Here is a 72,089-nt window from a genome sequence, read left to right as displayed (position 1 = left end):
TATTTTACACAGATTTGCAATGAGTGGTATTGGTAATGGACAAGGGTATATGTCAGCAAGAGTAATGGGTAATAGAGCATTGAGAAGAGAACAGGGGGCCAGAAATACAGGGTAAAGTGTGCAAATTAAATAACAAAGAACTCACCAGAATTTCAGCAATAACCAGTGTAGCGCCTCAGTGAGGTGGTGAGGATGCTCAACTCCTTATATATACAGGTTCTTGCTAAAAGGGCCAATTAGATGTATGGGAGGTGTTGGGTGGGCGGGGTTAGGGTGAGTGTGCGAGCAGCCAATGGGCTCTCGCCACCTGTGTTCAGTGAGTTGGGTTTTTGGGAAGGGTGGGTGGGGTTAGGGCGGGCTTGTGAGTATCCAATGGGCTCTCGCCACCTATGTTCGGTGTATTGGGTAGTTGGGGGGCGGATACAAGTATCATGGTTACCAAATGTGCAGCTGAATAGTGTATTAGCTGAATAGAATACTGGTTAAGGGCACTGCCTTTGACATGGGAGACTAGGGTTCAAATCCCGGCCGGGGCAGAATCTACTCAGTGCTGTTTGGATGCTGTAAATAGGCAAAAGAATAAATTAAGTAAAAAAAGTATATGCAAAGGTATTTTTCAAGATTTAAATAAATATAATGATTCGATCCAGTGGGAATATAATTAGTATATTTGACAAAGGGATTGATGTGTAAAAGTATTTAGCTGCCATCTAGTGGACCAAAAAGTTATGACCCGGTCCTAAAACACAAGCATCAATAGACATGTAAGAGTAACATAAAAATTAATAGAATAAAAAGACATGTCAGAGCAACATAAAAATTAATAGAAACAAATATGGATCAACTTAGTAGTCCTGGACAATTGTAGCAACTGATAAAACAGCACATAACAATCAAACCAAATTACACTTTTTGACATAAAAATATGTAGAATAATGATCAAGCCAGAGGTGTAGTTGTAAAAATGGACGGTTACACTAAAACTTATTGGGACAAATAAAATAAAATACAATAAATAAAAAAGTCATGAAACAAGACAAAAAAAGGGTAAAAGAGAGCGGCCAAGATAAAAGAAAAACGGTACAGGAGGTATTTTAGTAAATTTTTTCCAGAGCTTCATTCAGACCCTCAGGGCTGAGGGTTCTTATTTGTATCCAGAACATTTCAATTTTTTTTTAGTTTTTCGAATGCGTTTGACGAACTTGCATCAGTTGAGTCAATTAGTGTAATGTTGAAGAATTGTGGGTTATTGGCGTGGTGAGTGCAGAAGTGCCGTGATACGCTGTGAAGGGGGAATTTTTTAGTGATGTTTCTTTTGTGTTGTCCGATTCTGCTGCGGGCCAACTGTGTAGTCCTCCCCACGTACTGGAGTTGACAGGGACATGAAATGAGGTAGATGACAAATTTAGATTCGCAGGTGAGGTGTTTTTTTATGGGATATTGAATACCGGTACTGGAGGACACAAAGGGCCTGATTCACAAAGCGGTGCAAAGTGTTTGCACGCCTGTGAAAACCCCTGTATCACGCCTAAACTCAGTTTAGGCGTGATAAAATGAAACTCGCGCGAAGTTCCGCGCGCAAAGTTTTGCACGCGCAATCGCCCGGCGCACAGTGCAGTTCGCGAGATGTGCCCCATAAAGCCTATGGGCGCTGCGCGCGGAATTGCGCGCGCAAAACTTTGCGTGCGGGACTTTGCGCGCGATAAAGAGCAAAAGCGGTGCTAACTCAGCTTTGCACGGCTTATCACGCCTAAAGTCTTTTAGGCGTGATAACTGAGTTATCACCGCTTTGTGAATCGAGCCCAAAGAATGTGCAGGTGTTGATAAATTGACAGGCTGTGCATCGGTTTTTATTGCAAGGGAAGCAACCAGGCTCCTGTGTTTGCAGGGTGGTGGGTTGGTTAGGTATACGTAGTTTGCTTGGCGCTAAGAGATTGCGGAGATTTGGTGCTCTCCTATATGTAATTGATGGTGTTGTGGGTAGTATAGGTCGTAGATAGGGGTCTTCCATAAGGATGTCCCATCGTTTTTTTAGGATATTGCGGATGGACAGATGTTGGGCATTGTAACGAGTGATGAATCTGGGTGGGCATGTAGTATTAGTAGGTTGTTTGGTAGTGGTATGAGGGTTGGGATGTTTGGCTCTGTATCTTGCATCTTTGATCAGTTTTTTGGGGTAATGGCGGTCTGTGAATTTTTTGGTCTTAACTCTTAACCAGTACTCTATTCAGCTAGTACACTATTCAGCTGCACATTTGGTAACCATGATACCTGTATCCACCCCCCAACTACCCAATACACCGAACACAGGTGGCGAGAGCCCATTGGATACTCACAAGCCCACCCTAACCCCACCCACCCTTTCCAAAAACCCAACTCACTGAACACAGGTGGCGAGAGCCCATTATGCCATCTCCACGAAGCAATTTCTTTCATATGGTATGCTTTATGATATGCAATATATTGATATGCAAATTTGCAGAATTTCCTATAGCGTAATGTACTGTCTCTTGTCTACAGTCTAGTCCCCATGTGTATTGCCTGATGAAGCGGGCTGGGCCTGCGAAACACGTTGCACTGTTTTGGGGTACTAATTAATAAATGTGACTACTATTCAGACAGTCTTTTGTGTCTGCTTTATGGAGGTAAGTCCACCGCTTCCTCCCAGGAAATTTTAAAGTTTTTATCCACTTTTATCCTGCTGGCGCCTCTGTTCTCCTACTGCTATACCGTGTCCACCCCTGGTGGAGGGGTGATCTACCCCCTTTCGCATCTACAGAGAGCGACTTCTTATCCCTGAGTGAGGACAGGTCTAATCTCCTCACCTGCCTATACAGCGGTTGCCTCTGTGGTAACCCACATTTGTGAGTATAATTTTCTCACGATAACCTTTACTTCATTTATGCTTAACATACTACACTATATTGGGCTCTCGGTTTCTCTACACTTTATAAGTACAATAGTGTTTCTTTTTAACCAAACGTCAGACCTATTTTTCATAAACGTTTTATTCCATACTTTTTAATATTGTTGGCTATATGCTGCTTTGACTGTTGTACCTATTAAATTAAGATATATGTTAATCTTTGTTGAAAACAGAAAAAACTCCCCCCCACCATGGATCTACCATAAGTTTAATAGTGAATTTTTCAACCAATATCAGACCACTTTTCTTTTAATACAAATGTGACATAGATCTTTTACTTTGTACTTCTAATATTATAAGCTATATGTTGTATGTATATTCATGTATATGCTTTTTATCAAGACCTGGCTAATCTCTGCTATTTATTATGCCCTTTTTGTATATATCTTTTTTGGCAAATGTTGAAGTTGCTGCTGTGTATCTGGGCCACCTTCAACATGGCGGCCCATCAGTACTGAGGACCAGGCATGCCTCTTCCAAGATGGTGGACTGACTCCTCTCTAAAAGGGTAAGCCCTTGTAGGCTCCGCCCACTGATGATGCACTTCCTCTCCCCAGTTGATGTCACATCCTGCACACTACTTAGCATGCTCAGACACTCTCTGCCATTACAGAGGCACCGAGTGTTGTTTGTTTTGCTAGATGGTAAGTCCTGGTGTGTTCACCCACTTACATCTTGTCTTTACTGCCGCCATCCGTATTTTTAACCCCATACTGGGGTATGTTTTGCTTCCACTGTTACGTTGCCATTCACACTCTTTTACTACCTTTGATCTTTTGCTACTTGCTCTGTAACTTGCACGTCCCATGGCCACAATTGATAAACCCCCCCCTCCCTCCTCCTGATACACACCTTGCCCTTGGCCTCTCCCCCTCCCCTCCAACACAACCCACCAACATAGTAATTCTATAATACAAAATACTGGACCTTACTGCCAATGTACCATATCATGTTGCACATGTTTGTCACTCATTGATTGAAGCTTTAAATGTAGGATGTATCATAGCAGAAACAATATACCCTCTGATCTCTGTCATTTGCAGCTGTAACTCCTTTTTCTATTGCCTGAAGAAGCGGGCGCTGACCCGTGAAACGTGTTGCTTTGTTTTATCTGGAGTTCAATAATAAATAGACTGAATGTACAGTCACGTTGTGTCTGCTTGGAGGAGGTAAGTCCACCACTGCCTCCTCTAATTACCAAATTTTTGGCTTTTAAGCTCCTTTAAAACCCTTTTTATCCTTTTGGTGCCTCTGTTCTCTCCTATATAATATTGTATCCACCCTGGGTGGAGGGTTGCAACCCTTTACTACTATCTACAGAGAGCGACTTCCTGAGTGGGGTCAGGGTAATCTCCCCACCTGCCCTTACAGTGATTGCCTATTGGTGACCCATGTTTGTGAGTATAACAACTATTACTCTTTGTCATTATCCCCTTTGTCAATACATACTACACTATTGGGGCTCTTGGTGTTCCTCTGTTTATCTCATATCCCTTCTCAGATAATGTTTCCTTTAACAACCTGCCTAGGTTGCCTAGTGGAGGACCCTGCTGTGTATAGAATACTGATATTTAATGGCCTATTACATTTCCCTTTTATAAAACATGTGCATGCAAATCACACCAAAACATCACAAGCAAGTGCAAGGACTGCCAGCGGCAGCATAAACATATCACGTCATCAAAAAAAATGACGCAGAAAGTCTTGCATGCAAGTACATGCAAAGTATATACCATAGCTTAAACATTTAGTTTATGGCAAGACATGACTGCAAACCAAAATACATGTCAAATTGCGCACTTGAAACATTTGTACCTCAATTGGATGGGGTGCAACTGGGAGACAAAATATAGCTCAAAATGGGAACATTGGCACCCAAAGGAATTAAAAATAGTTTTAGACCCCTATCTAATTTAAAGCGGATCCGAGATGAAAAACTATCAGGGCCCGTTTCCACTTGTGCGGTGCGAATCGCCGCAGTAAAAATTTGCATGCGGATTCGCATGGATGACGCTGTATGCGAATTTAACCATGGCAGTGCTGGTGTGCTTTTCCATTAATTTCCATGCGAATTCGCATGAAAATTCGCATACCAAAGCCGCAAGCGATTTCCCTATTAAATACATTAGCGGCGATTCGCATGCATTCCACACGCAGGCGAATTCTGAGGGCTCTGCCGTGCAGAAAAATCCTGTACAGAAAAACGCTCAGGAAAACTGACAAGTGGAAACAGGCCCATCCACTTGTATTGGCTGTGCGAATCTGCATGCAGGAAACGCATGCAGATTCACGATAGTGGAAACGGGCCCTAACAAGTAACTTGTCTATATATCTTATCTAAAGTTTAGATAGTTTACACAGCAAATCTAGCTGCAAACAGCTTTAATAGAATATGATTATTTATTCCTGTGATACAATGACCGCAGCCATGTTGTTTGTAAACATTATACAGAGGCAGGCTTATCTGTATCTTGAGCCATCAGCCTAATCCCCTCTCCTCTGTCTTCATTAAAAAATGCTATTGTAGATAAAACTCACACGTTGTTTGCCCATTTGTCCTGGTTATCACAACATTTAGGTTATGTTACTAGTACAATGACATTATTGTATTTAGAAATAAAGGTGTATTTGTTTTCCATGTTGTGTTTTTCTCCCTCTTTGTAATCTATTAATAATTACAAACCCTTATTTGCAAAAACAACAGTAATACACCCTCATGGCAACATATTTCAATAGCAAGGTAACAATAATTTATGACCTATACTTTAATTTATTTTTTTGGGATGTAGGATTGAGTTTTTCCCTTCCTATTTTTTATGACAGGGGTCTGAGCTGAAAGACACATCAAAATTTATTCCACACCTCATTTTGATTACGTTAAGTCATCTATACGTCATTTGATAACAAACTTGATGCACAGCATTCCATTATTTTCAGGCCGGTTTCACACTGTATTTTGGTGTCAGCGGTGCGACACGTCCACTGCACCATCAAAAATAGGCCTTCAGGAAATACCGCGTTACTATTCGGTATTCCCCTTCTGGCTTCCGGCCAAACAGGAAGTAGAGTACGGTGTTGGGGAAGGTAGCAGGCACCTCATGGGAAGGGTAGGTGGCTCAGTATGGTGTAGGGGGAGGGTAGGTGGCACAGGATGGTGTAGGAGGAGGATAGCTCTCCTTGGTGGTCTTGTGGCTCCACTCTCCTTGCTCTTCCTGTTGGTCCCCCTTTACACTTCCATTGATCTGCCTGGGGGTTATGAGTATTAATTAGTATTTATAGAATGCTGACATCTTCCACAACGCTTTCATTAGAACATAGTCTTTTTACTAATGACTTCAAAAAGGTTTGGAACCACGGACATAGATGGTTGAAGTGTTTTTAGTTAAAAAAAAAAACCATTAGTAATAAAAAAACAAAAAACAAAAAACAAAACACAAACATCTTGGCAAACAAATTGGCCATGGTTAAGGCAACCATATATCTAGTGATGATGAGCCGACCAAAATACAAATCTCTCTGTAACCGAATTTGATTAGGAATCTGATTAGAGAGAGATTGATCAGCTGGCCATACACTGAGGCAGATCACCGGTCAATTTCATGCTGAAATGCCACTGTAACATTGCTGAAATTGATCACGAATTGGCCTTGTGACACTGCATCTGACCACCTCGTTGTGATCCTATATCCCCCGTAATGTTAAATGTCCCCCCCCCCCCCCATTGCAAGTTATACATTACCTCTCTGCCGTGCCCGCCGCTTGTCCTCTGCTGGCTCCTGGCTTTCTCCATTCTCCGTACACGCATGCTCCACGTGGTTGCCTAGTAACATGCCTGCGTGTGTGACATCTGACATCACACGCGCGTCCTTACTAGGCAACCACGGGGGTCACAATTGTCTGGAGAACGGAGCCAGTGGAGGATACGGACAGGTAATGTATCACTTGCACTGGGCAGTGGGGGAACATTTAACATTAGGGGAGAATACGCCAGTCGCATTGTCAGTCGTGCATGCACTTGTTGCCACAGATTTTCATCCAATTTGATTATAATAATATAATTGGATGGTCGATCATCCACCAAGTCATCTTATGTATGGTTACCTTTACTCCACTTGTGCACAAGGCATTGCTACAGGTGGTGATAAGTGTATTCCACATTCGAATTACAAGACTTCAAAGGAACAATTACAGTTTTCTCATAACTATTGTTTGTAAGTATTTTGAGGTTGCAAGTACTGTCTAGCCAGCAATTACATTTTCACACACCTTTGGCGCCTCAATGACCATTGTACACAAAAAAGTCATTGTTATGAAAATGATAGAACCGATAACAAGTAGCCATTGTTTTGTGGCCTTTTGAAGGGACAAGTAACCTGTTTGCAACATTAGAATATGTCTGACAGCGTACTCAGGGTATGTGTACAAACACCAGCTGAGAGCACAACAACAACTGTGGAATAACTACTTCTAATGGTCAAGAGGGAAAACCAAAAGGAGAACGACTTGGAAGGGTTGGGGAGAACAGAAGCGGAACGCCGTGGCTGTGACCATGGATGCAACAGGATCCCCTCCGCTGCAGATGCCCATCTTGCCAGGTCGTCATCGCCTGCGCAAGCACGTGTCCGTGTCACTCACAATTGTGCTCGCATAATCTGGAATGATCTGCGCAGGTGAAGAACTACTGCACCTGCACAGAACACTCTAGACTACGTGAATGCGATGGCGAGGTGGGCATCTACTTAAAGCCAATGGGAACCGGGGGTTAAGGGTGGCCACAGACGATCCAATCTTTTTCATCCAATCTTACCAAATCTATGTAGTGGAAGAGTAAACTGAGTGATTATACTTGAACAGATACTATAGGCAGGCCCTTCTATTACATAGAAATGGTAAGATTGGATGAAAAAGATTGGATGGTTAGTGGCCACCCTAAAATACAAAGAAAGGGAAGGCTCTGGGTCCTAATGAGCTTTCCCTCTCCTCTCCTGGTCCTCTCGTTCAGGGGGCAGCTCCTCCATTCATTCAAATCCCCTGCTGCGCGGGACTTCAGAAGTCTTCAGGAGCCGAGTCCTCCAGAAGACCGGCAGCTCCAAACTGCGCACACACCAGTGCGCGTGAGTGGCCGCTCGTGCATGCGCAGAATAGAGAGGCCCATCTTCAAGAGCACTCAGGCTCCCAAAGGCTTTTCGAAGGCTCCGTTCCAAATAAAAACGCAGAATGCAGTACAGATTAAAAATTGCAAATCGTAAATGCATGTGAAACCACATCGAAATCGCAATCGCATATAGTGTGCAAGAGGCCAGAGCCAAAAAGATGAGAAACTGAGGAAGATGGCATGTATGATGAGCTGCCCAGATGCCCACCGCTCTCCCGTTCTCCTCTTTTGCCTGATAAATTAACACCGGCAACCTCTTCTGGGTCGCCGGAGCCGGGCAGCACCACACCTACGCTGGACCGGCTGCGTACACCTGACAGCACTACAACCCAACTGGGAACTCTCTGCGCATCATGCGCAGTGCACTCCTGGCCGCAATTGCATGCTGTATGATGTGCACAGGTGGGCCAGGGTAGGCGCAGTGCTGCCCATCTTCAGCGAGCCGGGGGGAACTTAGCAGGCAAAGGAGGGGAATGGGGGGAGCGGTGGTTATCAGGAAAGCTCATTGTACATGCCTGTCCCCCCACGTTTCTAATAAGCGAGGCGGCCCTGGCATCCTTTCTGGTGATTTGCTCTTGGAATTCACCCTGACTGCACGGAAAACAATACTTTACTCTGTGACTGGACACACACTTAAAGAGAGGCTGAAGCGAGAATAAACCTCGCTTCAGACCTCATAGATAGCAGGGGCATGTGTGCCCCTGCTAAACCGCCGCCATCCAGCGGCTTAACAGGGGTCCCTTCACCCCCAAATCCCCTCCGTAAAGCGGGGGAGCGCTTCCGCATTGGGGCAGGGCTAACCGCCGCAGCCCTGCCCCACGCGCGTCTGTCAGACGCGTATCTCCGCCTCTCCCCCGCCCCTCTCAGTCTTCCTTCACTGAGAGGGGCGGGGGAGAGGCGGCGATGCGCGTCTGATAGACGCGACTGGAGGCAGGGCTGCAGCCGTTAGTCCTGCCTCCAGGAAGGGAAGATTTACGACCAAGACTACGACCAAGTCTTGCGGGGGTGGGTTTGGGGGTGAAGGGACCCCTGTTTAGCGGCGCGATAGCGGCGGTTTAGCAGGGGCACACATGCCCCTGCTAAGTATGAGCTCTGAAGCGAGATTTATTCTCCCTTCAGAGTCTCTTTAAACTCCATGGTAACAGGTCATCGGGACAGTTAGGGCTTGATTCACAAAAGAGTGCTAACTGTTAGCACGGTCGTTTTCGCGTGAATTTTCGCATTGTGCGCGATCACGAATTTCACGCAAAACGATAACGTAATTTTCATGCAAAAACTATATCGTTTTGCGCGAAAATTCGCAATAGCACGCAATGCAAAAATTCGCGCGGAAACGGCCGTGCTAACAGTTAGCACTCTTTTGTGAATCAAGCCCATAGTGTCAAGACAATATATACGATGTGTAAAATATTGGCGCTATATAAATACTAAATAACGATAATATATCCCAACTGAAAAGTGTCTTTGCTCCTGGTAGTTATGTCACATAAAATAGGTCTCTCCTGTAAAAAAAAAGTGCAGTGACTGTATTAACCTTCCTGGCGGTAAGCCCGAGATGAGCAGAAGGATTTCTCAGGCCCTGCATGGGCGATTTGCATAATTTTTTTTTTTTGGTACACGCAGCTAGCACTTTGCTAGCTGCGTGTACTACTCGATCGCCGCCGCTTTGCGCCGTTTCGCCGTGCTGCCCCCCCCCAGACCCCCTGCGCTGCCTGGCCAATCAGTGCCAGGCAGCGCTGAGGGGTGGATCGGGACTCCCTTTGACGTCACGACGTCGATGACGTCGGTGACGTCATCCCGCCCGTCGCCATGGCGACGGAGGAAGCCCTAATGGAAATCCCGTTCAGAACGGGATTTCCGGACGGGCTTGATCGCCGGAGGCGATCGAAGAGGGTAGGGGGATGTCATGTAGCTAGCGCTAGGCTAGCTACATGATTTAAAATAAAAAAATTTAAATAGTGCTGCGCTGCCCCCTGGCGGTTTTAATTGACCGCCAGGAGGGTTAATGTGGAAACTGAACAGCAGCTAGAAGGCTGATTGGATTACACTCTCAGTATTCTAATCAAGCACTTCTGAATGTTGTCTGCCCTGCAAATTAATCTAATGTCCTGTCCTCCTGTCAGTAATCTTCTCCTACAATCTGCCACCTTCAGTGCATTACAATAGACCCCATTCACAGCACAGGAGGTACTGTGGGAATAATTACCATTGGAGGGCAGCTCTGCAGAAGCACAGTCTGCGCTGTACTATGTCTGATTGTTCTGCCTTCTCTCTGCGGAATGAGGAAGTCATGTCTGCGTATGTCTGCCATGGAGAGCAGCTTTGAGGCAGCGTAATCAGACATTACACCGGCGCGAGTCCCCTGGTCTCCACTGTCTCTTCTCCGCGCTGGGCTCCAGCTTCACTTTACTTCCTGTCGGGGGAAGTTTAAACAGTAGAGGGCGCTCTACTTACTTACTACTTACTGTCGGGACAGGAAGTAAGTGATTCCAGCCGGAGCCCAGCGCAGAGAAGGGACAGCGGAGACACGCGCCGGCATCGGTCGTCGGACATTCGAACGCCGCTATCGACGCACTCCCGACCCACCAGCGAGCGAGCAAAATCTTCCACGTGGACAGATCGACAGGAACGATCGATTTTGGACGGAAATCGATCGTTCGGTCAGCTTTGCGCACCGATTTCACAGCAGATTCGATCACAGTGATCGAATCTGCTGTATATCGGTGGGAAATCATGTAAGTGTATGGGCCCCTTTATAAGTGTTTTAAGACTGTACATAGATGCTTTTCCACACTACAGCATTATATATGCACTTGTGTTTTTTTTAAGCTCACATATGTTTTCATTTTAGGACTGCCTTTTTTTTTTTTTTTTCCCAAGACTATGAAAAGAGGAAAAAAGAAATGCATTTTCAGGCAAAAATGCAACATATAACTGTAGGGCTTGATTCACTAAGCCTATCGTGCTGTAAAGCGCGAGGTAAATCTTCTTACGCTCGTTATTTAAACTAGCGGCACTTCCCGATAGTGCGGGAATGCTACTCGCGGTAGTGGCAACAAGGTGTGCCCTCCTTAGCAACGGCTGTTTCTTCCCATATAGCGCACGATAGTGACATATAGTGGCCATGATACTTCACTAGCGTGGCTGTTATATGTCACTATCGCATGGCATATGGGAAGGAGCGGCCATTGCTAAGAAGGGCACGCCATGTTGCCACTAGCACGCATAGCATTCCTGCACTATCAGTTTAAATACCGAGCATAAGAAGATTTGCCTTGCGCTGTTACAGGGCAAGGGGCGTAGTGAATCAAGCTCTAAGTGTGGTTAAAAAAAATGCAATGCATAAGTGTGAATGCTGTAGCTGTGCCCATTGAAAATATACAAACTACTGAGTTTTTAGAAACTCATGTACATGTGTATGGAATTAAGAAAAACCAAGACCCTTTCTCCATATCTAGACTTGTGTCTTTATTGCTCATCTTCTCTCAGTGAATTGAAATATGATCAGTAGAGATGGTCTATAAGTTGCAAATTTGTATTTATATTATTACAAATTACACACATGTATGTAAGGAGAGAAAGATCCGGGCACCAGCTGAGTTGCAAAAGATTCCACCGTTTACTTCATCCCACCAAAGACAGATACACACACGTAGGCAAAGGCCTGACAGCTGTTTCGCAAGCACAAGCGCTTGCTTCCTCAGAGACCCAGAGAGCAAGCGCTGTGCTTATGAAACAGCTGTCAGGCCTTTACGTACGTGTGTGTATGGCCCGGTGCACACCAAAAACCGCTAGCAAATCCGCAAAACTCTAGCGGTTTTTGAAACGCTTTTTCTTATTTTTATGAAGCGTTTTAGCTAGCGCTTTGCGGTTTTGGGTAGTGTTTTTGGTGTAGTAGATTTCATATATTGTTACAGTAAAGCTGTTACTGAACAGCTTCTGTAAAAAAAACGCCTGCAAAACCGATCTGAACTGGCGTTTTTTAGAGCGGTTTGCGTTTTTCCTATACTTAACATTGGAGGCAGAAACGCCTCCGCAATCCAAAATCTGCAGCAGCCCGGGAGTATGCGTTTCAGCAAAACGCCTCCTGCTCTGGTGTGACCCACCCCATTGAAATACATTACCCTAGCGTATCTGCAGCCGCAAGCGGCTGTAAAAACGCCAGAATACCCGCTCGGTGTGCACCAGCCCTATTTGTCTTTGGTGGGATTAAATAAACGGTGGATGTTTTGCAACTCAGTTGGTGCCCGGATCTTTCTCTCCTTACATACACAGTTGAATCTTTGCTGGAGGCACAGTGAGTAACCACCAATACCCCCCCCCCCCCCCCATTAGCCTGCCACTCCAGCATCTAGTGCCGGTCACATATCTCTTTTGGCTGCAAACTACACAGAGCTTGGAACTGGGCCAATGAAATTGACTTCCAAACAAATTGATTTGGGCCAGTTATAAGCTGTGTGTAATATCTGTAAAATTTCACATAAGCCAGAAAACTTGCTGCTAGTCTACTATGGGGGACCCAGCAGGAAACCTCATAGGGAACCTCCAATCGCAGCACCCTCCAGCACGAAACACTGACTTGCTGAATAGTGTGGGCATATTTACTACAACCTACCTGAAACCTAGAAGTTCAAGTGGGTGCCGTCCACGCAATCACGTTAGCTGAATTACCCTATAACGTTTCCTGTTGGGTCCCTTATAGCAGACTAGCGCTGAAAGTCACCATCTCATTGGCTGTCTGTAATGATTTGCATTGCGGAGTGTGCACAGGAAGTGTGCGCTGTGTACGAGATTCCCCCAGGGAGGAAGGAAGTAGGCTGTCATCATATCCTTATCTTGTTATCCCACACACAGAGCTGTCATTTGTCTGGATATCTGTGCTGTGGATTGGCAGCTGTGTGATTACTTTACACAGGGGGACATTTATCAAGTGTCTGAGACAAAATAATGGTAGGTTTTTAGAAATCCATGTAGAACTGTCTCAGGCATCTTAAGAAATCACTAGATTTCGGCAGTTAAACTGCTGTTCAGGAAATGCTGTTAAAAACAAAGAAAACCCTGAGAATCCCCCCATGAGGAGATGGACTGGCCCAAAACCTGTCTGTTCTGTCAGATTATAACTGCCTACTTTTTTCACGATAGTGGTCCTTTAAGGATTCAATGAGAGGGTAGAGGGGAAGCAATGATAGGGTAATGAATTAAAAAAGTACAGTTTCACAAACACCCGGCAGTATCTGAAAAATTTCTTAGGGTGCCCTCTCAGGTGTAGAAGGTCAAACGTCCCTCTCTGGCTTGCCCTCAGCTGCCCCATATAATATATTAGGACTGCCAGAGAGGCTAAACTAAGCCAATAAGAGAATATAATTGGATCCATCACAAAAAAAGAACTCAATCTCCAAAAAAAGGCTGCAGGAGCTGCAAACGTCTACAAACCAAGAGTACAGCAGAGACCAGGGGAAATTTATCGGGGCCAGACCTTTCCATAAACTAAAAGAGCAGGAAGTTGTCGTCAGAACCTTCCGCCTTTGGTCACCTTTGCAGAAAAACACAAAAAGGATGTAAAATGGAATGGATACAAAATGGAACGTCCACACTAGAATGCGTTAAAACGTACGCACTAGCCCAGTAGATCTCTAATCGGCCGCCAGGTGGCGCTATGCAGCCAGGGAGGTGAAGGTGCTGTATAATATGAGCTGCCGCTAGGTGTCGCTGTGTAGATTGGTAAAGGAGGCACTGTAGTGTCGGCCGCCAAGTGGCGCTGTGCAGCCAGACAGGTGAAGGCGCTGTATATAATATGAGCTGCCGCTAGGTGTCGCTGTGTAGACTGGTAAAGGAGGTGCTGTAGTGTCGGCTGCCAGGTGGCGCTGTGTAGCCAGACAGGTGAAGGTCTGTATAGTATGAGCTGCCTCCAGGTGTCGCTGTGTACACTCTGGTAGAGGAGGCGCTGTAGTGTCAGCCGCCAGGAGGCGCTGTGCAGCCAGACAGGTGAAGGCGCTGTATATAATATGAGCTGCAGCTAGGTGTTGCTGTGTAGACTGGTAGAGGAGACGCTATAGTGTCAGCTGCCAGGTGGCGCTGTATATAATATGAGCTGCCGTTAGGTGTCGCTGTGTAGACTGGTAGAGGAGGCGCTGTAGTGTCGGCCGCCAGGTGGCGCTGTGCAGCCAGACAGGTGAAGGTGCTGTATATAATATGAGCTGCCGCCAGGTGGCGCTGTGCAGCCAGACAGGTGAAGGTGCTGTATATAATATGAGCTGCTACCAAGTGGTGCTGTGCAGCCAGACAGGTAAAGGCGCTGTATATAATATGAGCTGCAGCCAGGTGGCGCTGTGTAGACTGGTAGAGACAAGACAAGACAATACAAATAACATTTATATTGCGCTTTTCTCCTGGCAGACTCAAAGCCCCCGAGCTGCAGCCACTCGGACGTGCTCTATAGGCAGTAGCAGTGTCAGGGAGACTTGCCTAAGGTCTCCTACTGAATAGGTGCTGGCTTACTTAACAGGCAGAGCTGAGATTCGAACCCTGGTCTCCTGTGTCAGAGGAAGAGCCCTTAACCATTACACTATCCAGCCACCATCCAGAGGAGGCGCTATAGTCTCGGCCGCCAGGTGGCGCTGTGCAGCCAAACAGGAGAAGGCGCTGTATAATATGAGCTCGCGCTAGGTGTCGCTGTGTAGACTCTGGTAGAGGAAGCACTGTGGTGTCGGCCGCCAGGTGGTGCTAATATGAGCTGCCGCCAGGTGTCGCTGTGTAGACTGGTAGAGGAGGCGCTGTAATCTGTAATGTCGGCCGCCAGGAGGCGCTGTATATCATATGAGCTTCTGCCATGCCAGGTGTCGCTGTGTAGACTGGTAGCGGAGGAGCTGTAGTGTCGGCCGCCAGGAGGCGCTGTATATAATGAGCTGCTGCCAGGTGGCGCTGTGTTGACTCTGGTAGAGGAGGTGCTGTTTAACTTTTTGTGGACCGACGCAGTAGAAATCTACGTCGGGCGGGTGGCGCTGTGGTTCTGACTGGACGTAAACTCTACGTCAGTAGCATACAAATCGAAATGAAGGAGGCACTCAACTGGCGTTTTAAACTTGCGTTTATCAAAACTATTGTGTCTGCGATTGGGTCGGTGCTCTACCACTTGTCCAAATTCATGGATGTTTACCTGCAGGATTTGGTAAAGGGGATACCCACTTGTTTAAAGGATACCACTGATTTGTTACAAAGGTTGAAGGAGGTAGAAACCAGGGTGGCAGGATTGATTCTTGCTACCCTAGATGTACAAAGTCTGTTTACCTCTATCCCTCATGAAGAGGGGATGAGGTATATAGAAGAGATACTGCTGGAGACATCTATGGACAATCGGTTGATATACTTTGTTTTGGATTGCCTAGAGATAATATTGATCAACAACTACTTCAAATTTGAGAATGATTTCTATCTACAGAGACAGGGCACGAGTATGGGGTCCCCTGTAGCCCCATCTTTAGCTAATCTCTTTATGTACAAAATTGAGCAACTCATGTTTTTGAAGAATGCAAAGTATTGTCACAATATTATAGGGTACTATCGATTTGAGGTCGATATTTTGATTTTGTGGCAGGGAAAGCAGGAGGAATTACAATTGATGGTGGATGAGGCCAATGCGGCACATTCCACAATCAAATTTACGATGGAGCCCTCAGACAGAGTAATCCAGTATTTGGATGTCTCCATTAAGATCACCAATGAGGGGTTGCAGACCGATCTGTATACTAAAAACACAGACCGGAACAATTTACTTAGGGTTGACAGCTTTCACAATAGGAATGTCATTAAAGCCATCCCTAAGGGACAGTTCTTAAGGGCCAGAAGAATAGCCTCCACAGATGGAGATTATCAAGCCGCTGCTGACAGGTGGACAGTGAAATTTCAATCAAAGAGGTATGATCCTAAAATGCTGGAAAAGGTGCGGGTAGAAGTTGGTGAGATACCCAGGGAGTCCCTATTACAAAGCAAGCCCACGCAGGTGAAGGGATGTGATCGCATCCCATTTGTGCAGACTTATTGTAAACAGTCTAAAATGGTCAGACAGGTGGTCAATAGGTATTAGCCGATACTGCAGCAGGACCCAGTTTATGGGGAGATTTTTAAGAATGCTCCACTGTTTTCATTTAAAAGGGGAAGGACCATCAAGAATATAGTCAGCAGGGTTGATCTTGCAGAAAGATGTGTTGAGATGCACAAACTTACAAAGAAAAGGGGTACCTTTCCGTGCATAATTTGCAATTGTTGTGGGGCGATCATTAAAGGGGATCACATCTGTCATCCGCATACGGGAGAAAAGATTAGGATTAATTCCATGTATACCTGTGAGAGTATGTTTGTGGTGTACGCTCTGAAATGCCCATGTGGGCTACTGTACGTGGGGAAAGACGACAAGAGACGTCAGAACCAGAGTACAGGAGCACAGAGGCTCCATCCGTGGATTCAAACCATTGTAGGTAAGCAGCCTAACCCCGGTGGGCAAACATTTTTTTGCCCGTGGACATGGTGTATCGCAGCTTAAATGGATGGTTTTGGACCATGTACCCCCGCCCAAAAGAGGAGGAGACAGGAACAGATTATTGCTACAGAAAGAAACTCGATGGATGAGAAAATTAGACTCGATTACACCGAGGGGTCTAAATGAAATGTTTAGCATGAAATGCTTTTTGTAAATGTCATTAGGTAAATGTCATTATGCCATTTTGCTGTTTCTCTCTTGCAGGTTGTGATGAATTGTCATCGCTTTGGTGGGTGGAGAGAGGGAACGTCTGCATCGGTGGTGCAGTGAGTTGATGCATGTTTTGTTATGTAAAGGTTATGCCCTGTAAAGGTTATGCTCTGTAATGCCTGTATATTGATTAGGCATGTGCCTATATGTTTGCCCACACTTATGTTCCTGAAGGTGTTTATTTGGGTAGACACTTGTTCGTAGTACCCAATATGAAGGACTTGGACTTACCCTGAGGGGTTAATTCAGAGGTGGTCAGCTGACCAAGGAGGAGGGTCTTTCAATTTGGGTGTGGACTATTAAAGTACACAAGTTTGATGTGTTGGTGAGGTTGCATGTACACTTGAGGAAGGGGGAAACCCACGAAACATGTCAGTGTCGGCTACTGTTTTGATAAATGCAAGTTTAAAACGCCAGTTGAGTGCCTCCTTCATTTCGATTTGTATTCTACTGGTGTGGAGTGGTGACCCACGGAGGGATTGTGCACTGGCGGACCAGGTGTCATACTTGGTGTGGAATCCCAGCTCAGCAACCCCCTGTTGTTTGTCGTAAACTCTACGTCCCATTCACCGTGCGTCCCCGCTCGTTCCCGCCGCTCTCGCCGCTTTCTACCCGCCGCAATGTGCTGCCCTGCCACCTCTACGACGGCAGAGCACTGTGAGCCGGGCAGGAGCAGTTTTTATTGGCCCTGTCATTACTGTAAGCCAATCCCATTGGCTTACATTGAGTGACAGGGTCAGGAGCCAGTGAAAGCGGCTCCTGACCGGCGCACATCGCTCTGCCGTCATAGAGACGGCAGAGAGAGCAGCCTGCGGCGGAGATAGAGCAGCGGGGACAGAGCGGCGGGGACAGAGCGGCGTGACCGGCGGATTTTTGCGGCAATTCGTCGGGCTGCAGCGTTTTAGTGTACCAGCAGGGGCAGAGGCTGCTGGTACCGAAGTGGATAATATTCAGCTGTCAACAGGTGGCGCTGTGCAGCCAGACAGGAGGAGGCACTGTATATAATATATGCTGCCGCCAGGTGGCGCTGTGTAGCCAGACAGGAGGAGGCGCTGTATATAATATGAGCTGCCGCCAGGTGGCGCTGTGTAGCCAGACAGGTGAAGGCGCTGTATAGTATGAGCTGCCGCCAGGTGGCGCTGTGTAGCCAGACAGGAGGAGGCGCTGTATATAATATGAGCTGCCGCCAGGTGGCGCTGCGTAGCCAGACAGGTGAAGGCGCTGTATAGTATGAGCTGCCGCCAGGTGTCGCTGTGTAGACTCTGGTAGAGGAGGCGCTGTATAATATCAGCTGTCACCAGGTGGCACTGTGCAGCCAGACAGGTGAAGGCGCTGTATATAATATGAGCTGCCACCAGGTGTCGCTGTGTAGACTCTGGTAGAGGAGGCGCTGTATAATATCAGCTGTCACCAGGTGGCACTGTGCAGCCAGACAGGTGAAGGCGCTGTATATAATATGAGCTGCCGCCAGGTGTCGCTGTGTAGAGTGGTAGAGAGGAGGCGCTGTAGTGTCGGCCGCCAGGTGTCGCTGTGTAGACTCTGGTAGAGGAGGCGCTGTATAATATCAGCTGTCACCAGGTGGCGCTGTGTATCTGAGAAGGGGACAGGGGAGGTCGGCGGTCGGTGCGCGGCTCCCGGGGGGCGGCAGACAGGCGGGAGGGAATGGCGGCGGTGTGGAGTCGGGCTGACCGCTCGGGCCCGCTGGAGCTGCTGCTGGACGATCACTGGCTGCGGGTGGAGGCGGAGCTGAGCGGGGAGAGCCTCGCCCTCAGCTCGGAGCTCAGCAATGGCCGCCCCTCCCCTCCTCGCCGGGGGGACTCGGTGGAGTCGGGTCTGGGCAGCCCGGGAGGGGGCGGGGAACCGCTGCGGCGGGTGCGGGTGAAGAAGCAGGAGGGGGCGGGGCTCGGGATCAGCATTAAGGGCGGACGGGAGAACCGGATGCCGATCCTCATCTCCAAGATCTTCCCTGGATTGGCGGCCGATCAGAGTCGGGCGCTGCGGGTGGGCGATGCGATCTTGTCTGTGAATGGAACCGACCTGCGGGGAGCCGACCATGACCAGGCGGTGCAGATGCTGAAGAGAGCCGGGCGAGAGGTGACCCTGGAGGGTGAGTCTCCCCAATACTTATCCCACTATCTGCCCCTTCTGCTACCTACTGCCCCCCCCCCCCCCCCAATGCAGTGCAGCAGCTGGAGGGGGAGTCTCCCCACTGCTTACCCCACTAACTGCCCCTGGTACCCCCCCCCATGCAATGCAGCAGCTGGATGGTGAGTCCCCACTTCTTACCCCACTATCTGCCCCTTCTGCTACATACTGCCCCCCCCCCAATGCAGTGCAGCAGCTGGAGGGGGAGTCTCCCCATGCTTACCCCACTAACTGCCCCTGGTACCCACTCCCCCCCCCCCCCCCATGCAATGCAGCAGCTGGATGGTGAGTCCCCACTTCTTACCCCACTATCTGCCCTTTCCGCTACCTACTGCCCCCCCCCCCCCCCATGCAGTGCAGCAGCTGGAGGGGGAGTCTCCTCAATACTTACCCCACTATCTGCCCCTTTTGCTACCACCCATGCAGTGCAGCAGCTGGATGGTGTGTCTACTCACTGCATACCCCATTATCTGTCCCTTCTCCAGAACTGCCCCATTATCTGCCCCTGGTACCTACTGCCCCCTCCACCCCTATGCAGTGCAGCAGCTGCAGGGGGAGACCCCCAATATCTGCCCCTGGAACCTATTGCTCACTCCACCCTTAGGCAGTGCAACAGCTGGAGGGAAGAGTGCCCAATACTTACCCCATCATCTGCCCCTTTTGATACCTACTGCCCCCTCCACCCTGAGGCAGTGCAGCAGATGGAGGGGAGTCTCACATTATCTGCACTTTCTCCAGAACTTCTCCCATCCCCTGCTACTTATTGACCCCTCCACCTCTAGGCAGTGCGGCAGCTAAAGGGAGAGATCCCCAGTACTTACCTCATTATCTGCCCCTGGTACCTACTGGCCCATCCCCCAGCACTTAATTATTTGCCCCTTCTTCAGAACTCCCCTCATCACCTATTTACTATCCCTGCCCCCTTGAGGCAGTACAGCATCTGGAGGGGGAGTCCCCCAATACTTACCCCATTATCTGCCCCTGTCTCCTACTTGCCCATCCTTCAGAACAGCCCCATCCCCTGCTACCTACTTGACCCCTCCACCTTGAAGTAGTGCACCATCTGGAGGGTCTTCTCAATACTCACCCCATTATATACCCCTTCTCCAGAACTGCTCCCTACCCCGGCTACCTACAGCCCGCTCCCTCCTGAGACAGTGCACCAGCTGCAGTCCCCCAGTACTTGCCCCATCCCCTGCTACCTACCCCTCACCCTGAGGAAGTGCATTAGCTGAATGGAGAGACCGCCAGTACATACCCATTGTCTGTGCCTCTCTACTGCCTAACCAACACAAATGTTCTGTGACATGCTAATACTCACTGTTTGCTGCACGCTGTCATTTTTTTGTAGCTTTAAATTGTACCGATCAAAATCGACAGTGAGGCTTGGTTCACACATAAATCTGTACTTTTCCAGTCCAGTGATGTCAGTTTTTCAACAGTTTTCCATCACTTGAATGTACCAGAAATGTACACATTTTTATTTGTGAACACACCTATAGAAACACATGCAAGATTGATACAAACTGTCAGGACTGGAGACCTTTTTATGTGTGAACCCAGCCTAAGTGCATTGTTGTCCCAACTCCAAGCTGCTTACAGTTTGCATCACATTTGTGTGACACCAGGAAGGATTAGCGTACCACTGACAATCTTTCCAATTAACATTTGTTTACTCTTTACCTTTTTATACCACTTCTTAAGCTGGCCACTAACGGTCCAATTTCTAGCGAAAAATCGTTCGAGCGATCAGAAATTCTGATCGGATTGGTTGTAAATAATCTCCATTGGTGGACACAATCGATTATGAACGAGTGAAAAAAATGTCGCCCGAATGAATTTTTGTCGAACGAAAATTTGGATTTTCTTGGTGGTCGTGATAGGAAGCAAGGATTGGTTAGTTGATGGTGTAGTGAACGATTTTTCGTCCGTTCAGAATTTCTGATCGCTCAAACGATTTTTCGCTAGAAATTGGACCGTTAGTGGCCAGCTTTATGTCTCTGTCTCTTCTCCAACCACTACTTAAGCCTGGTACACACCATGCAATTTCTTGTCAGATGGATGGGTCAAATAGATGATTTCCGACAGGTCCGATCTGATTTCCGATCGTTTTTCTGAACGCTTTGCGTAGAACTGATCAGAAAATCCAGGGCTGTGGAGTCGGTACAAAAATCATCCGACTGACTCCTCATTTTATGAAACCTCTGACTCCAGGTAGTAGGTACCCCAAATTGCTCCGACTCCTCAACTCCGACTCCTTAAGGGGTCCATACACCTAACGATTTTCCTGCCGATATACAGCCGATCCGATCACAGTGATCGAATCGGCTGTGAAATCGCCGCGCACACCACTGACAGAACGACCGATTTTTGTCCGAAATCGATTGTTCCCGTTGATCCGTCCGCGCGGAAGTTTTTTCTCGGTCGCCTGCGGGTCGAGAGTGCGTCCATAGCGGCGTTCTATTGACCGACGCAATACAGCGGGTATACATTACCTGCTCCGGCCGGCGCGAGTCCCCTGGTCTCTGCTGTCTTCTCCGCTCCGGACCGTTCCTGCAGCTACACAGAACTTCCTGTCCCGGCAGGAAGTTTAAACAGTAGAGCGCCCTCTACTGTTTAAACTTCCCCTGAACAGGAAGTTCAGTAGCTGCAGGAGCCCAGAGCGGAGAAGACAGCAGAGACCAGGGGACTCGCGCCGGCGGAACAGGTAATGTATGCAGGGGGGGGGGGGGGGCGGCAGCGGCAGCTCCACAGATTGTGATCGGTTTCAGGCTGAAATCGATTCACAATCTGTTTGCAGTAAGGGCAGCCATACGATGACTCTCTGATCAGATTCGATCAGAGAGGGATCTATCTGTTGGTCGAATCTGATGGCAAATCGACCAGTGTATGGCCACCTTTAGTCTAATTTTTACAAAGGCTATGGATTTGGTTCAAAAATCATCCAACTCCTCAGTTTACTGAAAAACCACCAACTCCGACTTCAGGTACCCAAAATTACTCCCGGCTCCGACTTCACAGCCCTGAAAAAATCGATCAGAATAATGATCGGAAATCTGATTTGACCTGTGGGAAATTATCTATCGACCCATCTTTCTGATGGGAAATTGCATGATGTGTACCAGGCGTTACTCTTATCCTATTGCACCTTTTCCAACACTTCTCCCCCAGTAGTACTCTTCCTCCTTCATTACCTGCTCCTACAATACTGCCTTTGATGGTATATCCACTAGTATCCAGCAGTAGCCGGATAGTGTACTGGTTAAAGGAAAACATGGGTGACATGAGACAGACGTGGGTTTGTACAGTGCCAAGCACACAAATAACTAGGCTGTGTTCCTTTTTTTTTTTTTCTCTCTGTCTGAGAGACTTAAACATAAGGTATGCAAGTCACAGTTTCTTTCCAGGTCGGGACTGGGTTCAGACTATAGCATGACCCTCACTGATAAGTATTTACAGCGATAAAACACTTTCCTGTCAGTAAATGGCTTCTGAGAGCAGGAAAGAGATAAAAAGGGTCAATAATTCATAGCTTTGAGCTCTGGCATACTTCAATGAAGATGTCATTGAGCAGAGACGATGAAGCAGTAAAAACGTAAAAACTAGATTTAAATATAAAATAAAACTTAGATATCTTTAAAAAAAAAGTCATTTTTAGGAGAATAGATACAAATTGTTTTTCTCATTACCTCGGATGTCGTTTAAGGCTACTTGCACACCAAGATGTTGCGTTTTAGGGGACGTTATGGTCGTGTAACGTGCCCCTAACGCAACGCATGGTGGTGCGGGAGAGGACGGTAGAGTGAGCCGCGTTAGGCAGCTCTATCCGCATAAGGTCTCCCTGGGTGGCGCTGTTTGGGGGGGTGACCATGTGATGCGGAGCGAGACATGCCGCATCACGTGGTCCCGCCGGCCAATCAGCGGCCGCCAGTGCAGTGCATATTAAGTAGCCATGTGCGCGGCTACTGTAGCGGCATCTCCCCGCCTCCTCTCCGCCCCCCACTTAGCATGTGCAAACAGTCTAACGCGGCTTAAGCCGCTGTAAAGCCGTAGCATGCTGCACTTTCGGCAGAACGTGCAGCGTTACATGTAACGCAACGTGGGCAGTGTGAACGGCCCACTTGTGTTACATTGCTGTGCGTTGGGGGAGCGTTACAGGCTGCACTAACGTGCGCCTGTAGCGTCCCTGTGTGGAAGCAGCCGAAGGGTTCTGCCTCTGACGCAAGAGACCAGGGTTAGAAAATCAGCGCTTCCTATTCAGTAAGGAGACCTTGGGCAATCCTCTCTTACACTGCTACTTCCTACTGAGCATGCCCTAGTGGCTGCAGCTCTGGTGCTTTGAGTCCGCCAGGAGAAAAGTACAATATACATGTTCTGTGTCTTGACTTGGCTAGTAGTAACTTCCCGACTATGGCCAGTTGGTGCTGATTCATGGAAGGAGGAGCTGCAACTTCCCTCTGACCTCAGCTCTGTAATGTTGTGGTCACTGACAGGGTGACACAGGGGACAGTGTGATTGTGTGTAGGGATGATCAATGAGATGCAAATTCTTCTGAAATTGTGCAAATTTTTATGCAAATGTATGCAGTTTTAGAATGGACCCATCAATTTAAACTCAGGTTTAAATTGATCCATTTTCAAGCTGCATATATTTGCATATAAATTTGCATCACCTCTGATCATCCGTAATTGTGAGGTTGGCGCCATAACCTCAGGGCAGGGGCTTGCCAGAAAAGGGTGTGGTTTCTCAGTGTGATGTAAGGTCACCCTATTATGTAGTCATTAAGTAAAGCCATGGACACGCTAGATGGCTCTCGGCCAGGGCGGCCAATCAGGGTCGCTGCTGACCAGAATCTAGTGTGTGTGTGTGTGTGCATGTGTCCCCGACCCTCCCCCCCCCCCCCCCCCACCACCTTTTCATGTGTAGTGGGGAGATCAGCCTAGCAGATTGGCCTGGCCTACAGGCTGAGGGCATTGCTCTCCTCACCTTGCCCACTCCGTCATGCACCGCTCTGTTGCCCCCCCCTTCTCCATAGCAACAGAACATCTTGATAGCCTACTGGCCAGCAATGCATCCAGGTCTGTGGAGTCGGAGTCTGTGGTTTCATAAACTGAGGAGTCTGAGTTGGAGTCAGATAATTTATGTACCAACTCCATAGCCATGCAAGGGCTGTGGAGACGAGGAGTCGGAGCAATTCTGGGTACCTGGAGTTGGAGGTTTCATAAACTGAGTTGGATGATCTTTATACCAACTCGACAGCCATGAGTACATCTGTACTGAACTCCGCCCGGAAGTGTTGACTGATGGATCAAGTCCTGATCCCTGCGGATGACTGGCCGTGTGTGTGTGTGTGTCTTTCACAGTTAGTAGATCTTCAATCATATTATCAGGGCTGTGGAGTCGGTACAAAAATCATCCGACTCCTCAGTTTGAGACCTTCCGACTCCAGGTACCCAAAACGGGTCCGACTCCTTGACTCCAACTCCGAAGTTAAATATTTACTAGGGCTGTGGATTTGGTACAAAAATCATCCGACGACTCAGTTTATGAAACCTTTAGACTCCCAGGTACCCAAAATTGCTCCAACTCCACAGCCCTGCATATTATAGTGTAACACAATATTGGTAGAGGTCATGTGGTCACACATTTGGTCCTTTAGGGCACAGACACACTATAAATGCTTTTGAGTGCTTTTTGGCCATCAGAGCTCTTCCATTGACTTAAAATAAAATTGTACAATTTTTACTGTATGTCAACGGGAGCGGTTTTTAAAAGGCTCTCGGAAAGCTCTGATGGCCAAAAAGTGCTCAGAAAAGCGTTTATAATGTGTCTGTGCCCTTAGATGCTGTCATTTTCTGGTTGAACTCGAAGGACATGTCGTGGGTTTTTTTTTTTTCCCAACCTAAATAACTGTGATTATGTAATAAGATGCTAAAAAGTTTGGGTTAAAGTAAATTTCATGTATGCATTTGGTCCTATTCAAAGCTGTATACAGTGCCAAGCTTCCCATCATACCCCCTTTATCCCCCCCTGCACCTTCTCCCCTGTCCTCCGCTGCTGGATTTGCTGAGTCTGTGTGTGAGAGTTGTAATCGGGTTTATCTTTGCATTATTCCCCGACACCTCCCCCCATGATGGACACAGTCAGGTTATCTGGCAAGTAATCCCACTGTATGGGGGGAGGCAGAGGATATATCAGAGGTATGCAAAGAGGAGACACATTCAGCTGAATAGTCCAAGAACAATCACATCCCTTATTGTCCTTCAGAGAAATCACATCTAATGTCCTACCACAGTCTATGCTCTGTTATATATTACACATTATACAGCTCTGTACAGAGTACAGGTAGTCTCCGACTTACAAACGACCTGCTGATATGAACGGCATGGATTCAGTGTTTCCATGGGAACAAGCCCCCCCCCCCCCCCCTCCAAAAAAAAAATTCAAATTGGACTTTGAGAAAATCGATTTTACAAAATTCAAAGAAAAAATGGCTTTTAAACTTGTATAAGCAGGCACAGAGGGCAGAGGTGACACAGAGGGGGACACTGGAGGCACAGGGGACAGAGATAGCACATTGTTCCGACTTAAGAACAGATTCGGGTTAAGAACGAACCTACAGTCCCTATCTCGTTCGTTAATCGTACATACTATATTACACATTATACAGCTCTGTACATAGAGCCAGTCACACCTCTAACTGCCCCTCAGAGGAGTCACATCTAATGTCCTACCACAGTCTATGCTCTATATTATATATTACACATTATACAGCTCTGTACATAGAGCTAGTCACACCGCTAACTGTCCCTCAGAGGGGTCACATCTAATGTCCTACCACAGTCTATGCTCTCTTCTATATTATACACCTCTGTACAGAGTACATAGAGCCAGTCACACCGCTAACTGTCCCTCAGAGGGGTCACATCTAATGTTCTACCACAGCCTATGCTCTATATTATATATTACACATTATACAGCCCTGTACAGAGTACATAGAGCCAGTCACACCACTAACTGTCCTTCAGAGGGGTCACATCTAATGTCCTACCACAGCCTATGCTCTATATTATATATTACACATTATACAGCTCTGTACATAGAGCCAGTCACACCGCTAACTGTCCCTCAGAGGAGTCTCATCTAATGTGCTACCACAGTCTATGCTCTATATTATACATTACACAGCTCTGTACATAGAGCCAGTCACACCACTAACTGTCCCTCAGAGGGGTGACATCTAATGTCCTATCACAGCCTATGCTCTATATTATATATTACACATTATACAGCTCTGTACATAGAGCCAGTCACACCACTAACTGTCCCTCAGAGGGGTCACATCTAATGTCCTACCACAGTCTATGCTATATATTATATATTATACAGCTCTGTACAGAGTACATAGAGCCAGTCACACCACTAATGCTGGGTACACACGTTGCGGATCGAGCAGGATTGAGCGATTATTTCTGGCATGTTCGATTAGGTTTCGTTCGATACAGCTGTCGATTTTGCATGATAAGTATGCAAAATCGACGGCTGTATCGAACATGTCGGAAATAATGAATCGATCGAGCGGAATATCGCAACGTGTGTACCCAGCATAACTGTCCCTCAGAGGGGTCACATCTAATGTCCTACCACAGCCTACGCTCTATATTATATATTACACATCTCTGTACAGAGTACATAGAGCCAGTCAGATAACTGCCCCTCAGTGATGTGTAATGTCCTACCTCACTGTGGGCCCAGTTTGTGGGTGAAACCAAATTGCCTACTGTATTTCTGCCTCATTGAGGAAACTGACCCATAACCATCTCTTGTAGACTCCATACATATTGTGTGCTTTGGGAGTCGAATCTGGGATCCCAGAGCTGTATAAGGCACTTGACCTCCGTAGTGATATCAGTAGAATGGGGCCTGTCTCCCGATGTGGTGAGTTAGGCAGTACATTTAGTGAGGGAGCTTATTTTCACATCAGTTGTGCTTTATCAGAGATTTCTGCATTGTCCGCCTCCCACACACCCATGATTCATGTTTATAGTGCTGTGATGCAGCAGTGTTGGGGTTAAACGTATTTAGTTCCCCCAGCTGGAAGTGTTTACACATCTGGAGGGCCGGGAGTGGCCGGTCTCCAGGCGGCAGACGCTGGGTGTGTGCACAGCGCACGCTGGAAGCTGAGCTTGCTGAATGGGGGCTCCATGGTAAAAATAAAGGACAAAGAAAGACTGCAAACTTTGAGATATTGTTACAAGGGAAAATAGGACTTTTAGTGACATTTTGATAACTTTTCGTCCATTCCCGGTTGTTAGAGAGACCGGAGTCAGATTCCTGTAGGTGCATCTGCTTACATCTGCTGCGGGGTTGTGATTGCAAATGCTGAAAGCACACATGGCACGTGCAGAGATCAGCAGCGAATAATCTCCTCCTGGTCTTTAGTTACCATGCGAGGCGGATAATTAGTGTTTATTTAATGAGCTATAGAAACTTTCAGGGTAGGACCACACTAGGCAGTGCATGAAAGTTAGCTTTTTGCTGCATATGCGTTTTACCTGCGTTTTTCAGTGCGTGTGGTTTTTTTTTTTTTTTTTTTTTTCCCCACACTTGCGTTTTGTATGCGTTTGCATTTCGCATATGCTTTCTGTATGCGTCTTTGATATGCTTTTTTTGCTAATCGCTAGAAGTCAGCAGGAAGTGGAAATACATCAAACTTTTTTTTTTTTTTAAGCATAAAACCCCCCACTGTAAAAGCACTAAAAACGCTATTATTTTTTTTATTTATATCGCGCCAACATGTTCCGTAGCGCTGTACATAGTACACCCAAATAATGGGGAACAAATATTCATTAGAAATAGAAGACACTGTACAGTCATGACATTGAATAGTAGAAATACAAATACATACATAGTTGATGTGTAGTTGGTACATATGTTAAAATTAAAGCAGTATGAGAAACACTAGGAGGAGGTCCCTGCCCTTGCGAGCTTACAATCTAGAGCAGTGGTCCTCAAACTAAGGCCTGTGGGCCGAATGCGGCCCCCCAAGGCTATTTCACCGGCCCCCCACTCACAAAATGCATTACTTATAGATGCAGTCCACTGCATCTTTAAGGCTGCATTTCCACTTGTGCGGTGCGAATCGCCGCGGTAAAAATTCGCATGCGGGTCCATGCGAATTTTCATGTGTATTCGCACGCAAATTCGCATGCATGATGATGTATGCGAATTTAACCATGGCAGTGCTGATGTGCTTTTCCATTGTTTCTATGAAAATTCGCATACCCAACCCTCATGCGAATTTCCTATTAAATACATTGTATGTGATTCGCATAGCGGTATGCGAATTCTGATGGCTCTGCCATGCAAATTTTTTCTGCACAGAAAAACGCAAAGGAATCTTGACAAGTGGAAACAGTCCCATTCACTTGTATTGCTATGCGAATTTGCATGCGAAAAACGCATGCGAATTCGCGGTGGTGGAAATGAGCCCTAAATATTGATGTCTTGCATATATAATAGCAGTGCTGGTACCATCAATCCACAGGGAAGCCAGTGAGCAGTCATTCGCTGGCTTCCAATCCAAGTCCGCTTCAGGTGACACTGCTGTCCCATTGGACGACAGGTTGCTCCGAGTATGCTTCACTGTCTGGTGAAAAGAGGTTTTTCCCTAGCTGCACATGCTGTATTGGGGCCATAATATCTGCTTTGGTTCAATGGATGACAAAAGGGCTGCACATGTAAACAGGTAATAGTTTACGCATTCTAGGTTCAATGTAATGTTTTCTACATCATATTATGTATACCCGGCCCCTATTAGTTTGAAGTATGTTGACCTGACCCTTGACTGAAAAAGTTTGTGGACCCCTGATCTAGAGGGTAGTGGGGAGGAAATAAAAGGGAAGGAAACACAAGGATTAGTGGGGTGAGGCAGTGTACCTTCAGTGCTGCTTATAGCAAATTATAGGCTTGTCTGAACAGGTGAGTTTTCAGAGTGCGTTTGAAGGTTTCCAGACACATTTATTATGTGCGTTTTAGATGCGCTTTGGAAAGATATGCAACAAGTCCTGCGTTTTTCAAAAAACGCACATTGCAGAATGTAAACATGCGGTTTTCCGTGCGGCCTTGCATTATGTGCGTTTTTCTGCTGCGTTTTTCAGCAATGCTAGTGTTTCTAGCTAGTGTGTTCCAACCTTTAGCGTGTGGTCATTTGTGTTTGCTGCAGCACCCGCTGGGATCCTTGCATTGCCTGGTATACACCGTGCAATTTTCCATCAGACGGGTTGAATCGATTGTTTCTGGCAGGTCCGATCTGATTTCCGATAATTTTTCTGATCAATTTTGTATATAAGTAATTGGAAAATCAATCAGAAAAACGATCGGAAATCAGATCGGATCTGTCGGAAATTTTCTATTCGACCCATCTATCTGTCGGGGAAATTGCATGTTGTATACCAGGTATTGGAGGGTACCACCTGTTTTTCGGCAGTATTTGGAAACACTGGGCTGCCAGCTGCTTTCTTGGCTGCGTTTTGATGCTTGTGGTTCCAGAGAAGTCTCCAGGTGCCCCCGTCTCCTGTGTCTAGAAGCTCTCTGCTGGGCGCATCACTCCCGATGTGTCCCCACCCCCTCCCACCCGGGTGCATCACTCCTGAGATATTCCCCTGTTTTTGGTGTCTCCCCTCCCAATGTATATGTGGAGGTCTCCAGTCCCTGTATCTCTTCCTCCCTTCATGTGTCAGGTCTTCTGCAGGATGTCCTCTCTATCTCTTGTCTGATGTCTCGCTCCCAATCCCACCCACATTTTTGGGGGGCTCCTGTTCCTTTTGCCCTCACGTATCGTGTTTTTGGTATCCCCCTGTTCCTGGACCTCACCCCACTTCCCCATGTCCCGGGAGACCCCAGTTGGGTGTTCTCTCATCCCTGTGTGTTCCTGATGTGTGTCTATGCCCTCTGGTGCCCCCCTCATCATGTTCCTAGTGGCCGCCCCTTCCCTGTGGCGCTGCATCTCTCACACCCCTCTCCATGTGTCAGGCGATCCCCTGCTGGGTGCCTCCTCATCCCTATTCCTCCCACCTCAGTCTGTTTACCTTCTGGTGCCCATATTCCTGTGTCTCCCCCTTATGTGTCTCCTCTCTGCTATATATGGACACCGAGGCTCTGATCTTTCCATATTCTGCAGCAGAATAATCTCCAGCTAGATATCCACACCAGAGCCGCTTAACCCCCTAGTGACCATCAGGAATGCAGCGCTCAGCCTCGCAAGCACTCAGCGTCTAGTGTGGCTGTCACACTCTGCTCCATTAACGTTAACTGCGTATATAATACTTAGGAAGTCGGGAGGAGTCTGGCCGCTAACCCGACAGATTCTGAATATAAGTATATAAAAGAGTAAGCTCATCTACCGTTTATTATCCCATCATTGCACTACAATACAATGAGAGCGTAAAACCCTATAATTATGTTATAATATCAGATCGCTCCTGGAAAATATACAAAATGTTTATTAAAGGTCCACGATCGCGAAAAATTGTTAAGTTTAAAGGGGCACTATGGTTAAATAACTGGTTATATCATTTATTATAAACACATATATTGTGGCAGAATAAAAGTATATTTCAATATTACATTACCCTTAGTTAGAGATGAGTCGCGTCGGCAGAGGAAATTATCTGACGCCAAATCTGCACATACCATTGTGCAGTAGGAGGCAGCTTATCAGCTGTTTGAGCTGCTGTTTTAAAGAGAAACTCCAACCTAGAATTGAACTTTATCCTAATCAGTAGCTGATACCCCCTTTTACATGAGAAATATAATGATTTTCACAAACAGACCATCAGGGGGCGCTGTATGACTGATTTTGTGCTGAAACCCCTCCCACAAGAAGCTCTGAGTACCGAGGTACTCTGGGCAAACTGCCACAATATAGCAATGTTCACAGACAGGAATTAGCTGTTTACAGCTGTCTCTAACAGCCAAAACAGCTAGGAGCAGCTACATAACCTGCCCACAGTAAAAATGTCACCATGTAATAAATGTCAGAATGTAAATCGGGGAGAGGAAAGATTTTACAATGAGCAAACACTGACTAAATCATTTATACATAATTATGGTAAAAAATTAAGCACTTTTTTTGACTGCATTATTTTCACTGGAGTTCCTTATTAATCTCCCCTTTGATATTTTACGAGAGGATTCCTCCAACTCCTATAACGGCTCACTTGTCCAGTTTTACTACTCCTCTCAGCCGCCATACGTCTCAGGACATTGACGTACGGCTCTGATGAAAAATGCTCCTGGCTGAGGCATCCCAGCTGGCTCAGGAACGGACACATATTGTTGTCCGTTGCTGTGGGGACCAGCTCTCTGCGATGTAGCTGTGTCCTGCATTCTTTTCATCAGAGCCGTACGTCAATGTCCTGAGACGTACGGCGGCTGAGATGAGTAGTAAAACTGGACGAGTGAGGCGTTATAGGATTGGAGGAATCCTCTCACAAAATATCAAAGGGGGAATTAAAACAGCAGCTCAAACAGCTGATAAGCTGCCTCCTACTGCACAATGGTATGTGCTGATTTGGCGTCAGATAATTTCCTCTGCCGACGCGACTCCTCTGTAACTAAGGGTAATGTAATATTGAAATAGACTTTTATTCTGACACAATATATGTGTTAAACATTGCTACACTTGCACATATTTTATATTAAATGATATTATAACTAGTTATTTAACCATAGTGCCCCTTTAAAATACATAAATAAAAAGTACATTTCTCCCAGGGTAAAAGTGCTAAAATTACTTTTCTCCTATGTTGCTTTCACTTACTTGTAGGTAGTAGAAATGTGACAGGACTGACAGGTTTTGGACTAGCCCATCTCCTCATGGGGGATTCTCAGGGTTTTCTTTATTTTCAAAAGCACTTCGTGAGCGGCAGTTGCTCAGTCCAACCGTCAGAATAGTGTGCAAACAAGTAGAAGGGGTGGTCTGCTTCTTTGTATAGATCCTTTCCAGGGAGTGCTTTTATAAAGAACAAAGGAAATACTGAGAATCCCCCATGCAGAGATGGACTAGTCAAAAACCTGTCAGTTCCATCAGATTTCTACTAACTACTATAAGGGATAGCAACATGGGAGAAAAGTAAACTTACTTTGTATTTGTTTGTATTTACTTGTATTTCACATTTTACAGTTTTTCATAATAGTGATCCTTTAACTATCACAATATAAAAAATGACATAATTGAAATCAAGTCCCCCACCTCCCCCTAAAAGAGCGCTCTTTACGACCACAACACATGACATGCAACCACTTCTAGTTCCAGAGGCCTATTCTCTCTCAGTAGGTCACTGTCCATGTATAATTGGTAGCAAAGCAGTGCTAAGCCATTCGATGACCGTTTTTGCCATGATAGGGTTGGTACAAAAATCATCCAACTCCTCCGTTTATGAAACCACCGACTCCAGGTACCCAAAAAATTGCTCCGACTCCACAGCCCTGCTTTAAAACACTGTAGGCTTGATTCACAAAGCGGTGCTAACAGTTAGCACGCTGGTGAAAAGCCCCTTATCATGCCTAAACTCAGTTTAGGCGTGATTAGTTTAGGCACCAACTGGGCTAGCACCGCAGTGCACAGCTGATCAAAAGTTTTGCGCTAGCAACGTCTGGTGCACTTCGCATAGAGTTTAATTGTGCTGCTTTGCGCGCGGGACTTTGCGCGCAATCTAAACTTATCACGCCTAAACTGGCTTTTCACCAGCATGGTGCAATGGTTATCACGCCTAAAGTCTTTTAGGGCCCGTTTCCACTCTCGCGGAAACGGCCGTGAATCCGCAGAGTTCCCCGCAGGCAAATCGCGCGGGGAAACTCTGCCATAGGGGATAACGTTGCCACCGGCCGTCGCTTGCAGTAGCGATTCAGCCGGAACCCCCTACAGAATTCGCGGCGGAGGCTGCGATTCCCATAGCCGTGCATGCTGTGTTCCTTTTTTTTTTTCTTTCTCTGCCTGAAAGAGCTAAACATCAGGTATGTAAGTGACAGTTTCTGTCTGAGTTGGACAGGGTCAGACTTTAGCATAATCCTCCCTGATAAGTCATTACAGCCATAAAATACTTTCCTGTCAGTAAATGGCTTCTGAGAGCAGGAAAGAGAAAAAAGGGTCAGTAATTCATAGATTTGAGCTCTGGCATATTTTAATGAAGTAGGAGAAGGAAGATAGATAAAATTGTTTTTGTGATCAATTTATTTTTACCTCCGATGTCCTTTAAATAGAACCTGGGGCAAACTTAAATAAAAAAAATGTACCACTAACCTACTAATGTATGACCACCTTTAACCAGCCTGGCGTTCTATTAAGATCGCCAGGCTGGCGACCGGACGGGTTTTTTTTAATTAAAAAAAAAGATTGCATGCAGCCAACTGAAAGTCAGGACTTCGGCTGATGTCACTCCGCTCGAGGAAAGCTCATCGCGGCCCTTCTTGTTACTTCTGATCGGCGGAGGCGATCAGAAGTACGCATTAGGAGCGCCCTCTAGTGGGCTTTCATGCAGCCAACTTTGGCTGCATGAAAGCCCACTAGAGGGCGCTCCTAATGCGTACTTCTGATCGCCTCCGCCGATCAGAAGTAACAAGAAGGGCCGCGATGAGCTTTCCTCGAGCGGAGTGACGTCAGCCGCCTCCGATCCAGCCCTTAGCGCTGGCCGGAACTGTTTGGTCCGGCTGCGCTGGGCTCGGGCGGGCGGGGGGACCCTCTTTCGCCGCTGCACGCGGCGCATCGGCGCGCTGTGGCGGCGATCAGGTAGCACACGCAGCTGGCAAAGTGCCAGCTGCGTGTGCTCCTTTTTATTTGATGAAAATCGGCCCAGCAGGGCCTGAGTGGCAGCCTCCAGCGGTAATGGACGAGCTGAGCTCGTCCATACCGCCAGGCTGGTTGAAATGTACCCGAGACAAAAACAAAAAGAAACAGATACTTTAGAGGGTAGCCTTCAGGGTAACACACACACACACACACACACACACACACACACACACACACACACACACACACACACACACACACACACACACACACACACACACACACACACACACACACACACACACACACACACACACACACACACACACACACACACACACACACACACACACACACACACACACACACACACACACACACACACACACACACACACACACACACACACACACACACACCGTACTGTGCAAGAATCCAGCACCATCCTCAATCTTCAGGAGGGTCCCGGGCAGGAGCGGTGCTCTGGAGGAGGATGTGGGGAGGACCCCTCTTCTGAGACAAATATCTCATCACTTCTACTACCTGTGTCCCACCCCAGCTGGACCATTTGTTGGGATTAACCAGCATAACCCAAAAATTGCTCTGACTTAGGGTTCGTATAGACGTACGATAAAGATCGTTCGTTACGAACGATTCGTGACGTTTACACGATATTCAAATTAGACTGAAAAGATCGTTCGTAATGAACGATTGTGTACACACGTGAGCGATATAAGTATAAAGTACTGAACGACGAACGATTAAAAAATGCGTGCGCAAACGGAAGTGACGTTACGACAGGCAATAAGAACATGCGTTATCGGACGATCTTTGTACACACTGCAACGATTGAACGATTATCTTTCGAAAAAATCCGCCGGGTTGGATCGGTCGGATTGAACGATAACGGTCGTTATCGTCCAAAAAAACGATCGTTGGAAAATTTGGAGCGCACGATTATCGGTCCGATTGTCGTTATCGTTCATTTTCGAACGATCGTTATCGTACGTGTGTACTCGGCTTAAAGAGACTCTGTAACGACAAAAAGATCCCCTGGGGGGTACTCACCTCAGGTGGGGGAAGCCTCAGGATCCTAATGAGGCTTCCCACGCCGTCCTCTGTCCCACGGAGGTCTCGCTGCAGCCCTCCGAACAGCCGGCGACTGTGCCGACTGTTCAATTCAATATTTACCTTTGCAGGCTCCAGCGGGGGCGCTGTGGCTGCTTTCGCTCCGAAGGAGGCGGAAATACCCGATCTCAGTCGGGTCCGCTCTACTGCGCCGGAGACTTGCGCCTGCGCAGTAGAGCGGACCCGACTGAGATCGGGTATTTCCGCCTCCTTCGGAGCGAAAGCAGCCAGAGCGCCTGCGCAGGAGCCTGCAAAGGTAAATATTACGTCACCGCTGTACGGAGGGCTACAGCGAGACCCCCGAGGGACGGCAGACGGCGTGGGAAGCCTCATTAGGATCCTGAGGCTTCCCCCATCCGAGGTGAGTACCCCCCAGGGGACGTTTTAACGTTACAGATTCTCTTTAAGTCTCCTCGACTCCGACTCCACAGCCTTGCCGCTATGTTTCTCTACTGACAGATGGCTCAGGCAGTACAATTTTCATACATGTAATAATGTAAGGATAATTCCCTATTGGAGATGCGCTTAAAAGTTGACTTTATGTGAAGTTTTTGCTGTATAGGGCTAGTTCACACTACGAACGCGAGTAGAGTCCCGATTTTTGCCACGATTTGCGTTTGACAGAATGAGAATCTCACCACAATCTCCCCTAAAGTGATGCATGCAGCACGTTTTCATTTTATGTAAATCGCAAATGCTGCAGTGAGAATGATCCCATAGGGGTACTACAGCAACAGTGTGAACCAGTGACTCATGTACAGACAAAAAGTAGGGATAATAAAAATTGCACCCTGCAGGAAGAAAACACAGAGACAACAGGAGCCCAAATGGTGCAGTATGTCACAGTACCAGAAGTATATAAAACATGCGGATGTATTATACTCACAAAGGTGGGTTGCAGAAGGGCAACCGACCACTAGAAGCAGGTGGAGATGTATAACCCCGCCTCCACTCGGGGGACCAGACAGAGCTGGTGATGGTCGCACTCTTGATAAAAAGCAAGCCTCAAATGACCTAAACTGGTCAAAGAGGGTTAATCCCCCTCCAAAAGGAGGGTGAAGGCACAGGATAAAGGGGGAAGAGGCGCCCAGAGCAGATAAAATACGTTAAAAACAAATAAAATGAAAAAAGTGAGGTGGCTTACCTCAATGAAGACAAATTCACGTATTAAAGAGACACTGAAGCGAGACTAAATCTCGCTTCAGCTCTGATATATAGCAGGGGCACGTGTGCCCCTGCTAAAACGTCGCTATCCCGCGGCTGCACGAGGGTCGCTTCACCCCCAACCCACCCCCCGCAAAAGATGGTCGGAAAGTTGGTCGTACATTCCTTTCTTCCTGGAGGCAGGGCTAACGGCTGCAGCCCTGCCTCCAGTCGCGTCTATCAGACGCGCATCGCCGCCTCTCCCCCGCCCCTCTCAGTGAAGGAAGACTGAGAGGGGCGGGGGAGAGGCGGAGATACGCGCTGACAGACGCGCGTGGGGCAGGGCTGCGGCGGTTAGCCCTGCCCCAACCAGGAAGCGCTCCCCCGCTGTACGGAGGGGATTTGGGGGGACAGGGACCCCCGTTAAGCCGCGGGATAGCGGCGTTTTAGCAGGGGCACGCATGCCCCTGCTAGCTATGAGGTCTGAAGCGAGATCTATTCTCCTTATTTGTGCCTTATTTGTGGCTACAAGCACTATTAGGCACTGCTATTTGGCCTGAGGAAGTGGGTATGCACCCACGAAACGCGTTGCCAGTGCAATAAAATTCTATTAATACGTGAATTTGTCTTCATTGAGGTAAGCCACCTCACTTTTTTCATTTTATTTGTTTTTAACGTATTTTATCTGCTCTGGGCGCCTCTTCCCCCTTTACCCAGTAACTCATGTATTTGTCTCTTCAGCTTTCAGCCATTGTTCTCTGTGTGACTCATTGTATTGTTCTCTCTTGCAGTGCGTTTCCTGCAGGATGTCTCTCCCTATGTCCGGAAGGCCTCTCTGGTTGGCGAGCTGCCCTGGGACGAGTGTGACCTGCAGAGTCCGACACACAGCGACGCCTCAGGCTCTCCCAAACACGGCTCCCGCGATTGCAAGGTCATTCCCCTAAAAATGTGCTATGCAGCCAGAAACCTGAGCATGTACGACCCCGAGGGACGGTCAGTGGCAATGTGTGCGTTCCTCCCGTATTCCTGTATGTCGGCACCGGGGGTACGGTGTGTACCTCTCAACCTCTTCTCCCTCCCCCTAACGGTCAGATCTCTTACAGGCTGGTGGAACTCCGCTCTCCGGACGGCTGCCACTCTATCATCCTTCGCTGCCGTGACTCTGCCTCTGCCCTGTCCTGGGCACAGTCCCTGCACAATAACATCACGGCTCTGCTGCCGCAGGTGCTGGCCGAGACGCAGTGCATGCTGGGAGCTGCCAGCGACGATCTCCGGCACCTAGGCTGGGTGGCTGAACAGGTGAGCGTCGCTCCTTTTGCCAGGCTTGGAGTTTCCTAATTTTATGGCAATAGCATGCGGTTTGTGATTGGCCCTATAAGCCATAAAATGTGCATAGAAGCCAGAATTGTTTACATCTTTTTGACCATCTATATGACTGTATCAGCTACAATATTATAGCCAACTGCCTAATACCGGCCAGGCGGTTCTCCATGGTCAGAGCTCAGCATGGACATAAGATACAAAGCTGCTTGTCACTGTTGTCTTCCAGGCCTGAACATATGGTGATATCCATGCCCCTGTGTCCTGGTACTGTTTAGTCTTGCCATTGAGTAAGCGTTTAGCTCCCCCCCGGACCACACATCGTAAAATCTACGCTGTTTGTGGGTGCTTTAAAGGAACCCAAGGCAAGAGACATATGGAGGCTGCCATATTTATTGCCTTTTAAAAAATACTAGTTGCCTGGCTGTGCTGATCTTTCTACTGATCTTTCTGATCTTTCTACTGATCTTTCTGGCTGTGGCAGTGTCTGAATCACACACCTATTACAAGCATGGGGGCTAATCTTGTCAGATTTTTGTCAAAAACATCTGATCTGTATGCTTGTTCAGAGTTTATGGCTAAAAGTATTGGAGGCATAGGGTGAGCAGGACAGCCAGGCAATGTGCGTTGTTTAAAATCAAATAAATACGGCAGCCTCCACCTCAAGTTCCCTTTAAAAGACACCTGGGCCCATATGTAATTACGTTTTTCTTCTGAGTTTTCTCCCAGGAGATAATTTAAGTAGCTTTTCAGCACTCTGCAATGGAAAAAGTAGGTTAAGTACTGTCAACATTATTTTGAGTATTAGTTTCCTTGCTGGTGGTTTTAAAAGGCATTTTAACAAGTTTGAGAGAACACCGGAGAAAAAGTTAATTGCATATGGGCACTGAAATGAGAGGGACATGGAGGCTGCCATATTAATTTATTTTTAATCAATCGTTTTATTTATGCATCAGTAGTATAGGAATCACAAGCATGCGGCTTATCCAGTCAAACATCTGATCTTCTGCATGCTTGTTCAGGGTTTATGGCTAAAAGTATTAGTGGCAAAGGATCAGCAGGACAGCCAGGCAATGTGCATGGTTTAATAGGAAACCAATATGGCAATCTCCATATTCCTCTCACTTCAAGTGTCCTTTAAACGTGACACAGCTTAGATTTTGCTACACTGGCATGGTAGCGTGCGCCCGCCAAGATTCCCTGTCTAATGACCTCTGAGTTCCATGCACTGTTCAGGAGTCAATCACAGTGAGCACATTAAGGCTCTGGTCCATAAGGGGCCAAAGCCACACGACACCAAAGAGGTTACGATTCAATATTGTTGCTGTCAGTGACCTTGGCTTTTCTTCACCCAGTTTAATATCTCCAGCACGGGTGAGTCTGCTAAAGCCTAAAAGATCAGCAGGACTGCCAGGCAACTGGCATTGTTTAAAAGGAAATAAATATGGCAGCTTGCATATCCCTCTCACTTCAGTTGCCCTTTAAAGAGACTCTGTAACAAAAAAAAGTCCCCTGGGTGGTACTCACCTCGGTAGGGGGCAGGGTCCCAATGAGGCCTCCCCCTCTGCTGTAGCTGCAGGCAGTCCAGCGCTGGCTCCCCCAAAGTGTCCTGGAATCCACCCCTGACAAGCGCTGACTTATTTGCCTTTCCTGGCTCCAGCGGGGGCACTTTTGCGGCAAACCGTACGGAGATAGGTGGAATTGCCCAATCTCTGTCGGGTCCGCTCTACTACGCAGGCGCAGGAGACTTGTGCCTGCGCAGTAGAGCGGGCCGACAGAAATCGGCTATTTCTACCTATCTCTGAGCGGATACTGCGCTGGAGCCGGGGAGGTAAATATTTACATGCCCGCTGTTCGGAGGGGCACAGCAATACCGCCATGGGACACAGGAGGACGGGGGAAGCCTCAATAGGATCCGGAGGCTTCCTCCGCCAGAGGTGAGTACCCCCCCCCCCCCCCCCAAGGGAGCTTTTTGTAATTACAGAGTTTCTTTAACCAGTACACTATCCAGTCACTTTGGACAATTAGTGCTGGTTTATGCTAAATATTGACTGGATACACTTTTAATTAAAAATAAAACAAACAATAACTAATCTAATATCTAAAGACCAAGTAGGCTTTATGCCACATAGGCAAGCAGGAGATAGCATTATAAGACTAATCCACCTAATACATCATGCTCAAACTAGCCTCCAACCCTCACTACTTTTATCTTTAGATATAACAAAAGCGTTTGACTCGGTGTCATGGGCATTCTTGACGAAAACCCTATGTAGATGGGGCTCTGGCGATCGATTGTTAAAGAGGAGCTGTCAGCCATACTATCTCAGGGGGAAAAAAACAAATGTATAAGTAGATAAATACTTGCTCTACTTACATAACACATGTATTGCACTGTCCACGTTATTGACTCCTGTGAATTTTATAAAGGAAAAGTAGAGAATCCTATTCTAGACAGTTTCCATATTTACTGTGGCTATTTTGAAGCCAGTCCTGATGTAATATCCGCCCTTAGTCTCCTGCCTGATTGTGTATGCATTGCCCGCCCTTCACTATAGAAAGTGCAGTCTCAGCATGAGAAATATTGGCGAATCAGAGAGGAACAGAGGTGTGGGAGGGGAAAACAGGAGGGAAAGAGGCTTCAGCCAATCAGACTGCATTAGTTAAGTCTGAGGGGAAGTAGAGAAGCAAAAAAAGACAACCCAGCATGCCCTGCAACTTCTCTTTTGTGTACCAAATGTTCTGTGTACCAAATAAGAGTCAGGTAAACTGGGGAATGATCATTTATCAACAAGAAAAGTAATAGTGATTTTAACTTTTGGATTGCCTGGTTAGCATCCTTATTACTTGTTTACCAGATAAAAATAAAGAATTGATTTTATGGCCGACAGTTACTCTTTAACCTGGATCTAAGTCTTATATGCCTCCCCTTCTGCTTTTTGCTAGATATAATGGTTTCAAGTCTTCCACTTTCCCGATTACTAGAGGGACCCGTCAAGGATGCCCACTATCTCCATTCTTGTTTGCCCTCATCATAGAGCCTTAGCAATAATGATACGTAATTCCCCAGATATTTGTGGTATACACCTTGGTGGGAAAATGCATCATGTTGGCCTCTTCGTGGACAACCTTATTGTCTGCCTCACACGCCCCACTAAATCCCTTTCTGCATTGACTAGCTTCTTAGATCAGTATGGCCGCATGTCTGGTCTCATGATTAACGCAACCAAGTCCAAAGCACTAAACCTAAACCTTCCCTTCTGCCTGATGCAGGCTCTTCAAGACACATTTGAATTCCACTGGGAGCACCACAAACTTCCCTATTTGGGAATCAACCTCACAAATTCCTACGAGACCTTATTCCAACATAACTCCCCATCCCTTATCAAAGAACTTACTTAGAATGTTGGAAAAGATATTCCATTTCATGGTTTGGGAAGATGGCGGCAACAAAAATGACTTTCTTACCCAAACTACTCTGTTTTTGGAGTCCTCCTAATCTCAATACCTACTGCGACCTTGCCTCTTTTACAGAGAAAGGTAAACAAATTCATATGGTTTCCTAGGAGGCCCAGAGTCAATAAAAGATACTTATATCATCTGAAAACAGACGGTGGTTTGGAAGTCCCACATCTTTACCACTATTACCAAACTGTTTAAATTTCACAACTAACTTGTTGGCATGCAGAAAATGGTAGGCTTAGAAAACCAATTAATATCAACACTGACGGTAAATAATTTACTATGGATCTCGCCTCAATCACGGAAATCGATCACTAATCCTATAATAAGACACTCTTTCAAAGTGTGGGATGAATGCAAATGCTGAGCCAGGTTGCTCTCTCCACATAGACCACTATGATCCTTCATAGGACACACTAACTTCCCTGCCGCCCTCGATAACTTGAAGGCATACCATTGGTGGATTAACAAGAAGCTTACTAGAGTTAGAAATTTATCCTCAGCCTCAGGACTCTATTCCCAAACAACTCCCACTCCAAGAATCATTCCATCACTTGCAGATTGCCCACTTTGTCAAACAGCATCTCTCAAACACTGACTCTCCCCTTTCCAGAACCGCTTTTGAAACCATCTGTGCAACAGACCCCTTATCTCCAGGCATCATCTCTCTAATCTATAAGGAACTTACCCTTAACCGCAGCACCTTAAAGAGGAACTCCAGTGAAAATAATGCAGTAAAAAAAAGTGCTTCATTTTTTACAATAATTATGTATAAATGATTTAGTCAGTGTTTGCACATTGTAAAATCTTTCCGCTCCCAGATTCACATTCTGACATGTATTACATGGTGACATTTTTACTGTGGACAGGTTATGTAGCTGTTTTGGCTGTTAGAGACAGCTGTAAACAGCTAATTCCTGTCTGACCATTGTTACATTGTGGCAGTTTGCCCAAAGTACCGCGGTACTCAGAGCTTCTTGTGGGAGGGGTTTCAGCACAAAATCAGTCATACAGCGCCCCCTGATGGTCTGTTTGTGAAAATCATTATATTTCTCATGTAAAAGGGGGTATCAGCTACTGATTGGGATAAAGTTCAATTCTAGGTTGGAGTTTCTCTTTAAAACCATCATACATATATAACTGGGAGATGGAACTAAACCTCTCGATTGATCGAGGTGATCTTTTAGCCATTTGGGGAAATATACCCACAACCTCAATTAATGCTGATATGCTTGAAATCAATTACAAAGTTCTCTACAGTTGGTACCCAGTACCTTCCAGATTAGCCAAATTTGATACAACTAGATCACCATACTGCTTCAGAGGTTGCTCCTCCCCGGGCACACACACGGTCATGTCTAGTGGTCATGTAAAGTAGGTCGTAGACTGTGGATGAGGGTTTGTACATGGATCTCATCATTGCTATTTGTCGATGTTCCCAGAGATCCAGCCCATGCTCTCCTAAGTCTCCCTTATGCTGGGGTATCACACGCACAAAATTCTCTCAACAATTATATCTTTATAGCCACTAAACTTACCAAAGCAGCAGCCTGGAACTCAAGGGTCCTCTCATTAAATCAAAAATAAACTTGGGCGCATTCTATTCTTCAAAAAACTAAGAGCAAAAGGACAAGATGGATAGGTTCGATAAAATTTGGCAACCTCTTCTTGAATATCTTTATGGGCCAGAATATAGTAGATGGGTTAAGGACACCTGATAACTGATAAACTGCCACATTATTTTACTAGCAACTCATGGCTCTTGACCTTGCTAGGGACCACTCCACATCCTCCACTTACCTTACTTTTCTCTCCTTCTTTTTATTCTTTCCCTTTCTGTTTCCTACCTTTGATTTTCTCAACATCTAGAATGAGCCGCTCGCATACTTCAGAATATGCTCATGGACTAAGACATGTACTCCATTTACACATTAACCAGTAAGCTACCATATATTCAAACTTTCCGAATTTACCCCATATCCCCCCCCCCCCCCCCCTTACTATATGAGCGACAACTCAGAACTCTCTAACTACGCTGGTGTTTGGATAACTTTAGCCCCCACTAACATATGGCACAGGGGACTTGGTCTCGCCCAGCCTTTTAGGTTTATGAGCGGGCGGAATCTATAACGCCCCCCCCCCCCCCCCCCCCCCCCGGACGCAATACATTTTTGTGTACACCCGAATATTCTCCCCGAGACTTGTGACCCAGCACTTGCCTAGATTTGTATGTTCTACACCTTGTTAGTGTGGGTTTGAATTAACTTTCCCATATCAGTAGCAGTTAATGTTATACATTTTTTTTATTCAAACTTCATTGATGTACCATTAGCCTACATAGATGTATGTACACAGGCAAAAACTTGTGATCTGTATTCTTCAAAAACTTCCTGTTTTTTATATGCTGTGTATTTCTTTATACTTTAATAAAAATGAGTGAAACACAAAAATGAAACAAACTATTCCTTGAACTGTTTTTGGAAGCATATCCAAAGACTGGTGCCTAAAACTATATGTATGTATGCATTCGAATAGAGGCAGCCAGCATGGCCTCTAGTGACACTCTGTGGTGTATTTAGGTATCGCAGGATGATGGACGGGCAACTTGGCATCCTATGCTGGCAGTTGTATCACAGAAAGACTTTCTGCTCTTTGATGCGATGCCAAAGACACGAGAAGATTGGGCTCACCCAAAACAGAAGCTGCCACTTGTATCCACCAGGTGAGTGGTTCTGGTGCAAAGGGCACCTATTTGTAGCAGAGATTTGGAAATCTAGTCAGTGTTTGCTCATTGTAAAATCATTTTTTTTCTCCCTTATTCACATTCTGAAATGTATCCCAGGTGGGGACATCTTTAGTTCTGCCAGGTGATCTGTGCAGAATGTTTGTTCTGAGAGCTCTAAAGCCAGTATGAAATATACGTGGTCTCCCTGAATTCTCTGGGAGGAAAGCACAGGATGTTAATGTCTGCTTCCATGAATCAGGAAATACACACTGCAGATTTATTTTAGGGTATGTTTCAGCTGTAACAAAGAAATGTTTGTTCTGTAAAGGTTATTATGCTGTTGCGTATCTTTTAGAGCAGAGAGGAAGTTCTGAGTTCAGGTCCGCTTTAAGGAGGGATTCAGTACTGCTGGCCCCACACTTGCAGACTCTACAGACGATATCGGTGCATCTTAAAGAATTTAACGCAAGTGCAAACTGCTGCTTCCCCTGTTCTCTTGCATCCCCCTCCATTACTCTGTAACCGAGCCTCCGAAGCTACTCCCTGGTCAGAAGGGTCAGTGAAGACGTTGCCTGGCGACGCGCGTCCTTGAACGCGGGAGCGGAATGGCTATAAATGGCGGAATGGCTATGCACGCCACGTCACAACTACGTAATGCGCATGCACAGAGTGCTCGGGGCATGTGATCAGGGACGCAGTCTTCACTGACTCTCTCAGCCAGGGAGTAGCTTTCGGAGGGTTGGTACAGAATAACTGAGGGCGGCGGAGGAGAATTGGGGAGGGGGGGGGGGCGGTGAGAGCCCACTACATATGCCTGCTTACACAATTCCCCCCCCCCCCCCCCTTTTTACATTTTCTTTTGGGCTAAGCCAGTATTCATTAAGTGACTGACTGGTTATGGGACGCAGCTGAACCCCAAGTCTGCTGCTTTCCCTGACACCTTTTCTGTCACATTCCAGCCTCCATATCCCTCTCACTCACAGGTTCCCTTTAATTTTGAAGTTTATACAAAAGACAAAGTTCAAACAATTATATTTTTTTGTTTTGTTTCTTTCAAGAGGCTATAAAATAGGATATATAACAATAAGGAACCATGGGGCGCTCCTTGTAACTAACGGATGCTCCAGTGAACCCGCCCTAAACCCCGGCAGGCAGCCGATTGGGCCAATTAAAGTGCTGAGATCACGTCCTAGAAAGCCACGGATCCTCCCGGTGCTCCCCCGGAGTGGAACGGCCGGTAGTTAAAGGGAGCCCGCGTAAGTTACCAGCGCACGCTGCACTGCACTATCACAGCATAGTGTGCACCGAGCTCGCGCTCCTCTTATTAAAGGGAACCTAAACTGAGAGGGATATGGATGTTTCCTTTTAAACAATACCAGTTGCCTGGCAGTCCTGCTGATCTCTTTGGCTGCAGTAGTGGCTGAATCGCACACCTGAAACAAGCATGCAGCTAATCCAGTCAGACTTCAGTCAGAGCACCTGATCTGCATGCTTGTTCAGGGGTTGTGGCTAACTGTATTAGACACACAGGATCAGCAGGAGAGTCAGGCAACTGGTATAATTTTAAAGGAAAAATCCATATCCTTCTCAGTTTAAGGTCCTTTTAAGCTGCGCTGCTTGATGAATCAACCCCCATGTCCGTTTTATAGTTCAAAAATACAAACCACATTTTTTTGGTCATTCTAAAGGTGGCCACACACACGATACAATAAATTTTACAGCAATTCGCACCTGTAGTCCTTTAGCTAACGATTCGTCACCTCTGCAGACGGAGCTTTGCAAAATGTGTACTTGGCAATATGCTTGGACTCTGAAGGGAGCTGGTACTTGATGCCTTGCCGCTGCCATCCCCCACTTGACTTTTATGTGTACTTTAGTCGCTACGGCGGCTACTCTCATTGTCGAACTTACCTTTACCAATATTAACCTCAGGAGATTAACGCAGCTGTATACAATGCATCTCTGAATAAGATATATGTACGCACTCTCTATATTGTATATCTCCAACATTTTGCTTGTTTGTTCTAACCTTTCCTTCGAAAATTTAATAAAATCGTTTGAAAGCTAAATTTTACAGCAATTCGATAAAATCAATCAAATCTCCCGATTAAAAATCGAAAGCTTTTTTTTCATTCAACTGAAAAATCCAATTGAATTTCTCGTTTTCTTCGAGTTTTTATCAATCTGGAATGCCAGATATTTTTCATCAATCTTTCTAAAGATTGTATGGTGTGTGTGTCAAGGTGGCCACACACGATACAATAAAATGATCCGATTTTACAGCAATTCGATAAACGATCAGATCTCCTGAAAAAATCGAAAGCTTTTTTTATTTTTTATTTATTTTTTCATTCGACTGAAAAATCTGATCGGATTTCCCGTATTCTTCGATTTTTATCGATCCGAAATGCCAGCTATTTTTCTTCAATCCTTCTAAAGATTGTATGGTGTGTGTTTGTCAATTTATTAATATACACACCGTAGCAATTTTGTCAGTTTCCAATCATTTTTATCATAATTGGGGAAGAATTGAATGTGTGTGTTACATTGGTCATATTTTTGAAATGTTACAATCAGTCAGAAAAATCGATTTAAATTCTTAAATTAAACAGATATTTAAAAATTGTGTGGTGTGTGACTACCTTAAGACAGGATCATAGTTAAACTACATCAACAGAAAAAACCGGTTGGGAAAACCTAAAGCAGCTTATGGTAAATATGAACTTGGGTTAAAGCTGTTGGCCAGTTGTATTTGCAGAATGTATGCCATTTACCTTATTATTAATAATAGGGTACACAATGTGTATTATTTTAATGGCGTTCTGATTTCAGGACACGTGTAAAAATAACTCCTAATAAAGCAATATTGTTCTCTGTAAGGTGTCTCTCCAGTAACAGCATTGTGTTTGGCTTGTGTGTGCCTGAGGTCTGACTGGCCTTCATATTCTCACTCTAGGTTGGTGCACTCAGGTCCTGGTCACAATTCCCCCTCTCTGGAGCCTCATCTAACATTTGCCACTCGCACAGGATGTCCTCAGGGTATCGACATACGTGTCTTCCGTGTAGAGAATCAGAGAGACCTCTCGGCGTGGACCCGGGCGCTGGTCCAGGGATGCCATGCTGCAGCAGAGCTCACACGGGAGGTGACCATCAGTAAGTAATTCTTGTATCTGGAGATTGTATTATTCCTTACATCCCTTTCAGATCCCTTCCATGGTGCTGTGCGGAGAATCCTTCCAGTGCTGCACAGAAGTCCCAGTAGTCTGTGTAAATGGCTACACTCCTATACTAAATGCATGTGCCACATACAGATGTACCAGCAGTGTGATGTGCATATGGACAGACTAGCACAGGGGTAGGGAACCTAGGGCTCGGGAAACAGATGGGGCTCTTTTGATGGCTACATGTGGCCCACAGACAAATCAGTAGGGGTTGATTCCTTAAGCTACACTGCTCAAGCAGCACAGCTTAGTGTGGTAGCACGAGTAAAATTTCAAAGTAGTGCATGCTACAGCTGTAGCATGCACTATTTACTCGAGCAAAACTAACGGCCGCTACATTTCTCTGAATCTGGTCAGGTCCAGTGACTTTGTAGGACAAGATCCCCGCACTTTGGCCCAACAGGCTGCCTGTCACTTGACAGGCAGCCTATAGGGCCAAAGTGCGGGGATCTCTTCCTACAAAGTGAATCGACCCCCAAGTCAGCTAGCTAATTGTACAAGCTGTTAGGCCTGGTGCACACCAAAAAACGCTAGCAGATCCGCAAAATGCTAGCAGATTTTGAAACGCTTTTTCTTCATTTTCTGTAGCGTTTCAGCTAGCATTTTGCGGTTTTGTGAAGCGTTTTTGGTGTAGTAGATTTCATGTATTGTTACAGTAAAGCTGTTACTGAACAGCTACTGTAACAAAAAACGCCTGGCAAACCGCTCTGAAGTGCCGTTTTTCAGAGCTGTTTGCGTTTTTCCTATACTTAACATTGAGGCAGAAACGCATCCGCAATCCAAAATCTGCAGCAGCCCGGGAGTATGCGTTTCTGCAAAACGCCTCCCGCTCTGGTGTGCACCAGCCCATTGAAATACATTACCCTAGCGGATCCGCACCTGCAAGTGGTTTGCAAAACGCAGCAGAACCGCTCTGGTGTGCACTAGGCCTTAGTTGGTATTTCTCCTGTCTGGCTCTTTGGGAAATTGCTGATGTTGCTGAAACCCAAGAGAAGCTGAAGATGTCTGACACTTCCGCTGCCCAGAGGATCAACTGTATACACATCACCATGGCAACAGGAACATATGGTATGGCTCTCACGGAAATACATTTTAAAATGTGGCGTATATGGCTCTCTCAGCCAAAAAGGTTCCTGACCCCTGGACTAGCAGATACCCACCTCTTTTCCTGTACACAGGGTTACCAGCAGTCTGTTATATACATGGGAGTTCTGACATATACACATCTCATGTGTTGCACAGACATATTGGTGATCTGATGTGTTTAAGGATGCACTGACACATACCTCTCTCATGTGCCACATACCTGCAGTCTGTGTACACCAGTGCGCTTATGCATATATTTCCTGTGTCATTCACACATACCTTTTATATGTTCCACACACCTGTACCAACAGTCTGAAGTGCACACTAATGTATACTGATGTATTTGCACATTTCCTGTTGTCCAGTGATGCACACAAGGAACAGTGGTCTGTGTGCCCAGGCCTGCATAATCACACACAGGGCTTTGTATTAAGAGGAGGCGGAGCACATTGGGGTACCTGGTGTCGGAGTTGGAGTCGGTGGTTTCACAAACTGAGGAGTCGGAATCTGATGATTTTTGTACCAAATCCACAGCCCTGGTAACTTTTTTTTTTTTTTTTTTTTTTTTTTTTTTGACTAACGAGTCTGTCGAAGAGTAGAAGTCGAAGCCATTTTGGGTCGGAGCTGGAGTAGGTGGTTTCATAAACTGATGATTTTTGTACCGACTCCACAGACCTGGTTAACTTACCCATGTTGCTGCCTCTCTCTGTGGCAATCTACCATCCTGACTTCCAGCTGTGAAGACGGATGTGATGGAAAGATGGGAGTGCGGCGTACATTGCAGTTGCAAGAGGCGGAGACATGGGTATGTTGACCCTTATGCCGCAGCCCGCTCCTCCTGTACATGTCAGGCCGGTTGTGCAGTTTTGTCCTCGCTGATCCCCACTCATGACGTGTTTCTGGCTCGCTGTACTAGTAGAAAAACAAAAAGCTGCCTGTCTCTACTGAAAATTTCAAATGAAAATTTTTAGAGTCAAGACGTATTTAAAGGACAACTGAACTGAGAGGGATATGGAGGCTGCCATATTTATTTCCTGCATCTATAGTGTCTGAATCAAACACCTGCAATAAGCATGCGGCAAATGCAGTCAAACTTAAAGTGAACCCGAGGTAGGTTCTAAGAATCCAATTCGCATACAGAGGCTGGTTCTGCATACAATGACCGGCCTCTGTTGCTATACTGTTTCCCCCAGTCTCCCCCCTGCGCTCTGCAGTCCCCCATAAATAAATTGCTGTGCTGGCGACATGCAGCGTGTCACCAGCCCTCTGTTTACATGTGCAGTGTCAGTCTGCCACTCCCCCGCCTCCTCCGTAGTGCTGGTCCCTGCCCGTGTCCCTTTCCTCCAATCAGCGGGGAGGGGGGGGGAGGAATGTGGGCGGGGATTGGCGCTATGGAGGAGGCTGGGGAGCAGCAGACTGACATTTCACATGTAAACAGCCGTCGCCAGCACGCCGATTGATTTATGAGGCATAGCCGAGCGCGGGGGGAGACTGGGGAGAACAGTATAGCAACAGAGGCTGGGCATCATATGCAGAACCAGCCTCTGTATGCTAATTGAATTCTTAGAACCCACCTCGGGTTCTTTTTAAAGGGAACCTAAACTGAGAAGGCTATGGATTTCTCCTGCTGATCCTGTGTCTCTAATACTTTCAGCCACAGCCCCTGAACAAGCATGCAGATCAGGTGCTCTGACTGAAGTCAGACTGGATTAGCTGCATGCTTGTTTCAGGGCTGTGATTCAGCCACTATTGCAGCTAAAGAGATCAGCAGGACTGCCAGGCAACTGGTATTGTTTAAAAGAAAACTTCTATATCCCTCTCAGTTTAGGTTCCCTTTAAAGGACAACTGTAGTGAAAGGCATATGGAGGCTGCCATATTGATTTCCTTTTAAGCAATACCAGTTGCCTGGCAGCCCAGCTGCTCTATTTGGCTGTAGATGTGTCTCTGAATCACACCAGAAACAAGCATGCAGCTAATCTTGTCAGATTTGACAAAAATGTCAAACGCCTGATCTCCTGCATGCTTGTTCAGGGTCTTTGGTTAAAGTATTAGAGGCAGCAGCGCTGCCAGGTAACTGGTATTGGTTAAAAGAAAATAAATATGGCAGCCTCCATATACCTCTCACTACAGTTGTCCTTTAAATCAAACACCTGCTGCATGCTTGTTCGGGGTCTTTGGCCAAAAGTATCAAGGCAGAGGATCAGCAGGGCAGCCAGGACATCTGCATTGTTTAAAAGGAAATAAAGGTGGCAGCCTCCATATCCCTCTCACTTCAGGTGGGCTGTAATGAATTCAGGTTGCTGTATGATTTCCCTTCCACTTGTGGTTCCATAAGTAACAAGTCTCTGTTTATGATATGAAGCTTTACTAATACATAATGTTGTGGTGTAACCTGCCTCTTGTCTGTTCATAGATTGCATCCTGCGGGAGGAAGCCGTCTGTCTCTCCATCCACTATGACTCTGGGTTTACTCTGTGCCGGGGAGGTCCCTCTGGTCCCGTCATTCACAGGTATCCATTTGAAAAGCTGAGGATGTCGGCTGATGATGGAAGCAAACATCTGTACCTGGATTTCGGGGGTCCGGAGGGAGAGCTGGTGAGTTTTGGGGATCTGTGCTTTGCACTGTCAGTCTGTTATTCCTAAACAATGCTCTTCTTAAAGTGTACCAGAGATCACGAATTACAAAGTGTTTTTTGTTTTTTACTTACCTGGGGCTTCCTCCAGCCCCATAAGCATGGATGAGTCCCTCGCCATCCTCCCGCGGTCCTCAGTTTAGCAGTAATCAGCTCCCGTGGTCAGCCCAGTGACGTCAGCCGGGGTCTTTTGCGCATGCAAGTAAACCCCGGCTGACTCAGACTGGAGCTGACTGAGCCAGTTACCAGGGCCGATTACCGCTGAACGGAGGGCAACGGGAGAATGGCGAGGGGCTCATCCATGCTTATGGGGCTGGAGGAATCCTCGGGTAAGTAAGAAACTTGTAATTCGTAATCTCTGGGTCACTTTAATTACTAACTTCAACTAATTCCCACTCTGGCATGTAACCTGCTTTTCCTAATGTAGAATTGAGTCCTTATACCTAACAACATAAATCCCCCTTCCTGACATCTAAGCTCCCTAATGTACAGTACCTCCTACCCCTAAAGGTTAAATCCAACATGCTCCGACCGCCAACCACATCAGATACAAGTAATGCCAGCTTGCATGCAGCCTGAAATTGGGTCCAGCAAATGCATGCCCCCCTCCCTTTTTTATGATTGGCTCAATTTCAAGCGGCATAAAATTTGCATAGAAGCCAGAAGTATTTGTATCCTATTGACCCTAGCTGATGGTTCGATGGAAACTTCTCAGAGTGATCGCCATCATTTGCAGACACTGGTAGCAATGCCCACAGAGGAGCTAAAATGCACCATACCTTTATATTAGGTTAGAAGTTATGGTCACATGATCAGATGATCCATAGACTGCAACCTATCCCACTGTCTCTCCCCCCTTCGGGCTACACAAGTGGCTATATCACAGGCTTTCAACAATTAATCCTCCTGTATGCTCACACGGGAATAGCCAGAGCCACGCCCACTGTTCTGGGGGAGTGTATAAAGTGTCCACTATCTGCTACCTGGATGTGGGTGGAGTTTACCTGCTCTGAGAAGAAGCTCTGGTTACTGAAATGTATATTGGGCCTTCCTAGAGGGCAGGGAAATGATGGTTCAGTCAGGAGCTGGATGAGGAAATAGATGGTCTATGAGATGCAAACAATTTCAGTTTGCATGCAGACTTAACACAGATTGTATTCATTGGAACTGGGGAAATCCAAATCTGCAAGAAAAGCATTTGGTTCGCAAAATTCTCAGCTGAAACCATTTCCATTAGATTTGCTTGTAAGCTGGAATAATTAACATGTCTATTCCTAGTCATGGCTTACGAATTGTAATGTTTTGTTACAGTGGGAGGAGAAGAGGTCATTTTGGTTACTGTTCCCCACTTTTTTGTAAACTGCAGCTCAAATGTTCATCCTACAGTGAGAGGTGGCAACACAAACCATCATAGACTGAATGTGGCTGGGTGTGTCCTGTTACACTTGAGCTCGGTTCCCGTTTTTAATAATAGGATGCGCTTTCTGCGTTAAGTGGAGGTGTAGAAAACGTAAAACGTAACAACATTGTCGCACTCCTCCTAGTGGCTGGACCGCACAATGCCTTCCAATCTGTTTCAGCACACAGACCATGCAATCTCATGGACTCAATCGGTGCGTGGAAATCGCTGGAATTAGGCTGCAGACAGACCAGAAGGAGGCGAGCAAACTATAACACAAAATACTAGGCTGCCACCATCTCTTTTTGATGGGAAGAGAAGCCCAATCTGCCTGATACTAATACCTGGAAATAAAACGGTTAAAACACACCCTGTTCTGACTAATAGCAATTCTCAGTAGCTAACCTTCAGAAGGCTAGGATTCTTTCCGTGTGTGGCTGAATAGTAAGGGTAGCCAAAAGATAAATTACTTTTAGAAGTCTTTTATTATAAATGCAATATAAGTAATATATACAGAAAATCATTAAAATCAACAATTATAGAGACAATAGTAGCACAGTATAAAAATAAAAGTAAGGGAAGAAATAAACGAATGCTTAGGTTCATAAGAAAATGACCTTTGAAGTCTGAGCACATGGAACAATCCTTTGTTTCAGGGATGAGGGCGGGCATTACTGCACGTCTGATCGCAAATAACTTGGTTTAGTACCACACTGAGTGGGAAGTGTATTTGCCGAGGGGGTTCCTACTGGAGTAGGGCCCTCTGAATATGAGGGTTTTAACTGCACATTTGGAATTTTTATGCTCAAATAAGTGTCTTCTTGAATATTCCACGGAGAGATTCTCTTTTCTATTATATTTCTGTGCACTGAGTGGTAGGTACATCCAGGTATACATTGTACCTGTATGGGATATCTGGTGGTGGAAGAGCTATATGGTAGCAACTTGATGATTATCGCATAGCGCTGCTGACGTAACTGCTATACTTTGCTTGTGGTGTCAAGGATACGCCTTGCAGTGGCTGCTTTGTGACGATTGGAGTACAATACAGCTACCACTTTGGGGCACCTCTAATACAAAGACTGCTAATCCTTTGTTTCAGTTTAGGGAAATGGCCGCCAGCCACATGGTCCTCTGGCTAGCAACAGGCTGTCATAACAATGGAATTTGGAGGACTGGGGCAGGAGTCCCTGTCAAGGTCTTTTGAATGACCCACATTTTTTGGTGGTGTCTCAGGATCAGCCCAGGGGTTGGGCAGGGTGCGGTTAGTCTTCTGGGTGGGTTTCTTGTGGCCACCAAATATGACATTTTTTTCATATCTCCGCTTACGCTTCCCACACCCACATAACAACTACAGATTTATATTCCTCAGAATATGACAGTTCATATGACACCAAACGTGATGAGGGTCACATGTTCTGGCACGAAGCAGCTGCATACCTCGGGTTCTGGGAATGTCACCAATTTAATATTAAAATATTCACCAGATCCGGACCAGAAGAATGATATAATCTTCATAGCTGTCCTGGGCACGGTATTCCTCAGACACACTAAAATCATACAGAGCATTTATTTTCCCTCTGCCTCGGTGGAGGAGTTGAGGAGTCTGATCTCCTGCTGGGTTTATCCTGTCCTTACAGGAAGGCAGCAACACTTTGCTATTTGGGCTTACTGCTGGGAAGCCTTCACACCTAAGTGTCAGTCAGATACAAAAGGGACTTCATGAAAAGAGTACTGCTAGCAGCTGAGATGGCCATATTCCCAAACTAAGACGCCCAAGGCCGAAGTCTGCGAGGCCCTACACATCCAATTTTGATCTGGCACGTCAACGACAATCGGTGCAGAAAACCGATTGCAATTGCATTCTCTTTTCTCACGGCTCTTTCGTGACAGACATGGGTTTTTTTTTTTTTTCTTGAACCGAGCCTTACTGAACTGCACAGCATGACGTGTGGCTTGAACTGAAGACCTTTCACAAGGAACCGAGGCTGCATGTACAGTTCAGCAGCTAACCAGGGGACCTAGATCATATGGCTACTAACTTGAAATTTAAAGTGACACTGAAGCGGAAAAAACTTATGATACAATGAATTGTATGTGTAGTACAGATAAGGAATAGAACATTAGTAGCAAAGAAATTGGTCTCATATTTTTATTTTTCAGTTACAGCAGGTTTTTTTTCTTTTTGTTTTTTATAGCATTGTGTCATATTTGCAGTTTGCTCTGTCTTATAGTTTTAAAATACAGAGTGTGGATTACATAGCTAATGATCCTTTGAACTTCTCTTCTCACTGAACCTTATCTGCAGCTGTCTGTCTCTGTTTCTTTGTGTAATTCTGCAGAAATCAGAGACCAATTAGGCCGTGGAGCTCTGAGAAGTTTTTTTTGCATAGATAACTGAAGTTACTTAACTCTTCCTGTACTGGAAACAATATGACTTGTTCCTTTGCTATTAAAGCGGAATGAAACCCAGCATTTCTTCTTTGCTCTAAAAGATTTACAGCATATTCTGTACAACCAGCATTTTTCTTTTTTTTTTTTTTTTTTTTTTTTTGCTAGAACAGCAACAGCATTCAAAGCGGATCTGGAGGTGTGTTTAGCTTCTAAGGGCAGCAATGGCTGATTTGCATATTCAGCAGTGATGCACTGTGGGCGAGATCTCGGAGCTCACTCCAACCTGAATTATCGCAATTCTTTGTTTTAAAGGACAACTGAAGAGAGAGGTATACGGAGGCTGCCATGTTTATTTCCTTTTAAGCAATACCAGTTGCCTGGCTATCCTGCTGACCCTCTGCCTCTAATACTTTCAGCCATGGACCCTGAACAAGAATGCAGCAGATCAGGTGTTTCTGACATTGTCAGATCTGATAGATTAGCTGCATGCTTGTTTCTGGTGTGATTCAGACACTACTGCAGCCAAATAGACCAGCAGGGCTGCCAGGCAACTGGTATTGTTTAAAAGGAAATAAACATGGCAGCCTCCATAGTCTTCTCACTTCAGTTTCCCTTAAAGCAAACTTTTGTTTTCCATAGCATTTTACTAAGGGGGGCTTTTAGGACCAATGTAGCCCCTTACATAATGAGTTCTGGTTCACCATGAGCTTGCTGGTTAGTCTGTACCTCTGGGTGTTTCAAGCCCTATTCTCTGCCGCACCCCCGCCTCCTCCATAGCGCCGGTTTCCTGCCTGCGTCCCTTCTTTACCCGCTGAAAGGAGGGAAGGGATACTGGCGGGGAGTGGCGCTATAGAGGAGGCGGGGGAGCGGTGAGACTGACACTTCCAAAGGTAAACAGCCGGCTGCGTGTCGCTAGCTTGGCGTTTGATTTACGAGGGGCAAGCAGAATGCGGGGGGGGGGGGGGGGGCAGCAGTATAACAATAGAGTCGGGGCAGTATATGCAGACCCAGCCTCTGTGTGCTGATAGCGTTCTTAGAACCCACCCGGGTTCTCTTTAACAAAGTCAGACAATCAGAAAGCATTTCTGCTTATGTTGACATGAACATGAATAAAGCAGTTATAAACAAAATGCAAAGTCAGCTCTCAGAGAAAAAAAAAGTGTACTTTGGGAATGTATAATTCCTAAATGAATAAGAATACCGTATATACTCGCATACAAGCCGAATTTTTGACCCCCAAAAAGGGGGTCAAAAGTTGGGGGGTCGGCTTGTATGCGAGTCTTCCCTGGTGGTATAGTGGTTAGTGGTGGGTGTTCCGCGCCCCGCTCCCCCCCCCCTCCCCGCTCCCCCCGCTGCTATTACCTGCAGGCAGCGGCCGCTTCCTAATCCGCGTTCCTCTTCTGAAACTTTGCAGCGTGTATCACAGCAGCGCGCCCGGCGCTGCTGCTGTGACGATGCAGAGTGCAGGAAAGAGCGGTTCCCTTGGTAACGGCGATACAGATCGCCGCTATAGGGAGCCGCGCTCTTTCCTGCACTCTGCATCGTCACAGCAGCAGCGCCGGGCGCGCTGCTGTCATACACGCTGCAAAGTTACAGAAGGGGAACGCGGATTAGGAAGCGGCCGCTGCCTGCAGGTAATAGCAGCGGGGGGAGCGGGGGGTGGGGGCGGGAGTACTACCTACCTATGCTGGGCACTATACTGGCTAAACTGGGCACTATACTGGCTAAACTGGGCACTATACTAGCTAAACTGGGCACTATACTGGCTAAACTGGGCACTATACTGGTTAACCTGGGCACTATACTGGTTAACCTGGGCACTATACTGGCTAAACTGGGCACTATACTGGCTAAACTGGGCACTATACTAGCTAAACTGGGCACTATACTAGCTAAACTGGGCACTTTACTAGCCATACTGGGGCACTACACTGGCTAAACTGGGCACTATACTGGCTAAACTGGGCACTATACTAGCTAAACTGGGCACTATACTGGCTAAACTGGGCACTATACTAGCTAAACTGGGCACTTTACTAGCCATACTGGGGCACTACACTGGCTAAACTGGGCACTATACTGGCTAAACTGGGCACTATACTAGCTAAACTGGGCACTATATTAGCTAAACTGAGGCACTACCTACCCATACTGGGCACTATACTGGCTATACTGGGCACTTTACTAGCTATACTGGACACTACCTACCTATACTGGGCACTATACTAGCTATACTGGGACACACTGGGGGGCTGCACCAATCCAGCATTTCCTACCCCCGGCTTATATGGGGGTCAATCATTTTTCCCAGTTTTTTCAGGGAAAAGTTGGGGGGTCGGCTTATATGCGGGTCGGCTTATATGCGAGTATATACGGTACTTGTACACAAAAGCAAATATGATAATCGTATGGCATATAAAAAGTAGGAAAACATGGTTTTTATTGAATATTATGTCTGGGTTTTATACCGCTTTAATGTTCTGTTTCTTAGCTGTACTACACATACCATTCATTATTTCATAAGTTTATTTTCACTTCAGATTCCCTTTTAAAGATATTCTGTAACTAAACACAATCCCCTGGGGGGTACTCACCTCGGGTGGGGGGAAGCCTCCGGATCCGATCGAGGCTTCCCCCGTCCTCCTGTGTCCCATGGTGGTCTCGCTGTGCCCCTCTGAAAAGCGGGGATGTAAATATTTACCTTCCCGGCTCCAGCCCAGGCGCTGTATATCGGCTCTCCGCTCGGCGGATATAGCCAATCTCTGTTGGTTCACTCTACTGCGCAGGTGAAAGTCTCCTGCACCTGACAGAGATCGGCTATTTCCGAGCGGAGAGCTTCAACAGCTCCCCCAGGAATCCTGGCTGGGGTCAGTACCTATTCAGTAAGGAGTCCTTGGACAAGACTCCCTAACACTGCAGGGAGGCCCCTTGAGCACGCCCTTAGTGTCTGCAGCTCTTAAGAGCTTTGAATCCAACAACAGAAATGCTCTATACCAGGGGTGCCCACACTTTTTCGCCTCGCGAGCTACTTTAAAATTCGCCGAGGCCAGGAGATCTACCGATGTTTCAAATGCACCCATTCCCCCCCCCCCCCCCCCCGGAAATGTAGTTAGGTATAGGTCCCTTCAGTATAGGTTAGCCAGGTATAGGTCCCTTCAGTATAGGTTAGCCGGGTATAGGTCCCTTCAGTATAGGTTAGCTGGGTATAGGTCCCTTCAGTATAGGTTAGCCAGGTATAGGTCCCTTCAGTATAGGTTACCTGGGTATAGGTCCCTTCAGTATAGGTTACCTGGGTATAGGTCCCTTCAGTATAGGTTAGCCGGGTATAGGTCCCTTTAGTATAGGTTAGCCGGGTATAGGTCCCTTCAGTATAGGTTACCTGGGTATAGGTCCCTTCAGTATAGGTTAGCTGGGTATAGGTCCCTTCAGTATAGGTTAGCCAGGTATAGGTCCCTTCAGTATAGGTTAGCAGGGTATAGGTCCCTTCAGTATAGGTTAGCTGGGTATAGGTCCCTTCAGTATAGGTTAGCTGGGTATAGGTCCCTTCAGTATAGGTTAGCCAGGTATAGGTCCCTTCAGTATAGGTTAGCCAGGTATAGGTCCCTTCAGTATAGGTTAGCCAGGTATAGGTCCCTTCAGTATAGGTTAGCAGGGTATAGGTCCCTTCAGTATAGGTTAGCTGGGTGTAGGTCCCTTCAGTATAGGTTAGCTGGGTGTAGGTCCCTTCAGTATAGGTTAGCTGGGTATAGGTCCCTTCAGTATAGGTTAGCTGGGTATAGGTCCCTTCAGTATAGGTTAGCTGGGTATAGGTCCCTTCAGTATAGGTTAGCTGGGTATAGGTCCCTTCAGTATAGGTTAGCTGCGTATAGGTCCCTTCAGTATAGGTTAGCTGCGTATAGGTCCCTTCAGTATAGGTTAGCCGGGTATAGGTCCCTTCAGTATAGGTTAGCCAGGTATAGGTCCCTTCAGTATAGGTTAGCCAGGTATAGGTTCCTTCAGTATAGGTTAGCCAGGTATAGGTCCCTTCAGTATAGGTTAGCCAGGTATAGGTCCCTTCAGTATAGGTTAGCCAGGTATAGGTCCCTTCAGTATAGGTTACCTGGGTATAAGGCCGGTTTCTTCCTGCGGCGGCGTCCAGGTATTCACTCCCTCAGCCGAGGCTCCGGTGGGCAGCGTGAATGGAGTTGCTGTGCTCCCCTGAATGGCTGCGCGCCTCTCCTCCCCTGATTGGCTGCGCGCCTCTGCTCCCCTGATTGGCTGCGCGCCTCTGCTCCCCTGATTGGCTGTGCGCCTCTGCTCCCCTGATTGGCTGTGCGCCTCTGCTCCCCTGATTGGCTGTGCGCCTCTGCTCCCCTGATTGGCTGTGCGCCTCTGCTCCCCTGATTGGCTGTGCGCCTCTGCTCCCCTGATTGGCTGTGCGCCTCTGCTCCCCTGATTGGCTGTGCGCCTCTGCTCCCCTGATTGGCTGCGCGCCTCTGCTCCCCTGATTGGCTGCGCGCCTCTGCTCCCCTGATTGGCTGCGCGCCTCTGCTCCCCTGATTGGCCAGGCTCTCTCCTCCTTCGCGATCAGCGGGCAGCAGCAGAAACTGCGTTCTACAGCTGCTGGCTGCTAAATTCAATGGGACGCGGCCAAGAGGCCGCGATCTACTGATCAGGCGGTCGCGATCTACCGGTAGATCGCGATCGACCTATTGGGCACCCCTGCTCTATACAAATGTTAGGATTATTATAATTATTCAAGGTTTCACAGTTTATTTCATCCCCATCACAGACAGATACACAGACCAAGACAAAGGCCTGACAGCTGTTTCGCAAGCACAAGCGCTTGTTTCCTCAGAGACCCTGGCGTCTGTGGAAGCAAGCGTTTGTGCTTGCGAAACAGCTGTTGCCTTGGTGTGTGTGTATCTGTCTGGTGGGGATGAAATAAACTGTGAAACCTTTTTGCAACTCAGCTGGTGCCCGGATCTCTCTTTTCATGTAGATTCTCTGGCCAGAGGCACAGCGAGTGATCACTAAAAAAAAAAACCTCCAAGAGCCTGCCATTCCAGCATAGAGTGCCGGTCATCCTTTTCTTTATTGCATTATTCTAATTATACTACCACATGTTGGGGTGATGAAAACCACTAATGATCCTAACTTATACGACTTTCCTCTTCTGTTTTCTTTTCCAGGCTCTGAATCTCCACACGAGTCCAAAACCTGTTGTTTTCCTTTTACACACATTCCTCTCTGCTAAAGTCAGCCGGATGGGTCTGCTGGCCTGACCCTAGAGCGCCCCCCGCAGGACAGAAACACACTTTGGTATGATCAGTGCCTTCAGCGACAATCAGGAAGCAGAGGAGAGTCCTGTCCCATGCATGATCTGAGGAGGGACGCCACCTGATGCTGGCTTTGCCACGATCGCCAGGCTCTGCATTAGCAGCCGGACAAGAGCCATGCTAGAGACAATCAGGATTGGCCTTTAAGGATTCACTGTTGCTTTTTTTCTTTTCTTTTTGTCTGCTGTCTGTGAGAGCTTATTTTATACTTGCATGGTAAGGATTGGCGTAGCGACGGCCATCTTGTCTGCACACAGTAACAGAAGACCTAAAAACAGCCATGTTGTGTGCAGTGATGACCTCGCATCCTCCATCTTGTCCCTGCATGATAAGGACTGACATGGGAGCGGCCATCTTGTCTCAGAGATGCACACGGTAGCTCTCATGTTCTTTTCACTACAGGGGCTGCACAAGTTTCCTCTGGGAATATGAAGCCATATTTTATTACGACCAAAGTGCCTTTTATGTTATTATTGCCTTAAAGGAGTCCAGCTCATATCCCATATTTATAGAATATATACATATAGATATATCACCTTCCTATATAGACTTGTAAACATAGCAGCACAGTATCCTATCACAACCTTCCAGGATGTCAGACGTCACATGACTCTGCGGTGGCCATTTTGCTGAAGGATTACCACTATATAACCAAAGAAGACTTTTGCCGAGACTGCGAATTACGGTTAAACGCTTTGCTAAATGGGGGAATAGGTCCCGCCCATCAGTGATATATACACTCGTTTATTTGCACAGGGAACACATTTATCTGCCTCTCTTCACATTTAATCATATCCAAGAGCTGCAAAATATACAAACTCTGAAGTATACCTGTCACCTGCCGAAAAACGACCTGCCCTGTTGGCTGAATTGCCATCCTATGCAAGCTGTTGATGCAAAATTCCAATTTTATGGGGAAAAGGTCAAAATTAGACTTTCTTGTCTTAGACATTCGTTTGTAACCAGAGCACTTGTAAAGGGACTGAGAAATTCCTGAACCCTAACATGCCTCTAGAATATTAGCTCATTTTGAATGTATCTCATTTAATGTGAAATCCTGTTTCATAGGATGCTTGTCATTTCACCAAATGTTTCTAGCAGATTTCTGGAAGAAGTAGTAAGCCATTTAAAGAGAACCTGAGCCCAAGACAAAAATTATAGATACCGAAGAAGAGGTCAGTCGCTGGATGCTCAGGATTCCAGTGTCCTCCTGGAGACCACTGCTGCTGTCCGGGACCCCCTGGCTGATCGCAACCATGCACGAGCGTGGCTATATGGTGCCTGCGTGCAACGGCAATGCATGTGCTGTAGGCGCTGTACAGCCGTGCTTGTGCATAAAGAGGAGTGTGGACACCTAACATCTGACAAGCTCGTGTCAGATATAAAGAGTACGTCACACTCCAAAGATGAAATAAGAAATAGTATACGGAGGGTACTCACAAATGGAGGTTGCGATGGGGACAACCAACCACTGCAGACAGGAGGAGATCAACGAACCCAACTCCTCTCGGGGGTCTTGACCAGCTGGAAATGGTCGCACCTTTCAAGGAAAAAAGGGTCCAAGGGATTTGTAGACTGCTTCCAAGGGTATCCCCTACCCTGAGAAGGGGGGGGGGGGGGTATTAAATGCATAAACAGGATGAAAAGGCGCCCAAAGGATAATGTGTTAAAAACTATAAAATAAGGTTTGAGGTGCCTGTAAAAGGCACTCTATTTCTGGCTCTGAACATAGCGGGGTACTTGATTTGGCCTGAGGAAGTGGGCGGAGATCCACGAAACGCGTTGCCAGTGCTAATAAATATGATTCATTTTATATATGAATTTCTCTTCATTGAGGTAAGCCACCCTCAAACCTTATTCATTTTATAGATTTTAATTCATTGTATTATCCTTTGAGCACCTTTTCATCCTGTTTGTCTTGTCAGATATGCTCTAGTGCTCTGCGCAGCAAAGGTTGGAGCACGAGGACATGGGAAGCCTCTGCAGGATCTGTATCTAGCTAAGTATCCAGTATTTGTCTTTAGCTTTGCCTCAGGTACACTTTATAGAGGAACTTTTAGCCCAGTATTGTACTTCATCCCAATCAGTAGCTGATACTCCCTTTCCCATGAGAAATCTTTACCTTTTCTCAAACCGATCATCAGGGGGCGCTGTATGGCTGCTATTGTGGTGAAACCCCTCCCACAGTGTGATGTCAGGACCATGGCCATGACAAATTGCTGTCTGTAAACCTTGTTGCATTGTGGAAAATGACTACCGTTTCTAACTGCCAAGCAAGCATAATCACCTCCTGAGCATAGAACTCGGTAAACAAACATTCCGCAGAGATTATCTGGCAGGACGTTGCACTAATGATAAATGTCAGAATGTAAATCGGGGAGAGGAAAGATTTTTACAATGGCCAAACACTGACTAAATAATCTATAAGTAAATATTGTAAAATATAATCAATTTTATGAATTCCATTATTTTGACTACAGTTCCGCTTTAAGTTAGCAGGGAGGGGTGGAAGTTCTAGACCAGTGATGGCTAACCTTGGCACTCCAGCTGTGGTGGAACTACAAGTACCATGAGGCATTGCAATACTCTGACAGCTCTAAGCATAACTCAGGGAGTCAGAGGCATGATGGGATTTGTAGTTTTGTCACAGCTGGAGTGCCAAGGTTAGCCATCACTGTTCTAGACCATTACATTCACAGGTGGGGTGTTGCTGCTGATTGAGGGGTGAGTGTGTTATTTTGTGGCATTAGTTGGAGCTGAGATATCTTCCTGGGAGCTGGTCCATTGTTAGTGGATGGTGATATATGCCTATTATAGGTGGCTGAATGGTGACTGTAGAAGCAGATCTGATGGTATTTAGGGCGACCTTCACACTTATCCCTGCGATTTCCGGCTGCATTTTTGCACATTAATTTTGTATTTGCGATTCTGCATTTTGGGATTTTTCACGTTTTTATTTGAATTTTCACATTCTGTTTACTCCATGCATATCAATTAATCTAAATGAATTTGTATGTAATTAAGTTTGCATTCCAAATGCAAAAAATTGTATGCGAAAGTAAACATTTGCATGTACATGTATTGTGTGCGATTCGCATGTCCTGTGAAAAAACAAAACAAAACACATACAGGCCGATTTTTGGAGGCAGTCATATTTATTTCCTTTTAAACAATACCAGTTGCCTGGTTGTCCTACTGATTTTGTCTCTAATACTTTTAGCCATAGGCCCTGAACAAGCATGCAGCAGATCAGGTACTCTGACTCAGCTGACTGAATTAGCCTTATGCTTGTTCCAGGGTTTTGACTGACACTTCTTATGGCAGAAGATCAACAGGGCTGCCAGGCAACTGGGATTTCTTACAAGGTAGTAAATATGGCAGCCTCCATATCCCTCTCGCCTCGGGTTCCGTTTAAAGCAAGACTGTAATAAAGGGGTAAAATTTAACCACTTTACCCCCGCGCGTACGTATTTCTCCGCCCCTTTTTCCATCCTTTAAAAACCAGGGACGGAGAAACACGTACTTTCCGCGTTCCCGACGCTGCCCGCGCTCCCGCTCGTAAACACGCCGCCCGCCGCTAGTAAAACCGCCGCCGCCCGCTCGCCCAGAGATCAATGAACGGGAAAATCCATTCCCGTTCGTTGATCTAAGCCCCGCAATGATCAGCTGCTCTCCTATGGGCAGCGCGATCATTGTGAGAAAAAACTCACGTGTCCAGCCTCCTTATTCTTCCTCCAAGCTTCCGGAAGGAAGCTTGGAGGTCGCATTAAAACAAAAAGTTACTGTGGCCATCTTGTGGCCAAATAGTAAACTACACCCTACACATTTTTCACATACAAATAAATGACTTTTACACAAAATTAACTCATTACCTCCCACACTCCCCATTTTTTTTTTTTTTAGTAATTAAAAAAAAATTAAAAAATTTACAATTAAAAAAAATACATAAATAGTTACCTTAGGGACTGAACTTTTTAAATATTTATGTCAAGAGGGTATAACACTGTTACTTTATAAACTATGGGCTTGTAATTAGGGATGGACGCAAAACTGAAAAAAATGCACCTTTATTTCCAAATAAAATATTGGCGCCAAACATTGTGATAGGGACATAATTTAAATGGTTTTATAACCGGGACAAAAGGGCAAATACGTTTCATGGGTTTTAATTACAGTAGCATGCATTATTTAAAAACTATAATGGCCGAAAACTGAAAAATAATTATTTTTTTCCTGACATTTTTCCTATTTTCCCATTAAAACACATTTAGAAAAAAATAATTCTTGGCATAATGTCCCACCTAAAGAAAGCCTAATTGGTGGCGAAAAAAACAAGATATAGTTCATTTCATTGCGATAAGTAATAATAAAGTTATAGACGAATGAATGGAAGGAGCGCTGAAAGGTGAAAATTGCTCTGGTGCTCAGGGGGTAAAACCCCTCAGTGGTGAAGTGGTTAATACATTAATACTTGCCTCAGAAGTGGGACGTCTTTACATGATTCACTCTAAGCCGCTAGAGCAGGCATGGGTAAACTTGGCCCCCCTGTCAGACTCCTGCAATGCATTGTGGGACTTGTAGTTCCGTAATAGCTGGAGGGCCGAGTTTGCCCATGCCTGCTCTAGAGCGTGCCGTTCCTCCACAGAACCCTGTTCTTTTGGCCACATTCCCAGCTGTCACAAATAGTAGAGTACATGAACAATGGTGCCCTACTCTAGTGATGGTGGTTATACAGCTACCAGCAGGGCGACTGTCCCATACACAGTCACTGGAAATAGTAAATTAGACGTCCTGCACTGTACATCCACTAGCAATACTTGTATTTGTATTCCACTCAACACAGGTCGTCCCTTTTGAGCGCTGTAAAAACAGCCCTGGAGATGTGGGCGCCACCATAGGCCGTAATAGGAATTACAGCTATAGCGACGCTTAGTGAGTAATTTGGGTGCCGTGGAAAGATGGAGCACAAATTACTACAATTAAACTTACTTGGCCGCCAGCAATGGCTGGAAGCAGAATTACATCATCCCCGCTATCCATGGAGGTCCGGAGCAGGAATAGTAATAGTCGCCGCCGGGACTTTCACATCCAACGCTGCGTTTTGGTGCGTTTTCTCCATGGTATTGCTTATGAGGAAATAAATATGGCAGCATCCCTCTCACTTCATTTTTTCTTTAATTCCATTTCCCCTTGAACCGTAAGGGCTACCGTTACATTTGTGGCTTACATAATAGATGCAGTATGTTGCTGCCTGTATACACATTTACACAATACTAGTGTTCATCATCATGAGTCATTTTAGCTTAATGAATTTTTGCAATTCCGATTCTGATTGTAATTTCCAATTTTGTGGGTAATCTTGATTGTGCTAATTTTCTCATAAGTTTTTGTAAGTCTATGAGGCATAAGAAAAGATTTTGCATATGAGAACACATTTTATACTAAAATGATGCATTGTTATAAAGTTATGGGTCATACATATGATTGCATGCAAAAGTAATTTTGCTGCAGAATTACTATGCAAAATGTGAGCTTCTAACTATACGATATTGCTGCCAGGCCACATTATGTATACATAAAAAGCACGTTATGTACAAACTGGGGTTTGCACAAAATGAATATTGGTACCTATACATGGTACAATGAAAATGTTTCAGTTTCCGTTTTTTTCTTTCTTTTCTTAAAAATTAACCATTATACTGTTTTTCTATAAAAATCCGATCAGACCTGTTGAAAAAAATGTTGTGTTCAATCTAACGGAATGATTGAACTAAATTATCTAACAAAATTTTTTTTAAAAAAAATGGTATCCTGTATGGGCACTTTTTGATGCTTAGCTCAATGCTGATTGGTCAAGCTGCTGCTGGGTGGAGACAGTGGGAGCTCTGATTTGTATCTGCTCATTTTTTCTATTAACAATCCCCCTTGCTTATAGTTGTTTTGTGCTTTACTTTATTTCAAGTACACCTGAACTGAGAAGGATCTGGTTGCTGACACACTGATTCCCTTTTAAACAATACTAGTTGCCTGGCTGACCTGATCTCTCTGGCTGCAGTAGTGTCTGAATCACACACCTGAAACAAGCATGCAGCTAATCCAGTCAGGCTCCAGTCAGAAACATCTGCTCTGAATGCTTGTTCAGGGTCTATGGCTGAGGCAAGGTTCACAGTGGGACATTACAGGCGCACGTTAGTGCAGCCAGTAACGCAGCCCCACCGCACAGTAATGAAGAATCAATGGGCTGTTCACAGTGCCCACGTCGTGTTACATTGTAACACTCCACGTCAACAGAAAGTACTGCATGCAGTGTGTTATAGGTGGTTAAGCCGCGTTAGACTGTTTGCACATGCTCAGTCATGTTGGGGAGGAGGGGAGAGCGGCCGGGCACATGGCTAATTAATATTCACTGCACTCAGTGACGTGCAGTGTTTACTTTCTGGAGCGCCGCTCTGTGCGGCGATTGGCCAGGCGGGACCACGTGATGCCGCATGCGTCCAAGAGTACGCATCACGGCCGCCAGAGTGAGCTGCACAACGCGGCTCACTCTGCCGTCCACATTAGAGAGCACCAGGCGTTGCGTTAGGGGCACGTTCTGTGCCCTATAACGTCCCCTAAACGCAACGCCCCACTGTGAACCTAGCCTGAGAGTATTATAGACGATCAGCCAGGTAATCTGTCAGCCTCCACATCCCTCTCAATTCAGGTGTGGTTTAAAGGGAAACTTAACTGAGATGTTCCCTTTTAAACCAGGCTTTACCCTAACGTACATGAATAAAGTTAATTAAAACCTCTCCCTGTGTAGCAGTTTTTATTTTATTCAAGTAATCTGCTTGCAGGAATTTCCTGGAGAGTAAATTGTGTCATAGACACTATTCTGATTTGTCTTGCTGTAGCATACATTCACGACTGGTCAGATAGGTGAGCATTTCTGCAGGGGTCTTTGCTGACCCCCCCCCCCCCCAGGCACAATATACGTGTCATAGGGTGTAGCTATCCAACAAGACTCGCACTGTGTATGATACTGAGCCAATTGGATATGTCAAATATACAGCAATCTGTAAGTATCTAATCGACAACCTGTCAATGTATCGGATTGCCCTAATAATGTACAGGCAAACTAATATGTACCATACATCACAAAAATGATCCCCATAGGGGACATAAATGCCTTCATAGAAGGTGGCTGGGTAGGAATATTATCACCATTGGGGTGTATGAACAATGCAATATAGATGCCCAGATAGTGTCACTCAACAATTGTTTCACCTCATGAAAAGAGGCGTCGTCAGTTTGTGATACACAACATTCATATTATTTACAATATGTACAGCTCAACCCTCCACCCAACCAACAGAGATTGCCCCAGCAACACGCTATGGGGATCATTTTTGTGATGTATGGTACATATTAGTTTGCCTGTACATTATTAGGGCAATCCGATACATTGACAGATTGTCGATTAGACACTTACAGATTGCTGTATATTTGACATATCGAATTGGCTCAGTATCATACACAGTGTGAGTCTTGTGGGATAGCTACACCCCATGACACGTATATTGTGCCTGGGGGGATCAGCAAAGACCCCTGCAGAAATGCTCACCTATCTGACCAGTCGTGAATGTATGCTACAGCAAGACAAATCAGAATAGTGTCTATGACACAATTTACTCTCCAGGAAATCCCTGCAAGCAGATTACTTGAATAAAATAAAAACTGCTACACAGGGAGAGGTTTTAATTAACTTTATTCATGTACGTTAGGGTCAAGCCTGGTTTGGCAACGTGTGAGAAACAGTAGTTACCCGTACAATCATTTTGGTAGTGAGATATGTTCCCTTTTACACAATAGCAGTTGCTTGGCTGTCCTCTTTGGCTGCAGTGGTGGCTGAATCGCACACCTGAAACAAGCATGCAGCTAACCCAGTCTGACTTCAGTCAGAGCACCTGAATCTGCATGCTTGATGAGGGGCTGTAGCTAAAAGTATTAGAAACAGGATCAGCAGGAGAGTCAGGCAACTGGTATTATTTTGAAAGGAAAAATCAGTTTAGGTTGCCTTTAAAGGATAACAGAGGTGAAAATAAACTAATAAAATAAACAATTGTATCCATCTTCCTTCTCCTAAAAAAAAATGACTTTTTACGATATTCCACCGTTTTATTTTATGTTTAAATCTACTTTTTTAAGTTTTTACTGTTTTATTGTTTTTGCTCAATGACAGTCATTGAAGTATGCCAGAGCTAAAATCTATGAACTATTGACTTTTTTTTATCTCTTTCTTGCTCTCAGAAACCGGTTTATGCTAGGAAAGTGTTTTATAGTTGGAATTTCTAATTAGTGAGGGTCACACTGTAGTCACTTCCTGTCTGAGTCAGGACTGAGTTAGCCACTCCCATACCTGATATTTAAAGGGGAACTGAAGAGAGAGGTCTATGGAGGCTGTCATGTTTATTTCCTTTTAATCAATACCAGTTGCCTGGCAGCCCTGCTGGTCTATTTCTCTGCAGTAGTATCTGATGAAAACCAGAAACAAGCATGCAGCTAGTCTTGTCAGATCAGACTTATAAGTCTGAACCACTGAAACACCTGATCTGCTGCATGCTTGTTCAGGGGCTATGGCTAATAGTATTAGAGGCAGAGAATCAGCAGGGCTGCCAAGCAACTGGTGTTGTCTAAAAGGAAATAAACATGACAGCCTCCATATACCTCTCTTTTCAGTTCCCCTTTAACTCTTTCAGGCAGAGAAAGAAAAAAAAAACACGGCACAGTTATTGGTGTGCTAGGCTCTGTACATACCCATATCTGTCTCATTATGTCACATGTCACTTCGGGTATCCTTTAAGGAAGCCAGCAAGACCATTCCCAGGAGTTAGGGATGGTATGAGGTGGTAAATCATGTTTCTCCCCCCTCACAATTGTGCCTCCTCCCAGAGAACTGGCTGGCTTCATTGTATTGGCTGTTGGAGATGGTCTATTACAGGTTACTTTTAATTTAGATGGGTCCAAATCGTATGGTTGTGGAATTCTCAGTGACTCATTGGCCATTGCTATTGGCAATATATCCCCAGGTGACAGGTCTACTTCAGTCAAGAATTGTATTAATAAGCTGGACGTAACATGCTGAAGGAATAAAATACATATTCTATCAAATCCAAATATATTTCTTATGAAATAAATAGAAATCTATTTTATTTTCTGCATAAATAAAGCCATATTCTGGTTGGAGGTCTTCAATTTCTCATTATGGAAAGGAAGGGTAGAAACTAACATCATGACTCTCCAGTAGGGGGCAGCTGAGGATCCTCACTGGTTGGTGGTGCTGCAAGAATGGACTTTATTGCAATCTGCATAGAATTGTGTCCATGGACATGCTGTGTGGTGGGGGGAGGGTTCCTGGTCACATACAACATATTTATAGCCAGTAGGCCCTCCCATATGGAACATCCTACTTCAATCCTGTCTGGGATGTTACACCCTTCCAGGCAGACCATTGGAATAGTCTAAGGGCCAGTTTCCACTTGTGCGGTGGGAATCGCCGCGGTAAAAATTTTCATGTGGATGCGAATTTCGCATGCGGTTGTATGCGAATTCGCATACGATTTTGCATGGATGGCGATGTATGCGAATTTAACTATGGCAGTGCCTGTGTGCTTTTCCATTGATTCCATGTGAAATCGTATGCGAATTCGCATGAAAATTTGTATACCAATGCCGCATGCGAAATTCCCTATTAAATACATTGTATGCAATTTGCATAGTGGTATGCAAATTCTGATGGCTCTGTCGTGCAGCTTTTTTCTGCACAGAAAAATGCAAAGGAATCCTGACAAGTGGAAACGGTCCCATCCACTTGTATTGGCTATGCGAATTCGTGATAGTGGAAACAGGCCCTGAGGCCAACTAATAATTCCGAGTTGATGCTAATGGAATGGACTACTTACAGCAGCTGCATTTGGTTGCTCCATTTTCATGCTGCTTAAAATTTGAATCAGCTTGAATCATACTCGACTAGTATTTCATTAACCCCCCCCCCCTTTCTTAGGCCTCTTTTTTTCATGGACGGTTGAGCTGTGTGCTCAGGAAGCAGTTGCCAAGCAGCAGGGAGCGGTTACCAGGCAGCAGTGAGCAGTTACCGGGCAGAAGCAAGCATTTGTAAGTTTGAGAGGCATAAATTGTCCGTGGAAAAGAGGCCCTAGGCCTCTTTTCCACTGGCAGTCGATAGGCAGTGAAATGTCTCTCAAACTCTCACAATTGCTCACTGCTGCCTGGTAACTGCTCACTGCTGCCTGGCAACTGCTTGCTGAGCACACAGCCTAAATGCCCGTGGAAATGAGCCCTAAGGTCTCTTTTCCACGAACTGTTGATACTGTGTGCTCTGCAAGCAGTTGCCAGGCAGCAGTGAGCAGTTGTGAGAGTTTGAGAGGCATTTCACTGCCTATTTGTGGAAAAGAGCCCTTTGGCAGAAAACACTTGCTATGGAAGTTGCTGCTTTTGGGAAAGTTTTTTTTTTTTTTGTTCTTTTTCAAGAAGATTATCCTGAACAACTGAAACATTATATCCACCTGCCTATTTTGTGGAGACTCCTTGTTCCACTTAGGCCTCTTTTCCACGGGCAGTTGAACTGTGTGCTCAGCAAGCAGTTACCAGGCAGCAGTGAGCAGTTACCAGGCAGCAACAAGCAGTTGTGAGTTTGAGAGGCTTTTCACTGCCTATCAACAGTCTGTGGAAAAGAGGCCTTAACCACTTAAGGACCAGGGGATTTTGCTATGATCGGTGCTGTGTGGGCTCTCCAGCCCGCAGCACCGATCAGGATTGAGCCAGGGCGACGAGACTTCCCACCCCCCCCCTTTTTTTCCCCCACTAGGGGGATGTCCTGCTGGGGGGGGTCTGATCACTGCCGGCTATTTCTGCGTAGCGGGCGGGCGGGGGGGGGGCTCTTCAAAGCCCCTCTCCGCAGCTATTTCCGCCCTCTCTGCCCTTACCTGCTTCTCCCGCAGGCTATGGGCTGCGCAGGACTGATATCCGTCCTGTGCGGTCTAGGAGAGGCTTCAGCCTATCAGATGCCGGCGATTCCCCGCCAATCAGAGGCCGGGGATTGCCGATCTCCTGTGCGGCGCTTCTGCGCAGCAGCGCTGTATGATGTAAACCAGTGGTCCTCAAACTAAGGGCCGCAGGCCGAATGTGGTCCCCTGAGGCTTTTTTTACCGGCCCCCCACACACAAAATGTATTATAGATGTGGTCAGCTACATCTTTAAATATTGGTGGTCCCCATATAGTATGAAGCCAGAAAGCAGTAATTTGCTGGTTTCCAATCACATTCCACATCAGGTGACACTGCTGTCCAATTGGGTATGCGTCACTGTCTGGTGCACAAAGACTTCTACATCATTTTATGAATATTTCGGCCCCCCAACAGTCTGAAGTATGTTGACCCGGCCCTCGACCCAAAACGTTTGGGGACCCCTGATGTAAATAGTGGGGATTTCTTCTCCACGTGTTTAGATTTAGCTTGCGAGCCGCGACTGGCGGCTCTCCGGCTGTTCACGGAGACACCCTCCATGAACTGGCATGGAAAGGCCGCTCGAATGAGCTACCGTTTCCATGTTAAACCACTAACGACCTGCTGACGCCTATCGGTGTTAGGCGGTCGTTAACAGCTGAGACCCATTGAGGTATGTGGACTCCCCAAAACTTCGGAGGGTGTGGTATTTGCCATCACGACAGCAGCTAATTGTTTAGGCTCCTTTTACAACATCTTGTACTCTTCCCCCTGCTGCTCCCACGTGACAGTGGCCATTAGTCACTGAGACTGGCCACACTACCCATGATGTGAGGGAAGTACTTCGGACGACGCAGAATCTGCATTGCAGTCAGTGGCATACTCTGTCCAGCTGGAAGCGCGTTAATGGGTGGGGGACGGAGTTGTGCAAATCACCCTGTCTGCGCACTGTGCCACAGGGTGATTTACACACGAAATGGTGCTGTGTGCTTGTCCTGTATGGGCTTCCCTGCCCCAGGACAATCGCATTGCACCATGGGCTTGATTTACAAAGCCGTCATAACTCTCATCATGGTCGTGCCAGTGGTTTGCACACGATATAACGTGCGTAGCGGATTTTGTGTGCAATCGTGAATTTTTGCTCGCAAACGTAAATTTTCGTGTGAAATGTGACCGCTTGCATGTGAAAACCGTTACGTGCATTATAGGGTGCGCAAAACGCTACCGCGATAAGCGTTATCACGGCTTTGTGAATCGAACCCCATGTGTGAAACCAGCCTTAAAGGAGAACTGTAGAGAGAGGTATATGTAGGCTGCCATATTTATTTCCTTTTAAGCAATACCAGTTGCTTGGCTGCCCTACTGATCCTCTGCCTCTAATACTTTCAGCCATAGCCCCTGAACAAGCATGCAGCAGATCAGGTGTTTCTGACAATTTTGACAGATATGACAACATTAGCTGCATGCTTGTTTCTGGTGTGATTCAGACACTTCTT

At 46.2% G+C, this 72,089-nt stretch overlaps 1 protein-coding gene across 1 annotated transcript; it reads left to right on the top strand.

The window, feature by feature from the left end:
* Nucleotides 1–18,424: 18,424 nt before the first annotated feature.
* Nucleotides 18,425–62,044, top strand: SNTB2 (syntrophin beta 2). Its single transcript, XM_068261394.1, has 7 exons — nt 18,425–18,934; nt 36,826–37,027; nt 37,138–37,333; nt 43,396–43,538; nt 46,498–46,694; nt 50,263–50,444; nt 59,447–62,044. The coding sequence occupies exons 1-7, from the start codon at nt 18,490–18,492 to the stop codon at nt 59,537–59,539; spliced, it is 1,458 nt and encodes a 485-aa protein (XP_068117495.1). The 5' UTR covers nt 18,425–18,489; the 3' UTR covers nt 59,540–62,044.
* Nucleotides 62,045–72,089: the final 10,045 nt, after the last annotated feature.

The sequence above is a fragment of the Hyperolius riggenbachi genome, chromosome 11, assembly GCF_040937935.1.
Source record: "Hyperolius riggenbachi isolate aHypRig1 chromosome 11, aHypRig1.pri, whole genome shotgun sequence".
Classification (NCBI taxonomy): Eukaryota; Metazoa; Chordata; class Amphibia; order Anura; family Hyperoliidae; genus Hyperolius; species Hyperolius riggenbachi.
Note: the sequence above shows the minus strand (reverse complement) of the source record. Positions and strands in the feature narration are given on the sequence as shown.

Bases quoted from the DNA above. Each gene is read 5' to 3' on its own strand.
- SNTB2 (XM_068261394.1), top strand. From the start codon at position 18,490: ATGGCGGCGGTGTGGAGTCGGGCTGACCGCTCGGGCCCGCTGGAGCTG. The intron at 18,935-36,825 runs GTGAGTCTCCCC...TCTCTCTTGCAG, and splicing joins GCGAGAGGTGACCCTGGAGG to TGCGTTTCCTGCAGGATGTC. The intron at 37,334-43,395 runs GTGAGCGTCGCT...TGGTGTATTTAG, and splicing joins TAGGCTGGGTGGCTGAACAG to GTATCGCAGGATGATGGACG.